A 72,089-nucleotide genomic window follows, 5' to 3' on the forward strand; every position below is an offset into this window, starting at 1 on the left:
GTGACAGTATCTTCGCAAACCATCATCTCTGAGCAACTTCGATGTTATTGAATATTAATCAATGTCACCAGTCTTAATGGTCATGTTTTATGGTTATTCCGAGTGGCGCAGTGGTCTAAGGCACTGCATCGCAGTGCTAGCTGTGCCACTAGAGATCCTGGTTCGAATCCAGGCTCTGTCGTAGCCGGCCGCGACCGGGAGACCCATGGGGCAGCGCACAATTGGTCCAGGGTAGGGGAGGGAATGGCCGGCAGGGATGTAGCTCAGTTGGTAGAGCATGGCGTTTGCAACGCCAGGGTTGTGGGTTCGATTCCCATGGTGGGCCAGTATGACATTTTTTTTAAATAATGTATGCACTCACTAACTAAGTCGCTCTGGATAAGAGCGTCTGCTAAAGGACAAAAATGTAAAATGTTATATGTGAACATCATGATGTTGTCTAGAAACTCTGAAACCAACAATGACAGTTAGGGACAGATGTCTGCACCACCAGCCAAATTCAGAGATTCCTTCTGTGATGCATTGCAAGTTTCAACAGCTGGTTATTGAAAATAATTGCCTTTTCCCTGACCATAGGCCTACAAATCATTCATCCCCTGTGAATAAATGCAATTACATTGTTGCTTCTGCATTATGTACTGAATATCTATTACAAAAAAGTAATCACAAAACAAAAGCACATTCTATCATCCTCATCTATACTGAACAAAAATAAAACGCAACATGCAACAATTTCAACGATTTTACTGAGTTACAGTTCCTACAAGGAAATCATTCAATTTAAATACATAAATTAGGCCCTAATCTATGGATTTCACATGACTGGGAATACAGATATGCATCTGTTGGTCACAGATACCTTTAAAAGAAAAACAGTATCTGGTGTGAGGTCCATTTGCATCATGCAGGGCCACATCTTCGCATAGAGTTGATCAGGCTGTTGATTGTGGCCTGTGAAATGTTGTCCCACTGCTCTTCAATGGCTGTGCGAAGTTGCTGTAGTCAGCATGCCAATTGCACACTCCCTCAAAACTTGAGACATCTGTGACATTGTGTTGTGTGACAAAACTGCACATTTTAGAGTGGCCTTTTATTGTTGCCAGCACAAGGTGTAATGATCATGCCGTTAAATCAGCTTATTGATATGCCACACCTGTCAGGTGGATGGATTATTTAGGCAAAGGAGAAATGCTCACTAACAGGGATGTAACCAAATATGTACACAAAATGATAGAAATAAGCTTTTTGTGCATTTGGAACATTTCTGGGATCATTTATTTCAGCTCATGAAACATGGGACCAACACTTTACATGTTGCGTTTATATTTTTGTTCAGTGTATTTGACAATTGACATCCTCACTACTTCACAGCACACTTAGGACAATGACGCATCCCAGATCCCCATCTCTCCTTTGATGCATAAAGGTGTTCGAATTTCTCAGCTGTTTTAAAAGTCACATAACCACTTACTGAGTGGTCTGTCTGTCCAGACTCCTGTGCTCATATCGGACAGTTGTATAACTTGTGGGGAGAAGACCTACAGAGAGCCGCTCCCTTAGGGCTGCATTCTGGTCAAAATAGCAAAGCTACATTACCTCAGACACTGTGACCCTGTCAGGGAAGATTCATGGTGCCATTCATCTCCAGCTGATAACTCCTTTCTCAAACCCTCATAGAGACCAATACTTTGTTACCTTTGTGACATAACAGATGTCATAGACCTGATGTCAGGATCATGGTATGACCATGGCTGGCTAGTTTGTTGGCATGTGTCATTGGTCAGTCATTTGTCATGACCTGATAGTGTTTTGACAATGGTGGTTCCTTGCAAACCTGTCTTTAGACGAAATGATTTTTGGGGGGACATCATACAGATGTACCTTAGACAGATATACATCTCCATTCGTCAACCAACTGCAACTGAAATCCCCAAAGGAAACTGTAGCGCCCTCTAAGGCTAGGTTTACAATGACCCCTCCACAATTATGTTTATAATGATAAGTACTCACACATACATTTGTCATCACACAGTATTCATAATAAGCATGAATATGTATATAGGCCAAAACTATTTCCTGTAGTGTGAGATTGTATCATAGTTTCCCGTTGCTTGAGATTACAACCCAACGTTTGGAACTGAGAGCAAGATGATAACAAGCCTGCCATCTACTGGCAGACAAAAGGTACTCCCGCCTGTTTCAGTTTCAAGTGTTAATGTCACATGGACAAGTACAGTGAAATGCCTTTCTTGCAAACTCAAAACCCAACAATGAAATAATCAATACAAATGTATAAATAGAAGAAAAAAAACACGAGAAATAATAATAAGAAATACACAATTAAGTAAGTAAGTAAGTAAGTAAGTAGGTAGGTAAGCATACTATACACAGGAAATATTGCCAAATTTACATGTGCAGGGATACTGGGGTGATGGAGGTAGCTATGTATAGGGTTAAGGGGACTAGGCACAGGATATAAGATAAACAGAGCAGCAGTAGCTTGTATGTGAGTGGGTGTGTGGGTGTGTAGAGTCAGTACAAATGTATGTGGATATATGTGAGTGAGAAAATGATGGAGTGAGTGTTTGTGTGTTTGTTGGAGTGACAGTGTGTGTGTGTGTGTGTGTGTGTAGGGCTCTGTGAGTGTGCATAGAGACAGTGCTTAATGATGGTGCTTGGCCACGCAGTCGTGGGTGAACAGGGAGTACAGGAGGGGAATAAGCACGCACCCCTGAGGGGCCCCAGTGTTGAGGATCAGCGTGGCAGATGTGTTGTTGCCTACCCTTACCACCTGGGGGTGGCCCGTCAGGAAGTCCAGGATCCAGTTGCAGAGGGAGGTGTTCAGTCTCAGGATCCTTAGCTTAGTGATGAGCTTTCGAGCACTACGGTGTTGAACGCTGAGCAGTAGTCAATGAACAACATTCTCACATAGGTGTTCCTTTTGTCCAGGTGGTAAAGGGCAGTGTGGAGTGCGATTGAGATTGCGTCATCTGTGGATCTGTTAGGGCGGTATGCGAATTGGAGTGGGTCTAGGGTTTCCGGGATAATGGTGTTGATGTGAGCCATGACCAGCCTTTCAAAAGGTTGAAAATGTCAGTGAAGACACTTGCCAGTTGGTCCGCGCATGCTTTGAGTACACGTCCTGGTAATTCGTCTGGCCACGCAGCTTTGTGAATGTTTACCTGTTTAAAAAGGTCTTGCTCACATCGGCTAAGGAGAGCGTGATCACACAGTCGTCCGGAACAGCTTAAATGTGCTTAGGCGTGTGTGTTCCCTCCTCCTATGCATTGTTTACGTTCCCATAGGCCCACCGATGTAGATGTGTGCCGTCACAGCTGACTGAGCAACATGTGTATTTAAGGGGGTGTCTTTGATAACTGTGTGGTCGCAACTCTTGAGGAGCAAGGAGGGTCTGTGCATCGGGTCTTTCCTGTATATACTAACAATCACATGTATGTCTTCTGGTGATGACACCTGTTTCTAATAGATGTTGTGTGATACGGGGCCGTTATATGGGGCCACACAGCAAACTGGCTAGAGATTGATGGGCTGCATGCACTGTAGTTTGAAATTGTTTAGTATGTTTATGTATGGACAGAACTTGTCTAGACAAAGCTATTGTCAGTTTGTCACTCTCAGAATAATCCTGGGAATGATATGAGAGTGGGAATGACAATAGCTGAGAATTGTGATATTCTAATAGGAAGGTATTGGCGCATAGATCCTGGAACAGTCCTGCTGCAGCAGCTGCCCACGCTAGGCCCTGTTTTGTCTGGTCTGGGGTCTGTCAGTTTGTCCGACCTGGCCTCAGAGCCATACTTTATGTATTTCTGAGCACCTCCAAGACGTCTGATACCTACTAATGGTCTAGTTACTTTAGACAAAAACGGGTGGGCGTAATCCGCGACCATCAACCCAGATAGCAAAAAATGTCACCCACCCCCGGCACGGCGCACGACCACTCTGGGGGGACACCAGCCTCCCGATTGCTCAATGCTAACTGGGTAGCAATCTAAAGGTTGCACGTTCAAGTCGTGTAGGTGGCAACTGTAGCATTTTAGATAACCCTTCCCCTTATTCTAAACGTAACCCATTTCACCTAACCTGCTACATAAATTATCCTAACCTTTGTCGTTTTAGTTCTCCTAACCTGTCGTTAGTTCCCCTAACTGCCAACGTAAATTCTACCCATAATTCTCTGTTGTTGCAGCGCAACAAGCAACCTGGTCTCAGAGAAAGATGTATAATATTATACGTCCTCCAAGATGTATGATAAGGTGCTTCATCCAATTCGTATGCTATTGTATGACCGGGTAAGACGTATTATACTACATGTCCCATATTTCGTATTATATTGTATGACCACTATTCCATTCATAATGTAACCTAAAGTAATATATCATACTAAATTGAGATACAGATTTACTTCCAGAATAATATGAATTTCCCTGAGTCCACGTTTGTCTGTCTGTCCATCTATCTGTGAATGGAAACAGCTGAGGAAGTCTAGTTAGCCAGTACACTAACGATCCCCATTCAGCTGGCTGGAGTTAAGGCTGCGAAGGTTTATAATGATTGAGTAAGACTGATTCGCATAGAGTGGTTGTCCAGTACAGGGAGGTATTACAGGGCGAAAGCCAGAGAGCAGGAACTCAACAAACGAGTCACTCTGCAGCTTTGAGCTACAGCACACCAAAGATGTGATGAGAGATATCCCAATGACAGACACTCTAGAGTCTAGAGGCATTACACATGTGATATTAGACATTCAGCACCTGAAACAGTTTCACTTCTAAAACTCCTTTCGTCCTTGTGGTAGACTTTATAGTTGACTGACCCTAGCAATAGAAACCATGGTGTCTACTTGCCTAAGAGCAGCTTAAAGTGGCATCTCGCTTAAAGTGACGAGATTTATGCAAACTCACAGAAGAGTCCAGTGCAACTTTATTAAAATAGATTCTGAATATATTGTGAGTTTAAACATATTGAACCCGCAAGTGATTCATTTGCATGGAGTCAAGTTCAGTGCTGGCAGAATAAATCTTAATTCACTATTTTACTGTCTCAGCTAAACATGTATGCCTTGTTCTTCCAAAGGGTCAGAGATGGAGGCCAATCACTTTTATCTGTTTGGTTGCCAAATATCCAGAATGTGAGCTACATCATGAATTATTTAGTCTGGCAATTAATTAACATAAGAGAAGTAACTACTATTCACCTACAATTTATTTTACATTTTTATACCAAAGTGTTCAAATGAATGCGGTTACCTCACAACATTAAAAAAGACAGATGTGTTTTCAACTTTAAAAAGTACATTCAACCCAGTAGTGCATCAAATAGCTCATAAAATATTACTCAGATTTGACCTATTTACTGATTCAGGCTAAAGTAAATAAAATCTATTAATAGAATAATAATTATATACTTCTACAGGTAGTTTTTGCCTTCTGACAATGGCTTTTAAAATATGTGGTTTATATTGTTATAACAGTAAAGCTGTGACTGCAACCAGTGGATGGCACTGTTCTTTGTATGGGTGGTGGAGGAGCCAGAGATTAAGATCTCTTGCCTGCAGACTGCAGTCTCTCCCACAGAAGGCACAGGATGTCACGCTCTGGCTCCGGGACTGTGTATTTTGAGCCAGGGTGTGTTTATTTGGTTGTGTTGTATTTGGTTGTGTTTCATTGTTTGGTCGTGTGACTCCCAATCAGTGGTAACGAGTGTCAGCTGTCGGCTCGTTATCTCTGATTGGGAGCCATATTTAAACTGTCAGTGTTCACCTTAGTGTTGTGGGTTTTTGTTCCTTGTCAGTCATTGTAACGGAGGACTTCACGTTTCGTCATTGTTTGTTGTTTTCGTGTTTCGGCTTTTATTTAATAAAGTCATGTTCACCTTCAACGCTGCGCATTGGTCCTCCTCATTAGACGATCGTGACAGAAAAACCCACCAAGATGGGACCAAGCAGCGTGTCCAGGAGCCGTCGCCAGGGAGATCCCTCACAGATCTCCTTCGCCTCCTGGACTGGGTCAAGCCGAGTGAGGAGGAGAAGGGCTTGACACTATGGCAGAAGGGCGAGAGGCTGGCGAGCAATATGGAGACCTGGTCCACGGGTAGGAGAGACGCCCCGAACATTTTTAGGGGGGGGCTCACGACGTCGGACCAGCAGGAGGCCGCGATAGAGCGGCCCAGTGGGTTGCCGGAGAAGGCCGCCGGGTTACAGGGGCCACTGGTCGAAGAGGGGATGGAGGAAGTAGAGGCACGGCGAGAGGTACTGGCGTGTGTTGCCAGTCCGGTCCGGCCCGTTCCAGATCCCGGTGTAGGACCAGTGGTGTGTGTCCCCAGTACAGTCCGGCCCATCCAAGCTTCCCGCACCAAGCCAGTGGTGTGCGTCGTCAGCCCGGCTCTGCCCGTGCCTGCTCTCCGCATCAAGCCTGTGGTGCGTCTCGTCAGCCCGGCTCTGCCCGTTCCTGCTCTCCGCACCAGGTCTGTGGTGCACGTCGCCAGCCCAGTCCGGCCCATTCCTGCTACTCGCAACAAGCCAAGGGTGCGAGTCGTCAGCCGGATTCAGCCCATTCCTGCTACTCGCACCAAGCCAAGGGTGCGAGTCGTCAGCCGGATTCAGCCCATTCCTGCTACTCGCACCAAGCCAAGGGTGCGAGTCGTCAGCCGGATTCAGCCCATTCCTGCTACTCGCACCAAGCCAAGGGTACGAGTCGTCAGCCGGATTCAGCCCATTCCTGCTACTCGCACCAAGCCAAGGGTGCGAGTCGTCAGCCGGATTCAGCCCATTCCTGCTACTCGCACCAAGCCAGGGATGCGAGTCTTCAGCCTGGTGAGGCCTGTTCCGGCTCCACGCACCATGCAAAGGGTGCGTATCGTCTGCCAGGTCCGGTCCATTCCTGCCTCACGCGCCAAGCCAGGGGTGCGCGTCGGCAGTCCTGATCCAGCTAACTGGGTCAGATCGGACTGGGGACACTGCGGGGGGATTGTAGTAGGGTGGTGGTCAAGCCCGGAGCCGGAGCCGCCTCCGAGGAGCAATACCCACCCAGCCCTTCCCTATTTTGGGTGTAGGCGCGGTCGGAGTCCGCGCCTTTAGGGGGGGGGTACTGTCACGCTCTGGCTCCGGGACTGTGTATTTTGAGCCAGGGTATGTTTATTTGGTTGTGTTGTATTTGGTTGTGTTTCATTGTTTGGTCGTGTGACTCCCAATCAGTGGTAACGAGTGTCAGCTGTCGGCTCGTTATCTCTGATTGGGAGCCATATTTAAACTGTCAGTGTTCACCTTAGTGTTGTGGGTTTTTGTTCCTTGTCAGTCATTGTAACGGAGGACTTCACGTTTCGTCATTGTTTGTTGTTTTCGTGTTTCGGCTTTTATTTAATAAAGTCATGTTCACCTTCAACGCTGCGCATTGGTCCTCCTCATTAGACGATCGTGACACAGGAGCCCGTGTCTTGCATCACATCAGAGTTGTAGGACCTCACTGCTCTACGCCATATAAGATATTGAGAAGGTAAATGTTGTATTGATAAATATTGTATTGATTACGAGAGAGACGTAGTATAACACTGAGTGATTGTCTGCTTTGACACTAAAGGTTACTTACTTAGTTCATAGTAGTCGTACACTTGAACCACAGCATCTTGCACATGAGAAACTTTGAAGTCTTATCATTGGGATTCTGATGCACACCTCTGTTGTGGTCAACTGCAAATCAAATAGTTGTGAATTAGCTACACAATCAATTGATGACAAATTCATCTTCCAACAAAGCAAATGCATTATTTATTTTCCCAATTCAACCTCTGAAACATCAATGCTTTTGAATCTAAACACGAGGCCCTCAGTATGTAAAGTAAACTTACTGAATCTAAATATAGATTTCCCAGGAGAAGCCTAAACTTTTCTGACCAGATCTCCAATGGCAACAGCTTGTGGAGCGAGGGTGATGGCACTGAGCACACCCACATCCACCAGCACCTTACCTGTCTGAGCTATCCTCTGGCTCTCTAACAGCCTGACAGAAGTTGATTGCATGATTATACATGGTGGAGGCATATATGACTATGACAACTGTGAAGACAAATAGAAAATAGTGGCTCAAAATAGGGACACATACTGACGCTTGCAACAGACAAAGAATTAGATTGAAAACAAATGAGCCAAACATCTCCATAGAGATGATAAGTTACCTGGTGCATATGGATAACATGATACTGTATGGTCCAGGTCATTCTCGTCATCGAACGCCTCAACATCCAGAGAGAAGCCTTCAGTGTCAGCTTGGCTCCTCTCAGACAGCACTCTGTCCTCCATGTTGTAGAGCACGTTCATCTGATTGACAAGAGAGGTAGAAGTCAGTGTATGGCATGAAGTGGCTCTATACCCGTGTAGTGACATTTTAATTACTACAGTAATTACTATTAAAAACGGACCTAGTCAGTTGCACAACTGAATACATTCAACCGAAATGTATCTTCCACATTTAACCCAACCCCTCTGATCTGTCCCGTTGGTAGGATAACCGTAATCTTAGGTCGTCTAATTTATTTTCAAATGATTGAACATTGGCTAATAGGGTTGATGGAAGATGCAGTTTACTCGCTCGCCGTCGGATCCTTACAAGGCACCCCGACCTACGTCCACGATATCTCCATCTCTTTCTCATGCGAATGACAGTGATTTGGGCCTTGTCGGGTGTCTGTAGGATATCCTTCGCGTCCGACTCGTAAAAAAATATATATATTTGTCCAATACGAGGTGAGTAATCGTTGTCCTGATATCCAAAAGCTCTTTTTGGTCATAAACATTATGTACAGAATAAATTACAAATAATGCGCAAAAACACACATAATAGTACAATTGGTTAGAGGGCTGTATTCTGGTTTGGCTGCATTCTGGTTCACCGAGTCGTAGCTGAACGATGACATGGATAACATACAGCTGGCGGGATATACGCTACATCGGCAGGATCGAACGGCTGACTCCGGTAAGACAAGGGGTCTGTGTATATTTGTAAACAACAGCTGGTGCATAAAATCTAATACAAAGGAAGTCTCAAGGTTTTGCTCGCCTGAGGTAGAGTATCTCATGATAAGCTGTAGACCACACTATTTACCAAGATAATTTTCCATCTATATTTTTTTCGTAGCTGTCTATTTACCACCACAAACCGATGCAGGCACTAAGATTGCACTCAATGAGCTGTATAAGGCCATAAGTAAACAGAAAAACGCTCATCCAGAGGCAGCGCTCCTAGTGGCCGGGGACGTTAATGCAGGGAAACAAATCCATTCTACCTCATTTCTACCAGCATGTTAAATGTGCAACCAGAGGGAAAAAACTCTAGACCACCTTTACTCCACACACAGAGACGCGTACAAAGCTCTCCCTCACCCTTCATTTGGCAAATCTGACCATAACTCTATCCTACTGATTCCTGCTTATAAGCAAAAACTAAAGCAGGAAGCACCAGTGACTTGGTTAATAAGGAAGTGGTCAGAAGACGCAGATGCTAAGCTACAGGACTGTTTTGCTAGCACAGACTGGAATATGTTCCGGGATTCTTCAGATAGCATTGAGGAGTACACCACATCAGTCACTGGCTTCATCAATAAGTGCATCGATGACGTCATACTCACAGTGACCGTACGTACACACCCCAACCAGAAGCCATGGATTACAGCCAACATCCACACTGAGCTAAATGGTAGAGCTGCCACCTTCAAGGAGCGGGACTCTAACCCGGACGCTTATAAGAAATCCCGCTATGCCCTCTGACGAGCCATCAAACAGGCAAAGAGTCAATACAGGACTAAGATTGGATTGTACTACACTGGCTCTGATGCTCGTCGGATGTAGCAGGGCTTGAAAACTATTACAAACTACAAAAGGGAAGCACAGACGCGAGCTGCCCAGTGACACAAGCCTACCAGACGAGCTAAATCACTTCTATGCTCGCTTCGAGGCAAGCAACACTTAAGCATGCATGACAGCATCAGCTGTTCTGGATGACTATGTGATCAAGCTCTCTGTAGCCAATGTGAGTAAGACCTTTAAACAGGTCAACATTCACAAGGCTGCAGGGCCAGACGGATTACCAGGATGTGTACTCCGAGCATGCGCTGACCAACTGGCAAGTGTCTTCACTGACATTTTCAACATGTCCCTGACTGAGTCTGTAATACCAACAGGTTTCAAGCAGACCACCATAGTCCCTTTGCCCAAGAACACTAAGATAACCTGCCTAAATGACTACCGACCTGTAGCACTCACGTCTGTAGCCATAAATGCTGTAAAAGGCTGGTCATGACTCACATCAACACCATTATCCCAGAAACCCTAGACCCACTCCAATTTGCATACCGCCCCAACAGATCCACAGATGATGCAATCTCTTTTGCACTCCACACTGCCTTTTCCCACCTGGACAAGAGGAACACCTACGTGAGAATGCTATTCATCGACTACAGCTCAGCGTTCAACACCATAGTGCCCTCAAAGCTCATCACTAAGCTAAGGACCCTGGGACTAAACACCTCCCTCTGCAACTGGATCCTGGACTTCCTGACGGGCCGCCCCCAGGTGGTAAGGGTAGGTAACAACACATCTGCCACGCTGATCCTCAACATGGGGGCCCCTCAGGGGTGCGTGCTCAGTCCCCTCCTGTACTCCCTGTTCACCCATGTCTGCATGGCCAGGCACGACACCAACACCACCATTAAGTTTGCCGATGACACAACAGTGGTAGGCCTGATCACCGACAATGATGAGACAGCCTATAGGGAGGAGGTCAGAGACCTGGCCGTGTGGTGCCAGGATAACAACCTCTCCCTCAACGTGATCAAGACAAAGGAGATGATTGTGGACTACAGGAAAAAAAAGAGGACTGAGCACACCCCCATTCTCATCGACGGGGCTGTAGTGGAACAGGTTGAGAGCTTCAAGTTGCTTGGTGTCCACATCACCAACAAACTACCATGGTCCAAACACACCAAGACAGTCGTGAAGAGGGCACGACAAAGCCTAGGATTTGGCATGTGTCCTCAGATCCTCCAAAAGTTATCCAGCTGCACCATTGAGAGCATCCTGACTGGTTGCATCACCACCTGGTATGGCAACTGCTCTGCCTCCGACCGCAAGGCACTACAGAGGGTAGTGCGTGCGGCCCAGTACATCACTGGGGCCAAGCTTCCTGCCATCCAGGACCTCTATACCAGGCGGTGTCAGAGGAAGGCCCTAAAAATTATCAAAGACTCCAGCCACCCTAGTCATAGACTGTTCTCTCTGCTACCACATGGCAAGCGGTACCGGAGCGCCAAGTCTAGGTCCACAAGGCTTCTTAACAGCTTCTACCCCAAAGCCATAAGACTCCTGAACAGCTAATCATGGCTACCCAGACTATTTGCATTGCCCCCCCCCCCCCCCCACCCCACCCCACCCCACCCCAACCCAATCCCCTCTTTTACGCTGCTGCTACTCTGTTTATTATTTATGCATAGTCAATTTTAACTCTACCCACATGTACATATTACCTCAATTACCTCAACTAACCGGTGCCCCCGCACATTGACTCTGTACCGGTACCCCCTGTATATAACCTCACTACTGTTCTTTTATTTTACTGCTGCTCTTCAATTATTTGCTATTTTAATTTTTTTCTTAAACTGCATTGTTGGTTATGGGCTTGTAAGTAAGCATTTCACTGTAATGTCTACACCTGTTGTATTTGGCGCATGTGGCAAATACAATGTTATTTTATTTTATTTTATAAACTGTACAGTATACATGACTTGTTATGCGCAACAGAACCACAATAAACGATATAGTTGTCAAGGGCAGAGAACAATGAAAGAATCCCAATGAAAATAAATTAAAGAATGAATGAAAATGAAAGAACTGAAAGAAATCCCCCACACAAAAAAACAAATTAATCCTAATTAAATTGATAAGGGTAAAGAAAACAGAAAGCTCTGTTGTTTTCAGTCAATCTGAGAGGAAAACAGTGAACGTGTTTGAAGAAAAGGCCAAATACTCTGGATTTCTACTGATTCTAAAATGTAATATAGCAGATAATGGCTACCCGGGGCAGGCGAGGAGACTGAAAGCAAGATGTTTAGAGGGGGTCTGTAACAGAGGATAGAGGACTAAATTGAAGGCAGTTGGAAGCAGAACCTTCCATCATATCCTCTCTGCGATACAATCTAAGCAGATTTAACATGGACCAGACGCTATGTGTTCCAGATGGTAATTGCTGAATGAATGTGGTCAATTACCAAGTTTTTGCATCTCAACACAGTTTTCATGCTGCATTGTGGGGTCAGAGCTATCATTCACAGCTATTGCCTTCATTCACACTGGACATGGTTCTGGGATTACATTGAAAGCAAGTGAGGAGACAACCATGATAATGTATGGCCATTAAATCTGAAGTGTAGGACTTAATGGTACCTGAAACACAGGGCCCCTCCATTGCCTGTAGGAGCATACCTATACGTCACCTTCTTCTATGACATAGTTAAATCATAAATGTCTGTACAAATTGAACATTGTGTTCATAGCTATGACTTAACTAGACATCCAGTGATAAGTGACCTGAATACCTGAAATAAGGCAAATCCTCTTCCCTCCATTAATACATCGATGAGTAAATCTTGTTCAGCGTCTATCTGGAAAAATACAAAATCTCTGTTAATACTGTATTGCCTTTGAACTGTACATTATGGTGGCTGTTTGCCTCTAATGCATGCTGTCAGGTGATACAGGGCCTTGCAAAAGTATTCATCCCCCTTGACGTTTTCCCTATTTTGTTGCATTACAACCTGTAATTTAAATTGATTTTTATTTGGATTTCATGTAATGGACATACACAAAATAGTCCAAATTGGTGAAGTGAAATGAAAAATATAACTTGTTTCAAAAAATTCTAAAAAATAAATAACGGAAAACTGGTGCGTGCATATGTATTCAGCCCCTTTGCTATGAAGCCCCTAAATAAGATCTGGTGCAACCAATTACCTTCAGAAGTCACATAATTAGTTAAATAAAGTCCACCTGTGTGCAATCTAAGTGTCACATGATCTGTCACATGATCTCAGTATATATACACCTGTTCTGAAAGGCCCCAGAGTCTGCAACACCACTAAGCAAGGGGCACCACCAAGCAAACGGCACCATGAAGACCAAGGAGCTCTCCAAACAGGTCAGTGACAAAGTTGTGGAGAAGTACAGATCAGGGTTGGGTTATAAAAAAATATCAGAAACTTTTAACATCCCACGGAGCACCATTAAATCCATTATAAAAAATGGAAAGAATATGGCACCACAACAAACTTGCCAAGGGAGGGCTGCCCACCAAAACTCATGGACCAGGCAAGGAGGGCATTAATCAGAGAGGCAACAAAGAGACCAAAGATAACCCTGAAGGAGCTGCAAAGCTCCACAGCGGAGATTGGAGTATCTGTCCATAGGACCACTTTAAGCCGTACACTCCACAGAGATGGGCTTTACGGAAGAGTGGCCAGAAAAAAGCCATTGCTTAAAGAAAAAAATAAGCAAACACGTTTGGTGTTCACCAAAAGGCATGTGGGAGACTCCCCAAACATATGGAAGAAGGTACTCTGGTCAGATGAGACTAAAATTGAGCTTTTTGGCCATCAAGGAAAACGCTATGTCTGGCGCAAACCCAACACCTCTCATCACCCCGAGAACACCATCCCCACAGTGAAGCATGGTGGTGGCAGCATCATGTTGTGGGGATGTTTTTCATCGGCAGGGACTGGGAAACTGGTCAGAATTGAAGGAATGATGGATGGCGCTAAATACAGGGAAATTCTTGAGGGAAACCTGTTTCAGTCTTCCAGAGATTTGAGACTGGGACGGAGGTTCACCTTCCAGCAGGACAATGACCCTAAGCATACTGCTTAAGCAACACTTGAGTGGTTTAAGGGGAAACATTTAAATGTCTTGGAATGGCCTAGTCAAAGCCCAGACCTCAATCCAATTGAGAATCTGTGGTATGACTTAAAGATTGCTGTACACCAGCAGAACCCATCCAACTTGAAGGAGCTGGAACAGTTTTGCCTTGAAGAATGGGCAAAATCCCAGTGGCTAGACGTGCCAAGCTTATAGAGACATACCCCAAGAGACTTGCAGCTGTAATTGCTGCAAAAGGTGGCTCTATATAGTATTTTGACTTTGGGGGGTGAATAGTTATGCACACTCAAGTTCTGTTTTTTTGTCTTTTTTCTTGTTTGTTTCACACAAAAAAATATTTTGCATCTTCAAAGTGGTAGGCATGTTGTGTAGATCAAATGATACAAACCCCCCCCAAAATTAATTTTAATTCCAGGTTGTACGGCAACAAAATAGGAAAAATGCCAAGGGGGGCGAATACTTTCGCAAGCCACTGTACATCATTGAAATACTGTATCATATATTACAACTTGAAACAGACAAAGACTATGTTACCTCTTTGGTCTGATGTACCAGGTAGTTAGTGGAGTTGATGTTGAAGTCGGACACTAGGTGAGACTGAGGTGGACACTTTGACCCCCCCCCCCCCCCCCCCCAAAAAAAAAGGTTTATTTTCTGTTTTTTAAAGGAACTCAGTCTGGCTTTAAACTTATTGTTGAAAGTTGTAATAGTAGAATGCACAAGGTGCAATTTCGAAATTGGGTAGTGCATTATTACATTTACATTTTAGTCATTTAGCAGACGCTTCTTATCCAGAGCGACTTACAGTTAGTGAGTGCATTATCAGTTCCTCGTCATGTTAGTCATTGCATACCTTCGAAAGCTATTTATAACTGGTCAGAAATGTCCAGATTAACTAGCCCATGTCAGCTAACGTTTTTTATTTCGTTTTTTTAGCCCATAGATATTATTTTTAGTCACTTAAATATCACATGAATACACATTAGACATGGCAAAATGTATAGAATTGCAAGAAAATTAGCTTTAAAACTGCAACATTTTCTCCACCAACAAGAGTGGTGTGAACAGTTTGTGTCATGAACAGTGCTTGTGCCCATAGAAATAGACTTGGCGCATGTGTGCGCGTGGGATGTTCCCCAATGCTGGAAGGGGGCCCTGAGTGAAAACGTTTGGGAACCCCAGGGTGGAGAGAAGTGTTTGCAGTTTTTAATATGACATTGAGTGAGACTGACTAACAAACTCAATGAGGGGCCCCAGGGCTCTAATTCAACCTTGATTGCTACAAGTTTAGATAGCTGGCCGCTAGACTAACTTACAAATCAAAAAAATATTAGCTGACATGGGCTAATTGAGTGACTATCAGTGACTGACATTAGAGAAAAACTGTTGATGCACAACCAAATTTCGAAATTGCACCTTTTTATTTGGGGGGAATTGAGCCGAGGGCCTTCAAAAGGGGGGCCAGTTGCCCATCCCTACTCTAGACAATCAGATTAAGACTAACTATGATTTAATAGGCACTATTTTCGATGTGTACAATGAGCACACTTAGTGTTAGAAAAGCAATACTTCAGGAGTAACGAAAGGTTCTCTGCTTTCACTGAAACGTCCCACGCTCAACTTTTCCTACCCACATGCAGTGGGGTAAGCAGATTTTGTATTAGTGCACGACTACATTCATGCCCCTCAGACTTGTTTCTCTTCACCACATACAGTAGGTCTGATCCTCCAGCAGTGTCATCAGCACGTAGGCATTGAGAGAGACGGGTCCATCCAGGCCTCCCTGCAGCGCAGTGTGGATGACCCTGCCCACTTCGATGAACTCTCCCTGGGATCCCTGCTGCTGAACCAGCCAGCCCATGGCCCTGGAGAGAATGATCTGGTCAATCTGCACGAAGGACCAGGTCTGTAGGAAACACCTCAGTACAAACGCTGTCAGCCTGGACAAGGGAGAAAAGAGTTCAAACAGAGACAAAGTGACATTTACATTTTTATATAATGACCTACCAGGTACTACCAGAAGCGTCGCTGGCTCCAAAGGCCCGGAAGGAGCCGTCATCTCTCTGGAAGGACAGTTCTCTCTGATATCCTGAAGAGAGGAATGTGAGAATGTGGTAGTTACAACACACTTCTGATACAACATTTTATTTTTACCCCCTTTTTTCTTCCCAATTTCAGTCTTGTCTCATCGCTGCAACTCACCAACGGGCTCGGGAGGCGAAGGTCGAGTCATGCTTCCTCCGAAACATGACCTGCCAAACTGCGCTTCTTAACACCCGCCCGCATAACCCGGAAGCCAGCCACACCAATGTGTTGGAGGAAACACCGTTCAACTGATGACCGAGGTCAGCCTGCAGGCGCCCGGCCCGCCACAAGGAGTCTATAGAGCGCGATGAGCCAAGTAAAGCCCCCCCAACCAAACCCACCCCTAACCCGGACGATGCTGGGCCAATTGTGCGCCGCCCTAAGGGACTCCCGATAACGGCAGGTTGTGATACAGCCCGGGATCGAGCCTGGGTCTGTAGTGACGCCTCTAGCACTGCAATGCAGTGCCATAGACCACTGCGCCACTCGGGAGGCCCGGATACAACAACATTTTAACTTAATCTTGTTCTCCTCACCACTATGGGGCATGGATTAGATCATACTGAGCTATCATACTGAGCTATAGGGCACGGAGTCATCATGTATGACAGAGCCCTGCTGGGTATCTCCTTGTAGGGCTGGTAAGATTGCTCAGGTACTGCAGGACATAGATGTTGGGAGTGAAGTTGATAATGTTCTGCTCTCCACAGCCGTGAGGCATCTGAACCAGCGGACCCGGTTATGGACAGACCAGAGATATCACCTGTAATACCACACCACACAAACAGGAAGGGAAGGGAGGAACCATTTAGACATTACACAATCAAACATTGTGGTGGTAATACAGAAGGATTGGATTTGAGATGGTAGACAGATGAATCGTTTTAGACCAAGCACCCTGGACCACGAGAGGAGAATGTGAGAGCAGAGGGAGAGAGAGATGGATAGATTGAAGAGAGGGAGGGAAAATAAAATATGTCTGAGAGACAAAAGAACAGCGAGGAAGAGACAGGAACGCTCTTGGTGTTTAGAAAATATCCCCTGTATAATGTACATAACACGCATAGACCACACGGTTTGTCCTTGAACAACAAAAGTTGCTAGGTTTGTATTCTACCATGACAAATCCCTGGATCTGATTGGTGAACATAAACACCTCAGCAGCTGCTCCGAGTCAGCTTGCCACAAATATTGTTTTGATAGCCCTCATTTCCGTTTCCATCATCTAACACCCAACACAAAATGACAGATCTTTACTGGACAACCATGTGCCTGCATCATGCCCATTGTCTAAACACAAAATGAAACATGGGTGTACGCTGCAGTTGAGTTAATGACATGTAAACCTAAACAGAGCTGTGTTGGTGATAACAAAAGATGGATGGTATACAGTATTGAATGGTACATACCAACCAGTGCGAAGTGAGCCCTCTCGCTGCCTGGCACCACATCTGGAGGGAAGGAGAAGTGAAGCTGTCGGGACAGGTTACACTCTGATGGAGCCAGCTCCAAAAACACTGTCTCAGAGAAGGACTGTTCTTTGCCCTCGGGGCTGAGAGAATACAGACAGACAGAGGTTACGGGATGAGTACCAAGAGACAATATAGTGTTAATTAGTCATGGTCTGGGTGTTCTGAGGGGAGAGGGGTACCATGAGGGGTGTATCAAAAGACTGACAGTTTATTATTTTATGTCCATCAACAATCCATTTTGTAACTTAGAAACCAAACTTTATTATGAAGTTATTCAGCCACATTGTACCTTCACAAGCATCTTTGCGAACAATTTTCTCAGTCCAGTCTTTGCTTTCACAGACATTGTTATCTCTCCAAGAACCAGGCGCCTGATGGGAGAGAGAGCAGCAGCTCCGCCATGGCTCCCTACTGTCACTGTACGTGCGTTCACCATAGAAACAAGGTCTGCCAGAACAAACAAAGCGCTGGCTCTCAGCAACCACCAAGATGACCTGTGGAGAACAAGAGGAATGGGAAAACAATTAAGGATGGATCACTTACATACAGGAAGCTGTTTGATGTGGGAGATGCAAAGACTATAGGAAGAAGTACAGTTGAAGTCGGAAGTTTACATACACTTAGGTTGGAGTCATTAAAACTCCTTCTTCAACCACTCCACACATTTCTTGTTAACAAACTATCGTTTTAGCAAGTCGGTTAGGACATCTACTTTGTGCATGACATGTAATTTTTCCAATAATTCTTTACAGATTTCAATGTATCACAATTCAAGTGGGTCAGAAGTTGACTGTGCCTATAAACAGCTTGGAAAATTCCAGGAAATTATGTCATGGCATTAAAAGCTTCTGATAGGCTAATTGACATAATTTAAGTCAATTGGAGGTGTACCTGTGGATGTATTTCAAGGCCTACCTTCAAACTCAGTGCCTCTTTGCTTGACATCATGGGAAAATCAAAAGAAATCAGACAAGCCCTCAGAAGAAAAATGGTAGACCTCCACAAGTCTGGTTCATCCTTGGCAGCAATTTCCAAACGCCTGAAGGTACCACGTTCATCTGTACAAACAATAGTACGCAAGTATAAACACCATGGGACCATGCAGCCGTCATACCGCTCAGGAAGGAGACGCGTTCTGTCTCGTAGAGATGAACGTACTTTGATGCGAAAAGTGCAAATCAAAACCAGAACAACAGCAAAGGACCTTGTGAAGATGCTGGAGGAAACAGGTACAAAAGTATCTATACCCACAGTAAAACAAGTCCTATATCGACATAACCTGAAAAGCCGCTCAGCAAGGAAGAAGCCACTGCTCCAAAACCACCATAAAAAAGCCAGACTACGGTTTGCAACTGCACATGTTGACAAAGATCGTACTTTTTGGAGAAATGTCCTCTGGTCTGATGAAACAAAAACAGAACTGTTTGGCCATAATCACCATCATTATGTTTGGAGGAAAAAGAGGGTGCTTGCAAGCCGAAGAACACCATCCCAACCGTGAAGCACGGGGGTGGCAGCATCATGCTGTGGGAGTGCTTTGCTGCAGGAGGGACTGGTGCACTTCACAAAATAGATGGCATCATGAGGAAGGAAAATTATGTGGATATATTGAAGCAACATCTCAAGACATCAGTCAGGAAGTTAAAGCTTGGTCGCAAATGGGTCTTCCAAATGGACAACGACCCCAAGCATACTTCCAAAGTTGTGGCAAAATGGCTTAAGGACAACAAAGTCAAGGTATTGGAGTGGCCATCACAAAGCCCTGACCTCAATCCTATAGAAAATGTGTGGACCGAACTGAAAAATTGTGTGCAAGCAAGGAGGCCTACAAACCTGACTCAGTTACACCAGCTCTGTCAGGAGGAATGGGCCAAATCTCCGCCAACTTATTGTGGGAAGCTTGTGGAAGGCTACCCGAAACGTTTGACCCAAGTTAAACAATTTAAAGGCAATGCTACCAAATACTAATTGAGTGTATGTAAACTTCTGACCCACTGGGAATGTGATGAAAGAAATAAAAGCTGAAATAAATCTCTACTATTATTCTGACATTTCACATTCTTAAAATAAAGTGGTGATCCTAACTGACCTAAGACAGGGAATTTTTACTAGGATTAAATGTCAGGAATTGTGAAAAACTGAGTTTAAATGTATTTAGCTAAGGTATATGTACAGTGAGGGAAAAAAGTATTTGATCCCCTGCTGATTTTGTACGTTTGCCCACTGACAAAGACATGATCAGTCTATAATTTCAATGGTAGGTTTATTTGAACAGTGAGAGACAGAATAACAACAAAAAAATCCAGAAAAATGCATGTCAAAAATGTTATAAATTGATTTGCATTTTAATGAGGGAAATAAGTATTTGACCCCTCTGCAAAACATGACTTAGGCAAAACCCTTGTTGGCAATCACAGAGGTCAGACGTTTCTTGTAGTTGGCCACCAGGTTTGCACACATCTCAGGAGTGACTTGTCCCACTCCTCTTTGCAGATCTTCTCCAAGTCATTAAGGTTTCGAGCCTGACGTTTGGCAACTCGAACCTTCAGCTCCCTCCACAGATTTTCTATGGGATTAAGGTCTGGAGACTGGCTAGGCCACTCCAGGACCTTAATGTGCTTCTTCTTGAGCCACTCCTTTGTTGCCTTGGCCGTGTGTTTTCGGTCATTGTCATGCTGGAATACCCATCCATGACCTATTTTCAATGCCCTGGCTGAGGGAAGGAGGTTCTCACCCAAGATTTGACGGTACATGGCCCCTTTGATGCGGTGAAGTTGTCCTGTCCCCTTAGCAGAAAAACCCCAAAGCATAATGTTTCCACCTCCATGTTTGACGGTGGGGATGGTGTTCTTGGGATCATAGGCAGCATTCCTCCTCCTCCAAACACGGCGAGTTGAGTTGATGCCAAAGAGCTCCATTTTGGTCTCATCTGACCACAACACTTTCACCCAGTTCTCCTCTGAATCATTCAGATGTTCATTGGCAAACTTCAGACGGGCCTGTATATGTGCTTTCTTGAGCAGGGGGACCTTGCGGGCGCTGCAGGATTTCAGTCCTTCACGGCGTAGTGTGTTACCAATTGTTTTCTTGGTGACTATGGTCCCAGCTGCCTTGAGATCATTGACAAGATCCTCCCGTGTAGTTCTGGGCTGATTCCTCACCGTTCTCATGATCATTGCAACTCCACGAGGTGAGATCTTGCATGGAGCCCCAGGCCGAGGGAGATTGACAGTTATTGTGTTTCTTCCATTTGTTAATAATCGCATCAACTGTTGTCACCTTCTCACCAAGCTGCTTGGCGATGGTCTTGTAGCCCATTCCAGCCTTGTGTAGGTCTACAATCTTGTCCCTGACATCCTTGGAGAGCTCTTTGGTCTTGGCCATGGTGGAGAGTTTGGAATCTGATTGATTGATTGCTTCTGTGGACAGGTGTCTTTTATACAAGTAACAAGCTGAGATTAGGAGCACTCCCTTTAAGAGTGTGCTCCTAATCTCAGCTCGTTACCTGTATAAAAGACACCTGGGAGCCAGAAGTCTTTCTGATTGAGAGGGGGTCAAATACTTATTTCCCTCATTAAAATGCAAATCAATGTATAACATTTTTGACATGGGTTTTTCTGGATTTTGTTGTTGTTATTCTGTCTCTCACTGTTAAAATAAACCTACCATTAAAATTATAGACTGATCATTTCTTTGTCAGTGGGCAAAGATACAAAATCAGCAGGGGATCAAATACTTTTTTCCCTCACTGTAAACTTCCGACTTCGACTGTATAATGAAGACAGTTAATGATTTAATGATCTAAGACATTTTCTAAGAGGTTTTCACAACAGCGTTTAAAGTAACTGTCCAGTATTTCCAGATTTCTATGAAATATGACCTATAATTAATTACAATATGATTGAAATAGTTTTCCTTCCAATTTCAATTGTTAAATATGTTAAAAATAAGATTATCTGTGTCGGAATGGTGTGAGCTTACCCCAACAACAGAGTGGTGTGGGTGTATACAGATCATTAAAAATATTCACGCGAGTAGACCGCTGATTGGCTAGCTCATCCTCCTCTATGAGGAAATGGCAAGCATTTTTGAAAGTTTGAGGTGGGGTTACTGAAGTGTTTATGCTTTGGCCACAAATACGAGTATAGGATGAGTCATCAACATCATTTGCAGTGGTGTAAAGTACTTAAGTAAAAATACTTTGAAGTACTATCTAAGTAGTTTTTTGGGGTATCTGTACTTTACTACTTATATTTTTGACAACTTTTACTTTACTACAGTTCCAAAGAAAATAATTGACTTTTTACTCCATACATTTTCCCTGACACTCAAAAGTACTTTTTGAATGCTTAGCAGGACAGAAAAATTGTGCAATTCACGCACTTACAGTGCCTTGCAAGAGTATTCATCCCCCTTGGCATTTTTCCTATTTTGTTGCATTACAACCTGTAATTTAAATGGATTTTTATTTGGATTTCATGTAATGGACATACACAAAATAGTCCAAATTGATGAAGTGAAATGAAAAAAATAACTTGTTTCTAAAAATTCTAAAAAATTAATAACGGAAAAGTGGTGCGTGCATACAGTGGGGGAAAAAAATATTTTGTCAGCCACCAATTGTGCAAGTTCTCCCACTTAAAAAGATGAGAGAGGCCTGTAATTTTCATCATAGGTACACGTCAACTATGACAGACAAAATGAGAGAGAAAAAAATCCAGAAAATGACATTGTAGGATTTTTTATGAATTTATTTGCAAATTATGGTGGAAAATAAGTATTTGGTCAATAACAAAAGTTTCTCAATACTTTGTTATATACCCTTTGTTGGCAATGACACAGGTCAAACGTTTTCTGTAAGTCTTCACAAGGTTTTCACACACTGTTGCTGGTATTTTGGCCCATTCCTCCATGCAGATCTCCTCTAGAGCAGTGATGTTTTGGGGCTGTCGCTGGGCAACACAGACTTTCAACTCCCTCCAAAGATTTTCTATGGGGTTGAGATCTGGAGACTGGCTAGGCCACTCCTGGACCTTGAAATGCTTCTTACGAAGCCACTCCTTCGTTGCCCGGGCGGTGTGTTTGGGATCATTGTCATGCTGAAAGACCCAGCCACGTTTAATCTTCAATGCCCTTGCTGATGGAAGGAGGTTTTCACTCAAAATCTCACGATACATGGCCCCATTCATTCTTTCCTTTACACGGATCAGTCTTCCTGGTCTCTTTGCAGAAAAACAGCCCCAAAGCATGATGTTTCCACCCCCATGCTTCACAGTAGGTATGGTGTTCTTTGGATGCAACTCAGCATTCTTTGTCCTCCAAACACGACGAGTTGAGTTTTTACCAAAAAGTTATATTTTGGTTTCATCTGACCATATGACATTCTCCCAATCCTCTTCTGGATCATCCAAATGCACTCTAGCAAACTTCAGACGGGCCTGGACATGTACTGGCTTAAGCAGGGGGACACGTCTGGCACTGCAGGATTTGAGTCCCTGGCGGCGTAGTGTGTTACTGATGGTAGGCTTTGTTACTTTGGTCCCAGCTCTCTGCAGGTCATTCACTAGGTCCCCCCGTGTGGTTCTGGGATTTTTGCTCACCGTTCTTGTGATCATTTTGACCCCACAGGGTGAGATCTTGCGTGGAGCCCCAGATCGAGGGAGATTATCAGTGGTCTTGTATGTCTTCCATTTCCTAATAATTGCTCCCGCAGTTGATTTCTTCAAACCAAGCTGCTTACCTATTGCAGATTCAGTCTTCCCAGCCTGGTGCAGGTCTACAATTTTGTTTCTGGTGTCCTTTGACAGCTCTTTGGTCTTGGCCATAGTGGAGTTTGGAGTGTGACTGTTTGAGGTTGTGGACAGGTGTCTTTTATACTGATAACAAGTTCAAACAGGTGCCATTAATACAGGTAACGAGTGGAGGACAGAGGAGCCTCTTAAAGAAGAAGTTACAGGTCTGTGAGAGCCAGAAATCTTGCTTGTTTGTAGGTGACCAAATACTTATTTTCCACCATCATTTGTAAATAAATTCAAAGTTGTGTTAATTTATGGTAATCCCATTGAGATGTAGTATAATCACAGAGCCATACAGTAGCTGTGCAGACTTTGTAACTGTGGTGGCAGTGGATAGGTCTACACATACCTTCTGCGGTTTGAAGGAGAGGCCCAAGCCCAGGTTATCTGACAACACAAACACCATAGCGCTCCAGGAGGTTATGCTGTCTGGAACACCACACAGAGACTAGTTGTTGTTGACTCACTGATACAGACATGAGGGAATAGAGTACTTCAACATTAAATCCCAAGAACCCTGACGTTTTCAATAGTGGAGAAAGTAGACTGTATCCTCAAGTGTTTTCCAGCCTAAACTGTTTTTGTGCTTCTCCTAAAGTTCACCTGATGTTACAGCCAAGTCTCAGAGAAATCATGTCCCATGGAGGGCCTCCACTCCAAGTGCTCCTCTCTCATCAGCACCTCCTCTTCATGATCTGATAAACAACAGGCAATCAGAACTATGTAAGCCTCTGTCACAGAGTTTCATTTAAGTCAGGACTAGGCACATTCTAATTAAATGAATCCAGATTTTAAAAATTGCTTACTGAGATGTTGCTTAACTTCAGATTAATTAGTTCTCGACTAGGGAGTCTGATTAGATTAAAGATGTGCATTTGGTGTTGACCTGAGGATGCTTCAAAAACCAGGGATGGGACACTAATGGAATTGGAGCAAGTCATCTAAACCAAACAATGGACGGCGGTAAAATAAAATGTATAAAGAATTTCAGTGACTTTCGAAAAAAAAGAATTGTGTCAAATCACCCAATTATCAAAAACAAACAAATGCCTCTACTACCATTTGTAATGAATTCACCTCAAATGAGAAAGTAAACAAAAAGGACGCTACAACAACTTCAAGTCAGATACTGGATTTATTGTTGGCTCACTTTTACAAATCAGAGTCACTTTGAAATGTTATTTTTCTTGTGTAACAACACAGTTTGGCCGAAATGTATTTGTGTGACAGAAATGTAAACACAAACAATATCATACATAATTACTAATATCATTTCTATATCTTCTTGTTTTTCTAAGGTCCTGTCAAAAAAAAAAAAAATCTACTTAAAAGACAAATGCTGTTGCTCATAGGGAGTGTTTCAAGATTGGTAAGACCAGAGACAGATGAGCTCGGGGACTTGTTGACCGGGATCATTGATAGCCAGCAACCCCTGGAAGGTATCCCCGATGATGACAAATTGGACAGTTCAGATAGGGAACCGTTCCATACCTCATTTGGTAGGACACATTCATTCAACATGTCCCATCCCCAAACTGCAGGGAATATGGAATGTTGTCAGTCATCTCTTGCACTCCCATAATAATGAACTCAACTCTTGAAGAAATAATGTTCTCTAATGCAACAATGTAATCATTTTTAGGAGGGGCCTTGTCTTAACAGGATGAAGGTCAGCCCACTACATCTGCAGCAGCCAGGAGTGAAGATTGTGTCACTAACCCGGACCGGAGGACAAAGACAAAGAGGCTGAGCATGCATGAAAAACTGGCCATGGAATTTCATGAGCTATAAAGGAGGAAACATGAAGCAGCAGCAGTACCAATGTTCTTCTCGAACCAGCACCAGTTCACGGTGCCGATATTTCAATTTGTGAATTATGGCTATTGTTTGCTTCAATCACTTGAGCTATCTTTGTGAGAAGTGCTGCATAGCAAAAGCATATCTGCAGGCTTGTACATTTATGTCATTGTCTGTCTCAACCATGGGAACATCTGGGTCATCCTCATATTCAATGCGAGGATCTGGGCAGCCATGCTGTTTGAGGTAATTGGGAAACACTTCTGTTGCAATTATGACAATGCAGCATCTTCTTGGTTGAAAGCGCAATGTGTTTGAGACACTGGAAATGACTCTTCCATACACCAAACATACGCTCCACTACACCTCTGCTGCGGATATGAGCTTGGCTGTCCCGTTGTTGCTCAGGACCCTAACGCTAACTCTACCTTGTAGTTGGCTTGGGCAGAAGCATCAGGGAACTTGATGTAATTGTCTTTCAGTTCACATATAGTATTGCAGACTGTGGACTATTCTGCATACAGTTGGTTCACTTACACCACACAAATCTTCTGCTCACGATGGAAGGTTTCAGATGCCAAAAACCTCAAGGTGATCAGTACTTTTAGAGAAGGAGTGTTGGGCCTTCCCCGAAGAGAGTCAGATAAAAGCCTTGGCTCAAGCAAACTATTGTCAGCTGCATTTTCTTTGTACATATGAAGAAATTGAACATACAGAAATTGATTTAATCAAAATCATTCAGTGGGTTACTCCTGCCTATAAATCGCCCTTCTTTCTGGCCTTGGTGGTGCTCTTTGATCATCACTGAAATAGTCCAGGTAATCAATTTTCCTCCATTGCCAAGGTCAACCTGGGGGCCAACACCAATTAATCTGAAGTTACACCTGCCTCTGGCCAGGTTTAATTTAAGCCTTCACTTAGATCTAAATTAACTCTAATCGTCCTTCTGGAAAGCATACTTTTTCAATCTAGACTAGGGCAAGTTTGAGACTATTTTAAACCATGTCTGAGAAATGCAATTTCAGTCAGTCCATTTTAAAAGTGCAATTTAGTCTCAGACTCGGCTTAATCTGTATCTGCTAAACTGCCCCTAAATTTAGTCTTTATGTAGTATGCCACATCTCCACAAGAGGGACCCCTTAATTTCATAACAGAAAGAAGATCTCACAATATATGTGCTTGTTCAAGAGTTTTGTTTACATTTTAATTTATCCAAGCATGGTGGTGTGTGTAATTGTTTTCATACCCAATTCAGTCTGTTTTATGTAAACTGGTATATGTTAATACCACAAGGTTGCAAGCCTAAGATTTGAAAAGCAAAAAGCAAATGTTTTCGCAACATTGTATACAAACACTTTAGGCCTATTTGTGTTTAGCATTATGGAATTGTATCTGCATTGTGTTCAAAAGTCAATATTAATACAATAGTAATACAACACTTGTATCATAGCCAAAATGAATCAAATATCATCTATGAAGAAGTGGGTCAGGTCACAGTCATGATGTAACGTAACATCAACCCAGGAACACAGTGAGGTGAGACCTAGGGTTATTCCAGGCTCAGTGTAGTCTATTCAGCAAGACACAATGTGCGGCATCAGTACCGTGAAAATGGAGAGTGGGAAGTCTTTCCCTCCAGTCATTCCACTGTGGTGAAGAATTATCTCCGCCAGCACCTGAGCACACCCCCACCCACAACACTAGAGCTACCACTACCTCTTTGAAACAACAAAACAACCCCACAACAATACAACTAGCTACATTACAGCCGGTTGGGCCAGTTCTGATGCCGCAGATGTTCACCACGTCGCCATTGATACAGACAGAGCCTGACTGCTGAGCTGATGACCCAAAACTGTTACAATCACGAAATGAACCACTTGAAGAGCTCATTGTGATTGCAGCCATTTTAATCAAAAGGGTTAGCCCACAAAGATAAATAAAACTATTGCTGGCATTATCTGAAACCTCCTCTTTGTCCGATTGACCTTCAAATGCTTCACAGAAGTATGAATTTCACAGAATAAATGTCAGATTGCTTTACAGACAATAAAGACAGTACAGTGGTACATCTTAGGCGTTGTTTACAGTAGACTATATTTCATGTGGCAGGGTGTATCTAGATGTACAGTACAGTTTCTTTGTCCTCCACGCCACCACCATTATTCTGACCAGAGAGCCAGGTTCAAGCACACTGACTGAGTAACACCTCATCACCTGGCCTTGCCTTGGCATGGCTCCAGCTCAGAGATACCTGGAGAACAGAACACATTTCATCACACTGCAATAATTCATTAAGTATACTATCACTGTATGCACTCAGTAATTTCATAAATAAGAAAGATTAGCATTATTAGTGATACGAGTTAGTTACCTTGTTTTGCAGGACTACATGGGGCTTGATGAAGATGTGCAGGTCACTGATGACCTCTCCATCAGGTAGTACACAGTACACAGAGATACAGGCCTCTGGTGACCAGGACACTGCAGGGGTTCGAGAGAAGGAGGGAGCGGTTGCTGTCCCTGCAGCCACCACCTGACCCACGGACGTCACCTGGAAGTCAATGACAAGAGGTCCAAGCCTATAGATATTTACACTCACGTGTTGAAAAGTGTAAAGATGGCTTCAGAACATGTGGGAAATTGAAAATAAACTAAGTATCATGCGTCATTGAGTCCATCTTATTTCTGTGTAATTAGGCTGTAATAACTTAGTAATAACCTAAATGAATGTCATACTTGGCCTAACATGTATACTTTGTCATCAATGGTCCTTTTCCAGATATTACCTCAATATATTACTACAGAAAAAACTCACAGGAGGAAGATCCAGAACACGCCTTTGAAAAAAACAGCAACCATGTTTAAGTTGCTTAACAAAGAAAACGTTCAAGATAACTTTGTAAGATGTTAAAGAGAGCAATATAAGTCAATGTCACCACCTCTGAAAGAACTCTCTGCCTGGGCCAGGCTGGTGTTGCCGTTGGTCAGCTCTGCTGTGACCCTGACTGGGTCGTTCGTGAGGATGGTGACAGCCAGGGAGGTAGGGGTCCCCGGACGCAACACACTGGGGGCTGAGATCAGGTACGTAGCACTCATACTGGGAAAGAGAAAGATAAAGAGCGAGAGAGGAGACACTTCTACCTCAGCAGGGATATACACACACAGTGTTCAAGCTATCAGTAAAATGTCAAAATAGAAAAAAACTGATTGCAATTGAAACAATTCAAACATGTTTGCTTCTTGGCTCCTATGAGTTATGACTATCAGAAATGAGTACCTATAATAAATGACTAGACTACCTGACCGAGAAATCTGTTCAAACTCTGTCATCCTTAGAGATTCAATTTACAGACATGGAAAAATATTTCAAATCAGAAATGTCTCATTTCAATCAGCTCAAATTCAAGGTTCATTACCTGGAGGAGACATGAGCAGAAGTAGAAATGAAAGCCAGTGCCACACAAACGCAGAGGAGCCAAATCTTCTCCAAGAATTCTCTGCTGTGCTGAAGTCCAAACTAACACCAGTCGTTGTGGCTCTAACCTGCTCTATTGTCCTGTACCAACCCCACCCATAACGCCAAAACCTGATAGGCTTGTAAAAATTTGATCCTAGAATATTTTATTACACACATTAAAATCAACCTTTGTGTCTTTTTCAGGATCACCCACTGGGAACAAACGTTAGTTTGTCGCAAAACAACTCCCAAGCCAAGAGCTATTGTGGATGGCTTATTGAGTAATATTATTCAGTGGTCTCAGGTTTTCATGATTAATTCAAATAGGTAATTAATGGACGTGATCTTTCTATTACCATTTGGGGACAGATGAATACAGAAGACAAGAGGGCAGTGGCTGGGTGTGACATTGTCTTAGTAGGTCATTGTGTGTGTGTGTGTGTGTGTGTGTGTGTGTGTGTGTGTGTGTGTGTGTGTGTGTGTGTGTGTGACTATGATTAGTCAGTAATAAACACAATGGATATAACTTGTGTCAGCTTTGAAGACACCACTAGATGGAGACAAAGGTAATAACAAACAAGGCCTCACCTTTGTGATTAGGACAAACCTGCAATAATTAGATATATTTAGATATCCCAAGTCAAATCACTCTGATAAAGCAATTCAGTCTCCGTGGACAGCACCGTACAGAATGAACAATGTTAGCTTTATATTGACAATTTTATTTATTCTGCATCTTTGGCAACATAGCCAGCGTTCACATTTTAGTTACATATAAGCATCCTAAGCATCCACGGATTGCTAGACAGACTGTCTACATGCATTCCATTCCTTTTAAATTACAATCATCAAAGTGCTTATAAAAGTGCATATTTACAGAGTGCTAAAAACAGATAGAAAACATGAAAATCTTTGTAATGGAAGACTGATATTAAAAGGCACTGCACACAAATCAGCAGTTTAAGATGGTACTGCTGAGAAAAAGTTTGGGAGTTAAGCAAATATTTGGTATGAGAGGTCACGCAGTACCTTTCTGATGTCCCAATGTGGAGACGTTTAACACAACATGCACCTGCACGCCTGACCACAAGGGGGCTCTGTTGTGCCAACAAAGCCTAACTTTCACTACATGCCAATCACTAGCTAGATTTCCATCCAATTGGCGACAGATTTTCATGTGAATATTCTAAAATCCGTATGAAAACAATATGCAAATTTTCTCACCACAGATGTGTTTCCATCAAACTGACTTGTTGCGGATTACATGCTGTGCGTGATGACCTAGTACACATAAAAATAAGTTTTGCGCTTTAATTCCCACGTACCGAATAAAAAAAGTTCAATGGGTTACAATTGCATTTTCAATTCTACAGATGGTTTTGTCCAAAAACTGTTGCGTTATATAGCCCACTCTGGTTTTGGCACGTGGCTCTAGCTAACAGCTGGCAGATACAGTGCGGGTATAGGCTAGCCTCGGCCTACATGATCAGATTATTATGGGTACGGCAGCCAAGCATCGATCATCATGTCACCAGAATAAGACCCTTGATATGTATTGGAAAGGAGCATCAAGCTTATCACAGTGCACTTTCACCACCCTGTGAATCTGTAGCCTAATAAACTGCATGCTTTCCCGAGTCGTAGTGGGAGGACCACACAACATATCATTTCGTAACCAAGTTTACTTCAATATGATTGATGGTTATTATATCAGTAATTGAGCACAAAGGCGTTTCCACCACCATAATTCATGTTACCCACACAAAACTATCCCACCGTGTTGTACTGACATTTCCTGTTTCCATCAACCCAGTCGTTTACATGCATCAGGTAACTCATCCACATGAAATGGTTGGATGGAAATCTGGTTAATGACCATGTCAGCTAGTAGAAGGGTGAGTCACACTCCCTATCCTTCAACCAGTAGCAGTGAACTGTACCTCCCTTCGAGGCTTCCCTCATACACAGTCGTGGGCTTTACATCTCAAAGTGACGGTACATGCTCTCCACATATCCCAGAACCCTTTGCCAGTCTGGTCCTCCAGCCCTCAGCATCTCCTCCATGGTCTGTAAAACACAGAGGACTTCAATACGGCAGCATCTCATTCACTATTGAGTTTTGATACAAGCATACAACAATCTTGACACTAACACAGCTTCTGATTAAAGGAGACTCGACTCACCAGTGATGTTGTGATTCCAACATTCTCTCCAATCTTAAATGCCAGGCTGAGGTTCTCCCTCTATGGATAAAAGAATCAGCACCATGTTTGACAGGCAAATCAATAGGTGTGTGTGCAATGAATGCAAGTGTGTATGCATGTCTGTGTTACCCACCTTGCTGTCAGGGCTAAGTGTGCAGTAGGGGATGTGTGAGGGGAGGTAGCTGTGGTACAGAGCACAGAAGGCCAGACCATCCGCCCAGCTACTGCTGAAGTTAGTGATGTCAATATTCTGTCAATAGAGTGAGCGGGGGCAGAAAAAGGGTCAAGAAACCATCCTAATGAGTGTTTACTGATTACATATGGAATGCTCAACATTCTCTTTACATCAGAGTCTCCTAGCGTCCTTTCTCCTGACCCTGTTCAACACACACACACACACACACACAGCATTACAGTACCTTGTAGCCCTGAGTACGGTTCTGACACCAGCGCAGCAGAGAGTTCCTCTTGGAGCCGCCATGCCGGCGTAGCAGCAGACTGAAGCCATCCTGAGACCTGGTCTTAGAAGTCTTGTTAGGGGGCAGGTCTGTCAGGGCAGAGTTGTACTGGTTCAATGCTTCCTCCTGTTTCCCTGTAAAACACACAAATGATAGTATAATGTATTTTACCTGCTACATTACTGATCACAGGGTCAGATGGTCATGGTAGGATGAATGCACTGAAACGTGGTTGATTGGGGAACACACACACACACACACCTGTGTGAGTGCTGGACCAGCTGTCTTGCCTTTCCAACCCTCTTCTTCCTCTGGTTTGGCTTTGGTTCTGAAATGAGAGAACATAAACATTTTCTATTCATATGCTATTACATACTGTACCATACATTCCTTAAATGTTATTGAATGTTCCTCAATATTTCAAGACATTAGTAGATCACAAAACACATTCTAACTATTGTAATGACGCAACCTGCTGGAATAGTAATGGTTCTATATTTGCAGAGGTATGACACACAGATAAGCAGTTCGACCCAAAATTCTAAGTGGTCTCACCTTGTTTGTAGATCCAGCAATTGTGGCAGTATTGGACTGGGATGTTCCATTCTGTACAGTGGGGGAGTCTGAAGACACAGGTAGTCTGGAAAGGCTTCTGTGAAATCATGGAATGCGCTTTGATATTATTGGATGAACTCAACTCACACAGACACACTGCTCAGAAAATAATTTGTTGTTCAGCTCATCAGGGGTCAGACATGACAGCAAAGCTAACCGTTGTTGATACGCTTTATTCTCAGTTAGCTTTCCCCTTCAGTTCCAGTAGTAAAATCCGTTTTAAAATGGTTCTTTACAAATCAATGTCGTCGAGTGCCCTGCCTGTGAATGTCTCTTCCATTCCAAAGACCGCTTAACCCTCCTGACACCGATTCATCTGATTATGATGCTCGGTTTTTGATTTACAAATTATAGCAGTCCAAAATCCGTCTGGATTTTGCTAGAATAGCCAGCTATATAAATCATGGACATTAACCTTCATTACATTTATTTAAGTTAATGTATAGTTGAAATCATACAAACAGGTACTCACCTTGACCTCTCCTGTGTGACCATCCGTCGTGTCTCCCTCACATCACACCCCTCCTCTCCACTCCTCTCTTCATTGGTCACATTCATCAAGTACCGGTTGGCCACGCCCTTAGTGTCCATCCGAGCCTCTTCCACAACCACATTCTTAGTAACTTCTTCCTGGCTCCTCTTCTCCATCTCTTCATCTCCTCTTCCTACTCCTTGGCCCACCCTACTGAGCCCCCTCTCCCTGCCCCGGTGGGTCCCCTCCTGGGGCTCAGGTGTGCTGATCTCCCCAATCATCCTCTCCTTGCCCCGGGTCTTTTCCTGGCTCTGGGTCTTGGCCTGTCCTGGCCCCTGGTTCTGGGTGAGGTCGGCCAGTCTCTGCCTGCTCTCCCTCAACTCTCCTCTCAAGATGACCAGCTGCCCATCAGTCTCTTTCCTTCGCTGCTGGGCAACCGCCAGCTCCCGCTCTGTATCCTTCTGAGCCGTTCTGAACACGCCCAGTTCCTCCTCGGCCTCGGCCCTCAGCCGGTCGGCCACTGCTACTGCCACCTGCAGGTCACACTGGAACTGCTGCCACTCCCCTCGCTCAGTCTGAACAAAGGAAGACAGTGACAGTTCTCCTATGAACAACAATCCAGAGGTTGAATTGAGTGTGTTAGTGCTGGAACAAACATACATATGTGGACACCTGCTCTTCGAACAACTTATTCCAAAACCATGGGCATTAATATGGAGTTGGTCCCCCATTTGCTGCTCTAACAGCCTCCAATCTTGTTGGAACATTGCTGTGGGGACATGATTCCATTCACCCACAAGAGCATTAGTGAGGTCGGGCACTGATGTTGGGCGATTAGGCCCACAGTTGGCGTTCCAATTCATCCCAAAGGTGTTTGATGGGGTTGAGGTCAGGGCTCTGTGCAGGCCAGTCAAGTTCTTCCACACCTATCTCAAAAAACCATTTCTGTAAGGACCCCCCTTTGTGCACCAGGGCATTGTCATGCTGAAACAGGAAAGGGCCTTCCCCAAACTGTTGTCCAATGGCGGCGAGCTTTACAACACTCCATCCGACACTTGGCATTGCTTATGGTGATCTTAGGCTTGTGTGCGGCTGCTCTGCCATGGAAACCCATTTTATGAAGCTCCTGACAAACAGTTCTTGTGCTGACGTTGCTTCCAGAGGCAGTTTGGAACTCGGTAGTGAGTGTTGCAACCGAGGACGAGGACAGACGATTTTTACGTGCTACAGCACTCAACGGTCCATTCTGTGAGCTTGTGTGGCCTACCACTTCGCAGCTGAGCCGTTGTTGCTCCTAGATGTTTCCACTTCACAATAACAGTACTTACAGTTGACCGGGGCAGCTCTAGCAGGGCAGATATTTGACGAACTGACTTGTTGGAAAGGTGGCATCCTATGACGGTGCCACGTTGAAAGTCACTGAGCTCTTCAGTTAGGTCATTCTACTGCCAATGTGTCGTCTATGGAGATTGCATGACTGTGTACTTGATTTTATACACCGGTTAGCAACGGATGTGGCTGAACCAGCAGAATCCACTAATTTGAAGGGGTGTCCACATACTTTGTATATATAGTGTATGTACACTCTACAGCACAGCCTGGAGTTGCCCAATTCGGTCTTAATGTTTCTTTCTGTATTCACACCCAAAAAGGACAAGCCTTTACTCTTCGATCTCATAACATTTCTATATTCATTTGTCTGCCAACTGGGCCAGATTAATGCAGGGGCGCACTGGGGCTGAAGCACATGGGCCCATGTCTGTTTGGGGGAAGCAAAAATGATCCTACTATTATTACTATTTATAACAAATTATAAAGGAAATATATACAGTATATATACAGTATTTATTATATATGTAGCAGTGGAGGCTCCTCAGAGGAGGAAGGGGAGGACTATCCTCAGTGAATGTAATTAAAATCTAAATATTGAAACATTAAGAAAAGTTAACGTTTCCAGATAAAACTATACTAAATATACTGCTCAAAAAAATAAAGGGAACACTTAAACAACACAATGTAACTCCAAGTCAATCACACTTCGGTGAAATCAAACTGTCCACTTAGGAAGCAAGACTGACTGACAATAAATGTCACATGCTGTTGTGCAAATGGAATAGACAACAGGTGGAAATTATAGGCAATTAGCAAGACACCCCCAATAAAGAAGTGGTTCTGCAGGTGGTGACCACAGACCACTTCTCAGTTCCTATGCTTCCTGGCTGATGTTTTGGTCACTTTTGAATGCTGGTGGTGCTTTCACTCTAGTGGTAGCATGAGACGGAGTCTACAACCCACACAAGCGGCTCAGGTAGTGCAGCTCATCCAGGATGGCACATCAATGCGAGCTGTGGCAAGAAGGTTTGCTGTGTCTGTCAGTGTAGTGTCCAGAGCATGGAGGCGCTACCAGGAGACAGGCCAGTACATCAGGAGACGTGGAGGAGGCCGTAGGAGGGCAACAACCCAGCAGCAGGACCGCTACCTCCGCCTTTGTGCAAGGAGGAGCACTGCCAGAGCCCTGCAAAATGACCTCCAGCAGGCCACAAATGTGCATGTGTCTGCTCAAACCGTCAGAAACAGACTCCACGAGGGTGGTATGAGGGCCCGCCGTCCACAGGTGGGGGTTGTGCTTACAGCCCAACACCGTGCAGGTCGTTTGGCATTTGCCAGAGAACACCAACATTGGCAAATTCGCCACTGGCGCCCTGTGCTCTTCACAGATGAAAGCAGGTTCACACTGAGCACATGTGACAGACGTGACAGAGTCTGGAGACGCTGTGGAGAACGTTCTGCTGCCTGCAACATCCTCCAGCATGACAGGTTTGGCGGTGGGTCAGTCATGGTGTGGGGTGGCATTTCTTTGGGGGGGGGGGCGCACAGCCCTCCATGTGCTTACCAGAGGTAGCCTGACTGCCATTAGATACCGAGATGAGATCCTCAGACTCCTTGTGAGACCATATGCTGGTGCGGTTGGCCCTGGGTTCCTTCTAATGCAAGACAATGCTAGACCTCATGTGGCTGGAGTGTGTCAGCAGTTCCTGCAAGAGGAAGGCATTGATGCTATGGACTGGCCCGCCCATTCCCCAGACCTGAATCCAATTGAGCACATCTGGGACATCATGTCTCGCTCCATCCACCAACGCCACGTTGCACCACAGACTGTCCAGGAGTTGCCGGATGCTTTAGTCCAGGTCTGGGAGGAGATCCCTCAGGAGACCATCCCCCACCTCATCAGGAGCATGCCCAGGCGTTGTAGGGAGGTCATACAGGCACGTGGAGGCCACACACATTACTGAGCCTCATTTTGACTTGTTTTAAGGACATTACATCAACGTTGGTTCAGCCTGTAGTGTGGTTTTCCACTTTAATTTTGAGGGTGACTCCAAATCCAGACCTCCATGGGTTGATACATTTGATTTCCATTGATAATTTGTGTGTGATTTTGTTGTCAGCACATTCAACTATGTTAAGAAAAAAAAGTATTTAATATGATTATTTCATTCATTCAGATCTAGGATGTGTTGTTAAGTGTTCCCTTTATTTTTTTGAGCAGTGTATATTCATGTTACCAAATAATTGACTAAAACACACTGTTTTGCAATGAAGGCCTACAGTAGCCTCAGCAGCACTCTGTAGGGTAGCACCATGGTGTAGCCGGAGGACAGCTAGCTTCTGTCCTCCTCTGGGTTCATTGACTTCAATACAAAACCTAGGAGGCTCATGGTTCTCACCCCTTTCCATAGACTTACACAGTAATTATGACAACTTCCGGAGGACGTACTACACCCTATCAGAGTTATTGCAGCGTGATCTGACATGTTGTCCACCCAATCAAAGGATCAGAGAATGAATCTAGTACTAAAAGCATAAGCTAAAGCTAGCTAGCACTGCAGTGCATAAAATGTGGTGAGTAGTTGACTCAAAGAGAGCAAGACAATGGTTGAACAGTTTCAAACTAATTAATTTCTTCCAAAATTCAGAAGAAGCGAGAGAGAGCGAGAGCTCTATTTGGTTGTAATATTTTTACTTTCACTTAACTTGCAAATGCAGCTAGTTAGTTTAGCCTACTCAAACACCCAGCTCAAACAGAGAGGGATGCTATGTTAGCTAGCTGGCTATGGCCATCCAACACTGGAAGTCTTCCAAGTCAAGGTAATTTATTTCCAACAGGCCTGCCGGTGTAACTGCTAAACTGCTTCTGACTGTACACTGTACTACATGATTCCTAACGTGTTAATTCTAGTAGTTCTTGTTGACTATGATGTGACAACTATGTAAGCTGTATGTAGAGGCATAGCAGTCATGATATGAAAGTTCGGATTGTAAAGTTTTTTTTGCCTGGTCACAGACAGCTGATGTGTTCTGCACTAAAGTCAACAAGCAAAGTGAAAAGGTGAGAGGAGGAGAGCGCGTAGATAGTTGCGAGAAGGAATTACATATACAACGAGCAAATTGATCATGCTGTTTTTATGTGGCTGCTATGAAAGTGAACTGCTTGCGTGTGATCAGGGGTGTATTCATTCCGCTGATTCTGTTGAAAAACATTTATTCAACGGAAGCAAAGGAACGGGGATAAACATGCCTGAATTTGTCCAAAAGAAACTCTAATTTGCAAGTGTTTAAATAATTATGACACCCTAGATCAGCTAAATGCAGGCAAGAGTGTGCAAAGAGGTATTTAATGTGTCACTGTCACCTTGATTACTCAATTATCTCGACCTGTGCACCTACGTTGTCACATTCCAATGATAAGACTGGGGGGGATAAACAAAAATGCAATTTCAGAATGTGTGTGGGGGGGGACGACGACATGTCCCCCCCATCCCCAGTGAAAGTTGCACCCCTACAGGGAAATTGAGTATCATGTAGTAGCCTAAACCTATCAATGTTCCATTGGGTTGAGGAAATTGAATATGAATGACAGTCATCCAATATGCTGTAATAGAAATAAGGCCATACTCATAAAATAAGAATCCTCCTCCCTCATCTTAAACGGCACTGACCACCACTGATATATAGGATATATTTTGTATTTTTTACTGCAACCGTCAACCACAGGACAACTTAGGAGCCCGCTCTCAATGAGTGTACACAGCCTGCTGCTGCCGCTCTGCTAATCATCAGATGGGGAGAGGAGGTAGGGGCCCCACATGGGTAACTGGGGGGCCCTGCCTTGATTGGGTAACGGATTAATACAACAACAAAAATACTGCATAATAAATAAAATGTGAATGGTCAATTGTGTGAGTAAGGGGCCCAAACCCGTAGGGGGCCCAAGAGGGAAGAAATACATGTATTTTATTATATATTTTTTTATCTAACCCCAGGAGCCCACTCAATGTACAAAATACACCAGAGAGCATAATTTAGCCTCAGATGATCAATAGTTTATTAAAGAAAATAAGTGTGGTTTAATTTTTATCGCAAGCACATACAGGTCTCTGCCAAAATAAAATAAACTACAACATAAAGTTTCATAAAAGGGTGTTGGGCCATCACGAGCTGCCAGAACTGCTTGAATGCGCCTTTGCATAGATTCTATGCACCCTACACCATAAGATATACTTTGTACAGTGGCTTGCGAAAGTATTCACCCCCCTTGGCATTTTTCCTATTTTGTTGCCTTACAACCTGGAATTAAAACAGATTTTTTTTGGGGGGGGTTTGTATCATTTGATTTACACAACATGCCTACCACTTCGAAGATGCAAAATATTTTTTTGTGTGAAACAAACAAGAAAGACTAAAAAACAGAAAACTTGAGCGTGCATAACTATTCACCCCCCAAAGTCAATACTTTGTAGAGCCACCTTTTGCAGCAATTACAGCTGCAAGTCTCTTGGAGTATGTCTCTATGAACTTGGCACATTTAGCCACTGGGATTTTTGCCCATTCTTCAAGGCAAAACTGCTCCAGCTCCTTCAAGTTGGATGGGTTCCGCTGGTGTACAGCAATCTTTAAGTCATACCACAGATTCTCAATTGGATTGAGGTCTGGGCTTTGACTAGGCCATTCCAAGACTTTTCAATGTTTCCCCTTAAACCACTCAAGTGTTGCTTTAGCATTGTGCTTAGGGTCACTGTCCTGCTGGAAGGTGAACCTCCGTCCCAAATCTCTGGAAGACAAACAGGTTTCCCTCAAGAATGTCCCTGTATTTAGCGCCATCCATCATTCCTTCAATTCTGACCAGTTTCCCAGTCCCTGCTGATGAAAAACATTCCCACAACATGATGCTGCCACCACTATGCTTCACTGTGGGGATGGTGTTCTCGGGGTGATGAGAGGTGTTGGGTTTGCGCCAGACATAGCGTTTTCCTTGATGGCCAAAAAGCTCAATTTTAGTCTCATCTGACCAGAGTACCTTCTTCCATATGTTTTGGGAGTCTCCCACATGCCTTTTGGTGAACACCAAACATGTTTGCTTATTTTTTTCTTTAAGCAATGGCTTTTTTCTGGCCACTCTTCCGTAAAGCCCAGCTCTGTGGAGTGTATGGCTTAAAGTGGTCCTATGGACAGATACGCCAATCTCCGCTGTGGAGCTTTGCAGCTCCTTCAGGGTTATCTTTGGTCTCTTTGTTGCCTCTCTGATTAATGCCCTCCTTGCCTGGTCCGTGAGTTTTGGTGGGCGGCCCTCTCTTGGCAGGTTTGTTGTGGTGCCATATTCTTTCCATTTTTTAATAATGGATTTAATGGTGCTCTGTGGGATGTTAAAAGTTTCGTATATATTTTTATAACCCAACCCTGATCTGTACTTCTCCACAACTTTGTCCCTGACCTGTTTGGAGAGCTCCTTGGTCTTCATGGTGCCGCTTGCTTGGTGGTGCCCCTTGCTTAGTGGTGTTGCAAATTCTGGGACCTTTCAGAACAGGTGTATATATACACTGAGATCATGTGACAGAGCATGTGACACTTAAATAAAGTCCACCTTTGTGCAATCTAAATAATTATGTGACTTCTGAAGGTAATTGGTTGCACCAGATCTTATTAAGGGTCTTCATAGCAAAGGGGGTGAATACATATGCACGCACCACTTTTCTGTTATTTATTTTGTAGAATTTTTTAACAAATTTTTTTCATTTCACTTCACCAATTTGGACTATTTTGTGTATGTCCATTACATGAAATCCAGATAAAAATCCATTTAAATTACAGGTTGCAATGCAAAAAAATAGGAAAAACGCCAAAGGGATGAATACTTTTGCAAGGCACTGTATGATATACGTGTGTGTGTGTGTGTGTGTGTGTGTGTGTTTGTATATACACCTAATATTGTACAATATGTGTGGTGCTTCATTGGCCTGGGCTAATGTTTGTTTGAATTCAAGACCAGATTGATCTCAGTTTGTTAGTCAGAGTAGCCACTCATTTCGGTGTTATTAAAAAAAGCTGTCATGTAAATGACGTAGAATTGCATGAAATGCATTTTTTTTAAAAGGCAGATTTTTTCTAAGACCCTGTAAAAAACAATTGTGCGGAAATCCTAAAAACGCCTCTGCTCAACTGTAGCCTATGCCACACTTCAAACGTTATTATGGCTTTATTATAAAGGGCTTTTTCTTCAACAGTAAATTTACCACGCATCGAATTGCATCTTGGTGCACAGATTCATTTACAGAAAATGAGGGTGTGCCGTGAAGGGGGGGGGCTATGAAAAAACCAACGCCCCGGGCCTATGATTTCTTAATCCGGCCCTGTCTGCCAGCATCACATCATACACAGCACTGCACCTCTAGAGACTATAAGAGATTTAATGATTAAATATCCATTTGGCCTTCATAAACTGACAACAGTTGTACGGGATGAGACTGAGGCAAGCCTTAGCAAGTTCAGAGGAGTGGATCTAGCGAATCAAATGAGCCACATCGAGACCTGTGCCAATGAGTTGCTCTAAACAGCCCTGGCCCCATTCAGGTTCACTGACTCAGATCCACTAAACTGGAATGTGTGAGTTGTTAACAGCTCTTACTCCAAAATGGGTCAGCATGTTACCTCACTTGCACTGATATTAAAAGAACTGCACCAACGTAATGTCCCAATAAACATCCGCCATGTTTTCTTCACATATACTTTTCAAATTAGTGAAGATGCAGGAGAGGAGACCAGGTGAGAACACAACTTTAGACTATTGAGATACGTACACCGTGAGAGCATGCCCTCGCTCTGGACATGCACAAACACTGCCCTGTGGATAAAAGGTAGAGGCTCTCAAAACAGAGCTGCTGAGCCAAAAGGTAAACAATACTGAGTATTGCGAAAAGCAGTTGAGAGCAGCCGAAATACAGCACTATCCAGTTACAAAGCATGCAGAGGCACATAAGGTAACATGCAGATGGAATCAAGAGCAGAATGGGTGTGTGAGCATTGCAATGAGACCCGCAGAGAAATGTGGGAGTGTGGAGGAGTTGGCTTGTTTAGTAATTAAATGAAGAATGGATAGAGACGCGGAGGAGGAGAAACTGGCGCCAACTCGTTTCCTCATCTGACCAGTGACTCAAGACCACAGCTGGGGTCTATTATGTCGTCATTGGAGTCACACACACAGAGCATATTCTCTTCTGCCCCCTCTCTAACACACACACCTCTCCTCAGTCTTTTCCCTTTCATCACAACCACAAAGTGAAGTTCACCCCTCTCTCTAACACAGTAAACTTTAGAGCATGTACAACCACACACACTGAACAACCCGTTCTTACATTCTTTGATTCAAAGCCACAAACACACATTCTCGCACACACAGCCTCAGAGTTTAAACTGCCTTATGGCAGCAGAGACAAAGTGTTGTTTATTAGTACACATGATGCAACTCCTAATGCCAGATGGGAGAAAAGGACAACATGCGAAACCATTCTTTAGTAGCCTATGTTCTGAATCCTGTCTGTACAGCTAACTAACTGTCAGTGTGTCCAAATAAGGCACGTCTTAGACGGGAAACAGGATGGGCCACTCCTCCTCACACACAGAGATAACACTGTTGATTCTCCCTTAGACACACACATATCTACACCATTCTCCCTCTCGGTATCCCTGACCTAGTGACCCACCACAGGCACAGACTCGTATGCACCGACACATGCCGCATGCAAAGTCTCTTCAGGAGGGTTGTGGTTATTCCAGATGTGTGTATATCTCAGCTGGTGTGTGTGTGAGAGAGACAAAGAGACAGACAGAGAGAACCATCCATCTGTCCCCACGCCTCAGTTCACTTCCACACCCAGACTCCCAAATGCATACTTGGGGAAACAGACTCACTCTGCCGTGGGTTTTCTGCAGCTTTCCACACTCACTTGGGTGTGTGAACAACCAGTTCCCATACACTGACACTCATTAAGAGACCGGCTCAGTTCTTCCACAGCAGTTCCTACAAGGCCTGTGGATACACTCACCCACAATACACACATCTAGATCAAAGATTGTGTATGAGGAGTAGAAGCACTCACACAAGACCACCTGACAAGCCCACACTCCCACACACAGATGATATCTAACTTCTCCCCAGCCGCAACCATTTATTCTGCATTGCAAATTTGACACACAACCTTCATTTGGCATGTAAACATATTCAATCTCAGTTTCCAGAGCAGAAACCAAAGAGCTCATTCCTGGAAATCTGCAGCACTGTCCAACTGGAACTGATCCCAGAGCAGATCTGAGAGCTATTAAATCCTTGGGGGGGGGGGGGCAATAGATAGGGAAAGAGACTGGGTGGATGGACGGAGAGGGGTTGGAGAGGAGGAGAGGTGGACAGAAAGGACAGGAAGGAGGGGTTAGACAGGGAAGAGGAAGGGCAGAAGTGGGATCAGGAGGGAGCAACAGTTATGAGGTCATTGTTTGAGTTTCTATGCTGAGGGAGGGGTGGTGAGAGAGGAGCGGTGACCCCTCAGATGTCCAGAGGGAGAGAGCGGCACGGAAGAGCGAGAGCGCGCGGCGCGGGAGGGGGAGAGCGAGAGCGCGCGGTGCGGGAGGGGGAGAGAGCGAGAGCGCGCGGCGCGGGAGGGGGAGAGAGCGAGAGCGCGCGGCGCGGGAGGGGGAGAGAGCGAGAGCGCGGGAGGGGGAGAGAGCGAGAGGCGCGGGGAGGGGGAGAGAGCGAGAGAGCGCGGCGCGGGGAGGGGGAGAGAGCGAGAGAGCGCGGCGCGGGGAGGGGGAGAGAGCGAGAGAGCGCGGCGCGGGGAGGGGGAGAGAGCGAGAGCGCGGCACGGGAGGGGGAGAGAGCGAGAGCGCGGCACGGGAGGGGGAGAGAGCGAGAGCGCGGCACGGGAGGGGGAGAGAGCGAGAGCGCGGCACGGGAGGGGGAGAGAGCGAGAGCGCGGCACGGGAGGGGGAGAGAGCGAGAGCGCGGCACGGGAGGGGGAGAGAGCGAGAGCGCGGCACGGGAGGGGGAGAGAGCGAGAGCGCGGCACGGGAGGGGGAGAGAGCGAGAACGCGGCACGGGAGGGGGAGAGAGCGAGAGCGCGGCACGGGAGGGGGAGAGAGCGAGAGCGCGGCACGGGAGGGGGAGAGAGCGAGAGCGCGGCACGGGAGGGGGAGAGAGCGAGCAACACGGGAGGGGGAGATAGAGAGCAATTGTCTATAAGGTCCTTCAGTTGAGCAGTGAATTTCAAACCACAAAGACCTGGGAGGTTTTCCAATGCCTCGCAAAGAAAAGCACCTATAGCATATCCCTTTGAGCATGGTGAAGTTATTAATTACAATTTGGATGGTGTATCAATACACCCAATCACTACAAAGATACAGGCGTCCTTCCGAACTCAGGAAGGAAGGAAACCGCTTAGGAATTTTACCATGAGGCCAATGGTGAGGGCGAGAGGGCGCGGCACGTGAGGGCGAGAGGGCGCGGCACGGGAGGGGGGGAGCGAGACAGCGGCACGGGAGGGGGGGAGCGAGACAGCGGCACGGGAGGGGGGGAGAGAGACAGCGGCACGGGAGGGGGGGAGAGAGACAGCGGCACGGGAGGGGGGGGAGAGAGACAGCGGCACGGGAGGGGGGGGAGAGAGACAGCGGCACGGGAGGGGGGGAGAGAGACAGCGGCACGGGAGGGGGGGAGAGAGACAGCGGCACGGGAGGGGGGGAGAGAGACAGCGGCACGGGAGGGGGGGAGAGAGACAGCGGCACGGGAGGGGGGGAGAGAGACAGCGGCACGGGAGGGGGGGAGAGAGACAGCGGCACGGGAGGGGGGGGAGAGAGACAGCGGCACGGGAGGGGGGGAGAGAGACAGCGGCACGGGAGGGGGGGAGAGAGACAGCGGCACGGGAGGGGGGGGAGAGAGACAGCGGCACGGGAGGGGGGGGAGAGAGACAGCGGCACGGGAGGGGGGGAGAGAGAGCGGCACGGGAGGGAGAGAGAGAGCGGCACGGGAGGGAGAGAGAGAGCGGCACGGGAGGGGGAGAGAGAGAGCGGCACGGGAGGGAGAGAGAGAGAGCGGCACGGGAGGGAGAGAGAGAGCGGCACGGGAGGGAGAGAGAGAGCGGCACGGGAGGGAGAGAGAGAGAGCGGCACGGGAGGGAGAGAGAGAGAGCGGCACGGGAGGGAGAGAGAGCGGCACAGGACGGGAGGGAGAGAGAGAGCGCAATTGTCTGTAAGGTCCTTCAGTTGAGCAGTGAATTTCAAACCACAAAGACCAGGGAGGTTTTCCAATGCCTTGCGAGAGAGAGAACGGCACGGGAGGGGGAGAGAGAGCGGCACGGGAGAGAGAGAGAGCGGCACGGGATGGGGGGAGAGAGAGCGGCACGGGATGGGGGGAGAGAGAGAGCGGCACGGGGGGAGGGAGAGAGAGAGCGGCACGGGAGGGGGGAGAGAGAGAGCGGCACGGGAGGGGGGAGAGAGAGAGCGGCACGGGAGGGGGGAGAGAGAGAGCGGCACGGGAGGGGGGAGAGAGAGCGGCACGGGAGGGGGGAGAGAGAGCGGCACGGGAGGGGGGAGAGAGAGCGGCACGGGAGGGGGGAGAGAGAGCGGCACGGGAGGGGGGAGAGAGAGCGGCACGGGAGGGAGAGAGAGAGCGGCACGGGAGAAGGGAGAGAGCGGCACGGGAGAAGGGAGAGAGCGGCATGGGAGGGAGAGAGAGAGAGCGGCACGGGAGGGAGAGAGAGAGCGGCACGGGAGGGAGAGAGAGAGCGGCACGGGAGGGAGAGAGAGAGCGGCACGGGAGGGAGAGAGAGCGGCACGGGAGGGAGAGAGAGAGCGACACGGGAGGGAGAGAGAGAGCGACACGGGAGGGAGAGAGAGCAATTGTCTGTAAGGTCCTTCAGTTGACCAGTGAATTTCAAACCACAAAGACCAGGGAGGTTTTCCAATGCCTCGCAAAGAAAAGCACCTATAGCATATCCCTTTGAGCATGGTGAAGTTATTAATTACAATTTGGTTGGAGTATCAATACACCCAATCACTACAAAGATACAGGCGTCCTTCCGAACTCAGTTGCCGGAAAGGAAGGAAACCGCTTAGGAATTTTACCATGAGGCCAATGGTGACTTTAAAAGAGTTAGAGTTTAATGGCTGTGATAGGAGAAAACTGAGGATGGATCAACAGCATTGTAGTTACACCACAATACGCACCTAAATGACAGAGTAAAATTAAGGAAGCCTGTACACAAAAATATTCCAAAACATGCATCCTGTTTAAATTAAGCACTAAAGTAAAACTGCAAAAAATATGTGGCAAAGAAATTAACTTTAAGTCCTGAATACAACACGTTATGTTGGGGGAAAAACCAACACAGCACTGTGTATCACTCTTCATATTTCCAAGTACGGTTGTGGCTGCATCATGTTATGGGTATGCTTGTCATCGGGAAGGACTAGGGAGTCTTTTTGGGGTAAAAATAAACAGAATAGAGCTAAGCACAGGCAAAATCCTAGAGGAATACCTGCTTCAGTCTGCTTTTCAACAGACACTGGGAGACAAATTCACCTTTCAGCAGGACAATAACAGTGTTTCCCAGCAAGGGTGTACTTGTTTCCCAACCTGGGGGTACTTGGTTTATCAACAGGGGGTACTTGAGAAGACTCATGAGACCATAGGCTTACTGGTAAAATGCACAAGGGTGTACTTCAGGGGTACTCCGGGCAGAGCAAAATGTACTTGTTGGTACATTAACCAAAATAGTTTGGGAACCACTGACCTAAAACACAAGGCCAAATATACACTGGAGTTGCTTACCAAGATGACATTGAATGTTCCTGAGAGGCCTAGTTAGAGTTTTGACTTAAATTGGCTTGAAAATCTATGGCAAGACTTGAAAATTGCTGTCTAGCCATGATCTACAGACTTGACAGAGCTTGAAGAATGTTTTAAAAATGTGCAAATATTGTACAATCCAGGTGTGCAAAGCACTTTCCCAGAAAGACTCACAGCTGGAATCACTGCCAAAGGTGAGCCTAAAATGTATTGACTCAGGGGTGTGAATACTTACGTGAATGAGATATTTCTGTATTTCATTTTCAATAAATCTGCTAAAATGTCTAAAAACATGTTTAATCAATTTTGAATTCAGGCTGTAACACAACTAAATGTGGAATAAGACAACTGGTATGAATACTTTCTGAAGGCACTGTGTACAGTGCCTTTGGAAAGTATTCAGACCCCTTGACTTTTTCATCACCGCACAGCTATTTTCAGGTCTCTCCAGAGATGTTCGATCAGGTTTGGCTGGGCCACTCAAGGACATTCAGGGACTTGTCCCGAAGCCACTCCTGCGTTGTCTCCCAGTCCCTGCCGCTGAAAAACATCCCCACAACATGATTCTGCCACCACCATGCTTCACCGTAGGGATGGTGACAGGTTTCCTCCAGACGTGATGCTTGGCATTCAGGCTAAAGAGTTCAATCTTGGTTTCATCAGACAAGATAATCTTGTTTCAATGGTCTGAGAGTCTTTAGGTACCTTTTGGCAAACTCCAAGCCGGCTGTTATGTGCCTTTTACTGAGGAGTGGCTTCCATCTGGCCACTCTACCATAAAGGCCTGATTGGTGGAGTGCTGCAGAGATGGTTGTCCTTCTGGAAGGTTCTCCCATCTCCACAGAGGAACTCTAGAGCTCTGTCAGACCATCGGATTGTTGGTCACCTCCCTGACCAAGACCCTTTTCCCTCGATTGCTCAGTTTGGCCGGGTGGCCAGCTCTAGGAAGTCTTGCTGGTTCCAAACTTCTTCCATTTAAGAATGATGGAGGCCACTGTTTTCTTGGGGACCTTCAATGCTGCAGAAATGTGTTGGTACCCTTCCCCAGATCTGTGCACCGACACAATCCTGTCTCTGAGCTTTACAGACAATTCCTTCGACCTCATGGCTTGGTTTTTGCTCTGACATGCACTGTCAACTGTGGGACCTTATATAGACAGGTGTGTGCCTTTCCAAATCATGTCCAATCAATTTAATTTACCACAGGTGGACTCTAATCAAGTTGTAGAAACATCAAGGATGATCAATGGAAACAGGATTTACCTGAGCTCAATTTCGAGTCTCATTGCAAAGGGTCTGAATACATTTTTTATCAATTTGCAAACATTTCTAAAAACCTGTTTTCCCTTTGTCATTATTTGGGTATTGTGTGTAGATCGCTGAGGATTTTTATTTATTTAATCCATTTTAGAATAAGGCTGTAACGTAACAAAATGTGGAGGGGTCTGAATACTTTCCGAAGGCACTGTATGTACAGTGTGTGTGTATATATCAGTGTGTGTGTGTGTGTGCGTAAAGGGGAGATCAAGATTATCTCAGATCGTTTCCTCCTTGACCTCTCAGGATCTCAGGAGGGGTCTAGGACAGGAAGAGGCCCATTAACTGGACTGCGTCTCCCAGAGGCCCTTGCTCTGTTCCATTTCTGGGTGGAGATGACAGGATGTCTTTTGTTGTTATCTCCTGAGCTAAGAGGTTACACGCCGTGAACCCCAGCTCCTACCTCTGCCTCTAGGATTATGTAATTTCCTGTTTACGTTTCTAAATCTATCCACCAAAAACTCTCCCCAATACACCTCTCCAAGTAAACTGAACAAAAATATAAACACAACATGTAAAGTGTTGGTCCCTTCATGAGCTGAAATAAAAGATCACAGAAAATGTCAATAAGCAAATTTTTTACATCCCTTTTAGTAAGCAGGTGTGGCATATCAAGAAGCTGATTAACCTTGTGCTGGGGACAATTAAAGACCACTCTAAAATGTGCAGTTTTGTCAAACACCACAATGCCACAGATGTCTCAAGTTTTGAGGGAGTGTGCAATTGGCATGCTGACTGCAGGAATGTCCACCACCGAGTTGTTTTTTTTTTTTAAGGGGGTAGATTGTAATTTCCATCAATGTAATTGTCTGCATCACTCCCAATCCCCCATGTTTTTTTTTTCTTGCATACACACACACACACACACACACACACACACACACACATATACATGCATATCTTTTTAAAAATATATTTCCCTTTATTACTTTCCAACCCCACCACCCCTTCCTTAATTGGAGTAAACTAGTGAACAACAACGTTTAGGCCTCTACTTCCAGCTTATACATACTATATACATTTTATGGACACAGTCAATTTTACAATAATTATATTTTGTTTGTTTTTACTCCTGAACTTCCTCTACCCCGCAACCTCTCCGATCATTTTCATGATGTCCATCCGGTTTGCTTCTATATGCCATATCCTTCTACCTGTGCTCTTTCACAAAAGCTCTCAACCTATAACCTATATACTTATTATGGACACAGTATGCTTTCCATTAGTTATCTTTTTGTTATTAGTCGTTGTTAGTTGTTAATAGTCCCATCCTTCAGCTCTATTCAACACCTCCCATCTATCTCTTAACACCATATTGGATTTCTATTTGCCATATATTTTTCAGCTGTACTGTGATGTTTCACAAAAGTTCTGAACCCTTCTATTCTCATTGTTTCTACAAATTGTAAATAAACATGTTTGCTAAAAGTATTATTATATTATTGATCGATTGACTATGACTTTTCAGATCACCCAGTAGTGCTATCTGCAGGGATAGCTCCAGGTTAATATTGCAATCCTTCAGCCATTACTGGACCTGTGTCCAAAAACAAGCTACAAATGGACAGTACCAAAACAAATGATCTAATGATTCTGTCTCTTCGCAGCAAAATCTGCAGAGCTGAGAAGATTGCATCCCCCATATAAATAACATTATATTGGTAGCAAGAATTTTGTATAATAATTTTAATAGAAAAATACTAAGTTTTGAATATGGCGTCGTTTTGCGTATGAGTTCATAAACACTATGCCATTGAATCGGTACGTCAAAAATCTCTTCCCAACTATTTTGCAATCTATATGGGACAGCTGTCAATCCTTTGGTCCTTAAATGAAACTGGTATACTTTTTTATTTATCACAATTTTCTATAACCAATTATGTTCTTTAATGCAGGGCCGACAGACAAGTTCCTTACTTTTACCCCCTTTCACTTTCCTCTTCCATTTTTGCGGTAATGCTGCAATTATTTGGTTGTAATTTTGGGTAGAGCAGACATTACCATATGTTTTTGTTAGCTGCATGTGCGACATAACTCCACCAGTCCTACCGATGATATCATTTACGAAGATTATACCTTTTAAAAACATTTTTTTCAAAAAATAATGATTTGTTCTGTCGTTTAAGGATGATTAAATTGAAATTGCATCCAACTTCTCTATGGCTTGTTTAAGAAATAGTGACATTTGGGAGATTATTTCCTTTTCAAATAACTGAAACAGAGGTTGTAATCTGAATAAAGGGAAAAGGGCAATTCTTGAACATGGGGTGAGACAATCTTACTAATTTGCTAGAGAACCAGTTCGGATTTAAGTATAACTTTTGTATGACTGAAGCTTTTAGTGATAGGTCTAATGCTTTAATATTTATTAATTTCTGTCCTCCGAATTCATATTCATTACATAAATAACTTTTTACTACATTTAACATATTTTGGTTGTAATCCAGAGCGGTTAGAAAATGTATCTAGATCCTCTATGAGGCTGTGGAGGGATTCAAATTGTGGATTTAAAAGAAAACATGAATCATCAGCGTACAATGACACCTTTGTTTTTAAGCCCTGGATTTCTAATCCCTTGATATTACTGTTGGATCTGATTTTAATAGCTAACATTTCGATAGCCATAATAAATAGATATGCCGATAGTGGACAACCTTGTTTCACTCCTCTTGACAGTTTAAAACTTTAGGAGAAATAGACATTTACTATTTTACACCTAGGGTTACTATACATTATTTAAATCCATTTTTTACGAGATTCTCCAAAATTGAAATGCTCCAGGCATTTATATATAAACTCCAGTCGTACTTTATCAAATGCCTTTTCAAAGTCTGCTATGAATAGCAGCCCTGGTTTCCCAGATTTTTCATAGTGTTCTATTGTTTCCAGTACTTGCCTTATATTATCTCCAATGTATCATCCATGTAAAAAACCTGTCTTATTAGAATTAATAATGTCCGACAATACCTTTTTAATTCTATGCGCTATACATTTTGCTAGAATTTTTGCATCCAACATTGAAGTGTAAGGGGCCTCCAATTTCTTTAATGGACTGGATCTTTATATTTCCCACTTGTATCCTGTTTCAGTAATAATGAAAATCAGACCTTTTTCTTGAGTGTCTGATAATCTACCATGTACATAGGAGTGGTTAAAAACATGCCATTAACGGTCCTCTGAGTATATCAAAAAAGGTTTGGTATACCTCGACTGGTATGCCATCCAACCCTGGAGTTTTCCTGGACTTAAAGTATTTAATTGCATCCAGAAGTTCCTCCTCCGTAATTTCACCTTCACATGAGTCTTTCTGTATGGCTGTTAATTTTACATTATCAATAGAAAAAAAATCCCTACAATTAGCTTCAGTTAGAGGAGATGGAGGCGACTGAAATGAAAACATACTTAAAGTACTTTGCTTCCTCCTTCAAAATATATTTTGGTGAATCATAGCGCTGTCATTTGTAACCAGTTAGTCAATTTTTTTGGTAGCATTTCTATGTTGAAGATTAAAAAATAATTTGGTGCATTTTTCCCCATATTCCATCCAGTTTGCTTTATTTTTATAATATATTACACTTGATCTTTCTTGAATAAGTTTCTCCATTTCTTTTTGTTTTTCCTCTAATTTATTCTGAGCCTCTGTTACAGTTTTTATTGCTATCTGTTCTGTTAGACCTTCTATTTCCTTTGTTAGTATGGACTCTTGACCTAAATTGCTTTTGTTTTCGAGATGAGTACTGAATTGCATGGCCTCTAAAGGCACATTTAAAAGTGTCCCATACAATAAGGGGATTTGCTGTACCTATGTTATGTCGGAAAAAAATCAGTTATACATTCCTCTGTCCTAGTTAAAAACAAGTTATCATCCAATAGGCTTTGATTAAATTTCCAATATCCTCGCCCATGTGGAAATTCAGTAAGAGTAATGGTCCTCTGTAGCTCAGCTGGTAGAGCACGGCGCTTGTAACGCCAAGGTAGTGGGTTCGATCCCTGGGACCACCCATACACAAAAAAAAAATGTATGCACGCATTACTGTAAGTCGCTTTGGATAAAAGCGTCTGCTAAATGGCATATTATTATTATTATATTATTTAATGTATATGCCAATTATATGATGGTCCGACCGCATTCTGTCCCCTATCAACCCTTTTATAACTTTTGGTGCCAACGAGAATGACATAAGAAAGAAGTCAAGACGACTAGCTTGCACCCACAAAACAGAAGCAGGTCAACCGCCAAAAGCATTTCCAATGCTCTCACCTCAATATATTATATAGCTATTTAAAAATATACAGTGAGGGAAAAAAGTATTTGATCCCCTGCTGATTTTGTACGTTTGCCCACTGACAAAGAAATTAGTCTATAATTTTAATGGTAGGTTTATTTGAACAGTGAGAGACAGAATAACAACAAAAGAATCCAGAAAAACGCACGTCAAAAATGTTATAAATTGATTTGCATTTTAATGAGGGAAATAAGTATTTGACCCCCTCTCAATCAGAAAGATTACTGGCTCTCAGGTGTCTTTTATACAGGTAACGAGCTGAGATTAGGAGCACACTCTTTTTTAAGGGAGTGCTCCTAATCTCAGTTTGTTACTTGTATAAAAGACACCTGTCCACAGAAGCAATCAATCACATTCCAAACTCTCCACCATGGCCAAGACCAAAGAGCTCTCCAAGGATGTCAGGGACAAGATTGTAGACCTATACAAGGCTGGAATGGGCTACAAGACCATCGCCAAGCAGCTTGGTGAGAAGGTGACAACAGTTGGTGCGATTATTCACAAATGGAAGAAACACAAAATAACTGTCAATCTCCCTCGGCCTGGGGCTCCATGCAAGATCTCACCTCGTGGAGTTGCAATGATCATGAGAACAGTGAGGAATCAGCCCAGAACTACACGGGAGGATCTTGTCAATGATCCCAAGGCAGCTGGGACCATAGTCACCAAGAAAACAATTGGTAACACACTACGCCGTGAAGGACTGAAATCCTGCAGCGCCCGCAAGGTCCCCCTGCTCAAGAAAGCACATATACAGGCCCGTCTGAAGTTTGCCAATGAACATCTGAATGATTCAGAGAACTAGGTGAAAGTGTTGTGGGCAGATGAAACCAAAATCGAGCTCTTTGGCATCAACTCAACTTGCCGTGTCTGGAGGAGAAGGAATGCTGCCTATGACCCCAAGAACACCATCCCCACCGTCAAACATGGAGGTGGAAACATTATGCTTTGGGGTTGTTTTTCTGCTAAGGGGACAGGACAACTTCACCGCATCAAAGGGACGATGGACGGGGCCATGTACCGTCAAATCTTGGGTGAGAACCTCCTTCCCTCAGCCAGGGCATTGAAAATGGGTCGTGGATGGGTATTCCAGCATGACAATGACCCAAAACACACGGCCAAGGCAACAAAGGAGTGGCTCAAGAAGGAGCACATTAAGGAACGTCTGACCTCTGTGATTGCCAACAAGGGTTTTGCCACCAAGTACTAAGTCATGTTTTGCAGAGGGGTCAAATACTTATTTCCCTCATTAAAATGCAAATCAATTCATAACATTTTTGACATGCGTTTTTCTGGATTGTTGTTGTTGTTGTTATTCTGTCTCTCACTGTTCAAATAAACCTACCATTAAAATTATAGACTGATCATGTCTTTGTCAGTGGGCAAATGTAGAAAATCAGCAGGGGATCAAATACTTTTTTCCACCTCACTGTATATCTATTCAAATATCTTACATATCTTAATTTCCATCATTATCAATTAATATGCGTAATAATGTCGGCCCTTCATGCGAAGCATTGTTACCTACAGTGAGGGAAAACAGTATTTTATCCCCTGCTGATTTTGTACGTTTGCCCACTGACAAAGACACGATCAGTCTATAATTTTAATGGTAGGTTTATTTGAACAGTGAGAGACAGAATAACAACAACAACAATCCAGAAAAACGCATGTCAAAAATGTTATGAATTGATTTGCATTTTAATGAGGGAAATAAAGTATTTGACCCCTCTGCAAAACATGACTTAGTACTTGGTGGCAAAACCCTTGTTGGCAATCACAGAGGTCAGACGTTCCTTAATGTGCTCCTTCTTGAGCCACTCCTTTGTTGCCTTGGCCGTGTGTTTTGGGTCATTGTCATGCTGGAATACCCATCCACGACCCATTTTCAATGCCCTGGCTGAGGGAAGGAGGTTCTCACCCAAGATTTGACGGTACATGGCCCCGTCCATCGTCCCTTTGATGCGGTGAAGTTGTCCTGTCCCCTTAGCAGAAAAACACCCAAAGCATAATGTTTCCACCTCCATGTTTGACAGTGGGGAAATACACCTTGCCACCAAGTACTAAGTCATGTTTTGCAGAGGGGTCAAATACTTTATTTCCCTCATTAAAATGCAAATCAATTTATAACATTTGACATGCGTTTTTCTGGATTTTGTTGTTGTTGTTCTGTCTCTCACTGTTCAAATAAACCTACCATTAAAATTATAGACTGATCATTTCTTTGTCAGTGGGCAAACGTACAAAATCAGCAGGGGATCAAATACTTTGTTCCCCTCACTGTATATTCCCAGCCATGTGAAATCCATAGATTAGGGCCTAATCAATTTATTTCAATTGACAGATTCTCACATGAACTGTAACTCAGTAACATCAATGAAATTGTTGCGTTTATATTTTTGTTTAGTATACTTAGACAAATGCTAAATAAAGAATAGTAGCAACACCTAAAACAAAGTTTTCCAACCTAAAAACACACCTGGGCTTAATACTTAGATTAAAGGAAGGGAATCTGTCACGTTCTATTGTCTGAGTTTGTAGCAATGATGACCCTCACGCCACATTGTTTGTGCTTTAGTCAACTCTTCTCTGCAGTGTTCCTTTGTTATCATGCCAAATGTACTGCATGGCATGACAACAATAGTTAAAAGAGTTGGCTAAAGCACAATTTGATCTGGGACTAGGCTAAAGCTGAAGGGTTACAGTACGTAGAATCTGTTTCTGGATTTGGAAACAGGACAGCTCTTGTCCTGAGGTCAGTTTATTGGGATGTCTTGTTAATGTTTCTCACCTGCATGGTCTCCCTCAGACTTTGGACCTCTATGGTCAACTCCTGACGTTCCACCAGCAGAAGCTTCAACACATCTGACAGACGGGGGAGAGAGAAAAGGAGAGAAAAAGAAAGTGAGAGAGGGGAGAAGAGAATAGAAAAATATGTGTTTGTTCAGAGGTATGAGATCAGAAATATGATATTGTAGGATTATTTTAGGCATTGCTAGAAAGAGGGTGTTTTAATGTCCATGTACGGTATGTACAGTATGTGCTGCTCTTACCCACGCTGCTCAGTGCAGCATACTGACTGGGACTGAGACCCAGTGCTGTCCTACACTCCTCCACCAGTCTCTCCATCTCTCCCTGGTTGTCTGCAGTCCTATGGACCTCCAGCATGGACTGGCTCAGCCCACTGTCCTTTTCCTTCCAGCTATGCTCAGAGGGGCTGACCGGGCTGGCCGAAAACAAGGGGCTATCCAGAGATGGAGGACTCTTGGTGGGGCTAATCATTGAGCTATTCCCCTGGGATACAGGAGTCCTGGGAGTAGAGCAGTTGGAGCCTCCATTAAGCCCCATCACAACGCGCCCTTCAGGTGCTGCTGCATCACTTCCTGTCTTGCCCTGCAGGGAGATAAACCCAGGACCAATCACAGAGTAGCCTGGGCTTACAGGCAGGGAGGGTAGTAGTCTCTTCCCACTTTGGGCTGGGGCTGGAGCTGGGGCCGGAGCTGTGGCTGGGACCGGCTGGCCTGGTGTAGAGGGTGTGAGCTGCGTGAGAGCAGTCAGGGTGGAGGTCACTGGCGAAGTAGGGGGGGTGTGGAACACATCCAAGTTGGGCCCTGGAGAGAATATGAGCAACAACGCAAAAGTGTGAGTGAGAGACACAGCCAGACCGTCAGAGAGACAGGCAGACAGACAAAAAGAGTGTGAGAGTGAGTGCAGTGGTCACTGGTTGGGCATGTATAGTGTGACGGCATGCAAAGATGCCAGGATGACTAATCCAGACCATCAACTCCCCACAATACTCAGGCTCTCATTCTCAGGATGAATGGGCCATTGCTTGTCAGGAGACACACATTCCTCTGCACTGCTGATCTACACCACCACTGACCCTAAGTCCTCCTTTGTCCTTGGTTTAAACAGATATTCTCTAAGCTTAATGGATATCATTCCTGATAGAGTTCAACAATACAAGTTATGGAAAGTGATGCATCATAATCAGGTAAATCTCAACCCACAGCAAATTCAGTGACTGGCCGTAACTCCCCACTTCCACCGCTGCCTTTTATTCACCCATTCCAAGCCATAATGTGTGTGTGCGTCAGTCTGCCAGCATTAGGCTTGCCAGGATTAATCTGTTGCCCTTGTGCTGAGCTGGGGAATTCTGCAGATTCATCACAGCTTGGGTAGCAAAGCCTGACAAATCGCAAGGGGACGCGAGGAGAATGACCACCAAGCAACACACACACAGGAACCAAGCCAAGATTCCTACTCCCTGGCCCACGCACACTCTGTATCCATCTCTCCATTTGTGTTCTCCAATCTCTAGTATCTCCTCACTCCCTCGTCTCATTCCTTCTGTCTATTAATGCCTTTCTCTGTCCATCCCCCTTCGGTCTTTTCACCATTGACTAAAAGCTGAAATACGTATGCGAGCATCCCTCCAGGTATGCTGTCTTTGTTCTCTGGAGGAAAAGTCAAGACACTTCAGAGACAGCTGTTCAGCACAACAGGAGGGTTGACAGGTTAAGTAAGGAGTGAGTGTGTGTGTGTGTGTGTGTGTGTGTGTGTGTGGGTGGTATTTTGGGGAGGCAGAGGGTACCTGTGGGTCCATGGCCATCCTTGCTGGAGAAGTTACCCATGATGCAGTGGGAAAGTGGGCAACACACCAGTGGCCCTGGCCTTTATTGGCTCTCTGTCAGGACAGAGCTGAGGATGCAGAGGAGACCTGCACAACAAATCAGTATGATTAATCATCTCCAATATGGCACTGCAGAATTATGTAATGTTCCACATGGGAAATGATGCACCACTGAATAACATCCCACTTCTCTAATCATACACATAGCAATTATCTAATCACTCTTGATATAGATTGGTGTGACACCAATCTATATTAAAAGTTATTAGAGAAGTGAAATGGGAAAAGACTACTTGTCTCACATGGAAACCAATCACTTGAATTTGACCCTCCTGCATAAGCCCAGTAAGAGCAAGGACGTGAGTGTACATCCAGACTAAACATTAGACATCTTAGTTCTGCACCATGTTCATTTGAATGTTGATTTGAATTGTGTACCACCTTTGGAGCAAAACAAAGCCTACAACAAACCAAAGCACATTTTAGTGAGGGATAGAACAGATGACAATAGAACCCCACAACTCCATTTTAGTAGTTATAATAAACCAGTGGCTGGATCTTAAATGTATCGTCTAATCTGTCAGTGAGATCGGTCCAAAGCCTGCCAATACATGACTGAGGCGCTGGCAGTACTCAACTTTAATTATCCACATTTGTAGCTGACTAATGACGGAGATAACTCAAGCCTCAGTGGCTTTGGGCGTTTGCATTGTTCTCCCATGTTAAATGAACACGAAGGCCCTATTCAATATCTAAATTGGATGATTGATAGCCAAACGAAGTTGAATGCATGTAGCCCTAGAGCTACAGAACCGCACCTTTCCCCTAAAATTAATTTACAGGCGCAATTGAGTCGCCCCATCAAACATCCTAAAAGTCATTAACGTATATATTTATAAGGAAGGAGAAGAGCAAACATTTAATTGTTTTACAAACACAAAACCCGTTACAAAGAAATGTGAAAGTTGGCTGACACATTTCTTTCCAAACAGTGACGCATTTATCAAGCTTTTTACTCAGTGAAAAAAGTAACTGTAGGCCTACACACCCTTTAAACTTTAAAGTAGTAGTTTTATTTTTAATCCCTTTCTTTTCCTCCTCGTGCAAATATAATCCGTTTGATCTCCTCCTTACCTACCTTCCCGCTGTAGCCGATCTGTCCTCTTTGTCAATGCGGTGGGGTTGGCGGAGGTTGCGCACCACGAACGAGGATGAAGTAGCCAAACGCACCAACTCCGCTTGTTCAAGGTGAAGTAGGCCTATAAACTCTTGTTTCTCTCATGAGAACCCCCAATATGTCATGTGACAAGTATTTTATAACAGAACTTAATGCATCTTCATCGTTATCAACTTTATCTAACGTTCATCCATTATGCTCTGATATGCTCTCAGTTCTGGCCTTGGCCACTAGGAGCATAATTGCGCTGTTCTATGGCATGCTATAGTGACGGGTCGTTAGCGAACGGATCTTTTTGGTGAACGTAGGGAAACTAATAGCATCGGTGAATGAGCCGTTCATTTGGCTCCCTGATTTGCATACTGCTACTACTGCTTTTTGAGCTCAAAACAACGTTTTTCTTCAGATAAGTTACAAAATAATGATCTAAAGAAAGTGAATCCTCACTGCAGACAATAAATAGTGGGGACAGCAAGCTGTTAATCTGGTCCACGCTGATTTTTTGTGCATAAAAAATGTAGTTCCTATTTTTTGCAGGCCATCAAATAATTTGTCCAGGTAAAATTGTATTTGAAAACGCATTACACGTTCTGACATAATGGTAGCCTACCTTTTGGGCTTAACATTAAAGATGTACACATTTTTTAATGGTTCTAGGTTGATTTTTAAAGGGAAACTTCACTGCTAGACACTATTTGGGATGTTTTACCAGTCCCTGCATAATTCTGATTGATGAGAGTGTATTTCAGACATAATTATGCACTAAAGCTGTGTTAAACCAATGACGTCATTGGTTGATTGAGCCTGCTGTCTGATCTAAAACTGAATGATCAAATCAAATCAAATCAAATCAAATTTTATTGGTCACATGCGCCGAATACAACAGGTGCAGACATTACAGTGAAATGCTTACTTACAGCCCTTAACCAACAGTGCATTTATTTTAAACAAAAAAAGTAAGAATAAAACAACAACAAAAAAAGTGTTGAGAAAAAAAGAGCAGAAGTAAAAATAAAGTGACAGTAGGGAGGCTATATATACAATAGAATAAAGTGACAGTAGGGAGGCTATATATACAGGGGGGTACCGTTGCATAGTCAATGTGCGGGGGCACCGGCTAGTTGAGGTAGTTGAGGTAATATGTACATGTGGGTAGAGTTAAAGTGACTATGCATAAATACTTAACAGAGTAGCAGCAGCGTAAAAAGTATGGGGTGGGGGGGCAGTGCAAATAGTCCGGGTAGCCATGATTAGCTGTTCAGGAGTCTTATGGCTTGGGGGTAGAAGCTGTTGAGAAGTCTTTTGGACCTAGACTTGGCACTCCGGTACCGCTTGCCGTGCGGTAGCAGAGAGAACAGTCTATGACTAGGGTGACTGGAGTCTTTGACAATTTTGAGGGCCTTCCTCTGACACCGCCTGGTATAGAGGTCCTGGATGGCAGGGAGCTTTGCCCCTGTGATGTACTGGGCCGTACGCACTACCCTCTGTAGTGCCTTGCGGTCAGAGGCCAAGCAGTTGCCATACCAGGCGGTGATGCAACCAGTCAGGATGCTCTCGATGGTGCAGCTGTAGAATTTTTTGAGGATCTGAGGACCCATGCCAAATCTTTTTAGTCTCCTTTTGTAGCAATTATTGTGGTCTTTGTGTTTTGCTGATTGCACTATCATGCTAGCAGAGAGTAGATATGGTTGTCCTTGTTCAATAGAGCCATAGAGTACCACAGTATGAGTCATAATACCCATAAAACCTAGCGGTCAAACAGGGAAATGGTTCCAATCGTTTTTACACCATTCATTTTTCCCATAGGGGATTTTAGAAACACTTAAAATAAGGGCTGTGTTTAATGTATGCTTACCTTGGTGTGACATTTTGAAAACCATATAAATCTCTCTCGTACAAGGTGACTTTTATCAATATATATCGGCTCTATTTACTCTCATATTCGAAAAATACTAATTAGCATCAAAGTAGATATCATGCAAGACTACAAATCCCTGCAAGCTCCTGCATGTAATAATAAATAAATATCATGTCATCTGAAACCTTTGCTAAACAGGTATTGTGTCAATTTAAAACTTGAACAAGACAGTTCACAGAATTGTCAATTTAAGGAAATGTTGCCAATTTATTCATTACTACATTTAGCTAACATTAGATAGTTCATCCAGAGATTCTTACCTTTGCCTTGATTCGGCAGTCTCGTCCAGATCACCGTGGTAATCAGCATTTCATTTTTTGCAGGTAAATTCAGGTGAATATATTGATAAAAGTCACCTTTTAAAAACGGGGGTGGTACTAGTTTACAGGTTCACTGGAGCTATGTTAACGTGCACTGTCTTGCCAAGACTGCTAAATAATTAGCTACAATGGCTGCTTTTGATCATTCCTCTTTCCAAGAAGAGCTGGACGACATTATAATTTTTTAAATGTTTTTTTACATGGGAACATACAGCCCTATTTATTTGAGCCGGAATACACTGAAAAGGAGTTGAGACAGTGAGAAAAATAATTGCGAGACCAGCAAGCAGCGGCAGCAGCCTACACAAGCTGGTCCAGGACTCAGGTGGGCAAATGACAAACTAGTAAGTTGTTTTGCTGTCGGTAGCTAACTAGCAATATTACCTCTCTTTTTATACGAGGCAGAGTTGTTCAATACAGTACAATTTGGTGATCAATTTGGCCATAACGGGACTTGCTAGTACCACCACAAGCCAAGCTAGCCAAGTTTAGCTAGCTGTGTTTGCTATACCTAAAATGTACTGTAATGTAATGTTATAGCTAGTTAGCTTAACTTGATAAATGTTTTGATGAATATAGCGGAGAGTAAAGGAATGACTTTGGCTTTATGACTCATATTAGTCTTCAGAAAGTATTCACACCCCTTGACGTTTTCCACATTTTGTTGTGTTACAGCCTGAATTTAAATTTGATTTAAATTGAGATTTTTTGTCACTGGCCTACACACAATACCCCATCATGTCAAAGTGGATTTTTCCCCCCTGAAATGTTTACAAATTAAATAGAAATTAAAAGCTGAAATGTCTTGAGTCAATTAGTATTCAACCGCTTTCTTATGGCAAGCCTAAATAAGTTCAGGAGTAAACATTTGCTTAACAAGTCACATAATAAGTTGCATGGACTCACTGTGTGCAATAATAGTGTTTAAGATTTTTGAATGGCTACCTCATCTCTGTACCTGACATACAGTGGCTTGTGAAAGTATTCACCCCACTTGGCATTTTTCCTATTTTGTTGCCTACAACCTGGAATTAAAATGGATTTTTTGGGGGTTTGTATCATTTCATTTACACAACATGCCTACCACTTTGAAGATGCAAAATATATTTTTTTGTGAAACAGAACTTGAGCATGCATAACTATTTACCACCCCCCCACCTTTTGTAGCAATTACAGCTGCAAGTATTTTGGGGTATGACTCTATAATCTTGGCACATCTAGCCACAAGGTAAAACTGCTCAAGCTCCTTCAAGTTGGATGGGTTCCACTGGTGTACAGCAATCTTTAAGTCATACCACAGATTCTCAATTGGATTGAGGTCTGGGCTTTGACTAGGCCATTCCAAGACATTTTAATGTTTCCCCTTAAACCACTCAAGTGTTGCTTAAGCAGTATGCTTAGGGTCATTGTCCTGCTGGAAGGTGAATCTCCGTCCCAGTCTCAAATCTCTGGAAGACTGAAACAGGTTTCCCTCAAGAATGTCCCTGTATTTAGCGCCATCCATCATTTTACATTTACATTTTTGTCATTTAGCAGACGCTTTTATCCCGAGCGACTTACATTTAGTGAGTGCATACATTTTTCATACTGGCCCCCTGTGGGAATCGAACCCACAACCCTGGCGTTGCAAACGCCATGCTCTACCAACTGAGCTACACAGGACCTTCAATTATGACCAGTTTCCCAGTCCCTGCCGATGGAAAAACATGGTGTTCTCGGGCTGATGAGAGGTGTTGGGTTTGCGTCAGATATATAATTTCATTGATGGCCAAAAAGCTACATTTTAGTTTCATCTGACCAGAGTACTTTCTTCCATATGTTTGGGGAGTCTCCCACATGCCTTTTGGCGAACACCAAACATGTTTGCTTATTTTTTTCTTTAAGCAATGGCTTTTTTCTGACCACTCTTCCGTAAAGCCCAGCTCTGTGGAGTGTATGGCTTAAAGTGGTCCTATGAACAGATACTCCAATCTCCGCTGTGGAGCTTTGCAGCTCCTTCAGGGTTATCTTTGATCTCTTTGTTGCCTCTCTGATTAATGCCCTCCTTGCCTGGTCCGTGAGTTTTGGTGGGCGGCCCTCTCTTGGCAGGCTTGTTGTGGTGCCATATTCTTTAAATATTTTAATAATGGATTTAATGGTGCTCCGTGGGATGTTCAAAGTTGTGCATATTTTTTTTATAACCCAACCCTGATCTGTACGTCTCCACAACTTTGTCCCTGACCTGTTTGGAGAGCTCCGTGGTCTTCATGGTGCTGCTTGCTTGGTGGTGCCCCTTGCGTAGTGGTGTTGCAGACACTGGGAACTTTCAGAACAGGTGTAGATATACTGAGATCATGTGACACTTAGATTGCACACAGGTGGACTTTATTTAACTAATTATGTGACTTCTGAAGGTAATTGGTTGCACCAGATCTTATTTAGGGGCTTCATAGCAAAGGGGGTGAATACAGTGAGGGGAAAAATTATTTGATCCCCTGCTGATTTTGTACGTTTGCCCACTGACAAAGACATGATCAGTCTATAATTTTAATGATAGGTTTATTTGAACAGTGAGAGACAGAATAACAACAAACAAATCCAGACAAACGCATATCAAAAAATTTATGAATTGATTTGCATTTTAATGAGGGAAATATGTATTTGACCCCTCTGCAAAACATGACTTAGTACTTGGTGGCAAAACCCTTGTTGGCAATCACAGAGGTCAGACGTTTCTTGTAGTTGGCCACCAGGTTTGCACACATCTCAGGAGGGATTTTGTCCCACTCCTCTTTGCAGATCTTCTCCAAGTCATTAAGGTTTCGAGCCTGACGTTTGGCAACTCAAACCTTCAGCTCCCTCCACAGATTTTCTATGGGATTAAGGTCTGGAGACTGGCTAGGCCACTCCAGGACCTTAATGTGCTTCTTCTTGAGCCACTCCTTTGTTGCCTTGGCTGTGTGTTTTGGGTCATTGTCATGCTGGAATACCCATCCACGACCCATTTTCAATGCCCTGGCTGAGGGAAGGAGGTTCTCACCCAAGATTTGACGGTACATGGCCCCGTCCATCGTCCCTTTGATGCAGTGAACTTGTCCTGTTCCCTTAGCAGAAAAACACCCCCAGAGCATAATGTTTCCACCTCCATGTTTGACGGTGGGGATGGTATTCTTGGGGTCACAAGCAGCATTCCTCTTCCTCCAAACACGTTGAGTTTAGTTGATGCCAAATAGCTCGATTTTGGTCTCATCTGACCACAACACTTTCACCCAGTTCTCCTCTGAATCATTCAGGTGTTCATTGGCAAACTTCAGACAGCCCTGTATATGTGCTTTCTTGAGCAAGGGGACCTTGCGGGCGCTGCAGGATTTCAGTCCTTCACGGCGTAGTGTGTTACCAATTGTTTTCTTGGTGACTGGTTCCAGCTGCCTTGAGATCATTGACAAGATCCTCCCGTGTAGTTCTGGGCTGATTCCTCACCGTTCTCATGATCATTGCAACTCCACGAGGTGAGATCTTGCATGGAGCCCCAGGCCGAGGGAGATTGACAGTTATTTTCTGTTTCTTCCATTTGCGAATAATCGCACCAACTGTTGTCACCTTCTCACCAAGCTGCTTGGCGATGGTCTTGTAGCCCATTCCAGCCTTGTGTAGGTCTACAATCTTGTCCCTGACATCTTTGGAGAGCTCTTTGGTCTTGGCCATGGTGGAGAGTTTGGAATCTGATTGATTGATTGCTTCTGTGGACAGGTGTCTTTTATACAAGTAACAAACTGAGATTAGGAGCACTCCCTTTAAGAGTGTGCTCCTAATCTCAGCACGTTAGCTGTATAAAAGGCACCTGGGAGCCAGAAATCTTTCTGATTGAGAGGGGGTCAAATACTTATTTCCCTCATTAAAATGCAAATGAATTTATAACATTTTTGATGTGCGTTTTTTCTGGATTTTGTTGTTGTTATTCTGTCTCTCACTGTTAAAATAAACATACCATTAAAATTATAGACTGATAATTTATTTGTCAGTGGGAAAATGTAGAAAATCAGCAGGGGATCAAATACTTTTTTCCCTCACTGTACATATGCACACACCTCTTTTCCATTATTTATTTTTTAGAATATTTTGAAACAAGTTATTTATTTCATTTCACTTCACCAATTTGGACTATTTTGTGTATGTCCATTACATGAAATCCAAATAAAAATCAATTTAAATTACAGATTGTAATCCAAAAAAGTAGGAAAAACGCAAAGGAGGATGAATACTTTTGCAAGGCACTGTATACAATTATCTGTAAGGTCCCTCAATCGACCAGTGAATTCCAAACATAAAGACCTGGGAGGTTTTCCAATGCCTCGCAAAGAAGGGCTCCTATTGGTAGATGGGTACAAATTTTAAAAAGTAGACATTGAATATCCCTTTGAGCATGGTGAAGTTGTTAATTACACTTTGGATGACGTATCAATACACGCAGTCACTACAAAGATACAGGCATCCTTCCTAATTCAGTTGCCGGAGAAAAAGGAAACCACTCAGGGATTTCACCATCAGACCAATGGTAACTTCTAAACAGTTAAAGAGTTTAATGGGTATGATAGGAGAAAAGTTACTCCACAATACTAACCTAATTGACGGAGTGAAAAGAAGGAAGCCTGTACATAATACAAATATTCCAAAACATGCATCCTGTTTGCAACAAGGCACTAAAGTAATACTGAAGAAAATGTGGCAAAGCAATTAACTTTTTGTCCTGAATACAAAGTGAAAAAGTGAGGAAAGAAATCCAGAAAATCACATTGTAGGATTTTTAATGAATCTATTTGCAAATTATGGTGGAAAATAAGTATTTGGTCACCTACAAACAAGCAACATTTCTGGCACTCACAGACCTGTAACAACTTCTTTAAGAGGCTCCTCTGTCCTCCACTCGTTACCTGTATTAAAAGACACCTGTCCACAACCTCAAACAGTCACACTCCAAACTCCACTATGGCCAAGACCAAAGAGCTGTCAAAGGACACCAGAAACAAAATTGTAGACCTGCACCAGGCTGGGAAGACTGAATCTGCAATAGATAAGCAGCTTGGTTTGAAGAAATCAACTGTGGGAGCAATTATTAGGAAATGGAAGACATACAAGACCACTGATAATCTCCCTCGATCTGGGGCTCCACGCAAGATCTCACCCCGTGGGGTCAAAATGATCACAAGAACGGTGAGCAAAAATCCCAGAACCACACAGGGGGACCTAGTGAATGACCTGCAGAGAGCTGGGACCAAAGTAACAAAGCCTACCATCAGTAACACACTACGCCGCCAGGGACTCAAATCCTGCAGTGCCAGACGTGTCCCCCTGCTTAAGCTAGTACATGTCCAGGCCCGTCTGAAGTTTGCTAGAGTGCATTTGGATGATCCAGAAGAGGATTGGGAGAATGTCATATGGTCAGATGAAACCAAAATATAACTTTTTGGTAAAAACTCAACTCGTCGTGTTTGGAGGACAAATAATGCTGAGTTGCATCCAAAGAACACCTTACCTACTGTGAAACATGGGGGTGGAAACATCATGCTTTGGGGCTGTTTTTCTGCAAAGGGACCAGGACGACTGATCCGTGTAAAGGAAAGAATGAATGGGGCCATGTATCGTGAGATTTTGAGTGAAAACCTCCTTCCATCAGCAAGGGCATTGAAGATGAAACGTGGCTGGGTCTTTCAGCATATAATATGCCATTTAGCAGACGCTTTTATCCAAAGCGACTTACAGTCATGTGTGCATACATTTGTGTATGGGTGGTCCCGGGGATCGAACCCACTACCCTGGCGTTACAAGCGCCGTGCTCTACCAGCTGAGCTACAGAGGACCACGACAATGATCCCAAGCATGACAATGATCCCAAACACACCGCCCGGGCAACGAAGGAGTGGCTTCGTAAGAAGCATTTCAAGGTCCTGGAGTGGCCTAGGCAGTCTCCAGATCTCAACCCCATAGAAAATCTTTGGAGGGAGTTGAAAGTCCGTGTTGCCCAGCGACAGCCCCAAAACATCACTGCTCTAGAGGAGATCTGCATGGAGGAATGGGCCAAAATACCAGCAACAGTGTATGAAAACCTTGTGAAGACTTACAGAAAACGTTTGACCTGTGTCATTGCCAACAAAGGGTATATAACAAAGTATTGAGAAACTTTTGTTATTGACCAAATACTTATTTTCCACCATAATTTGCAAATAAATTCATTAAAAATCCTACAATGTGATTTTCTGGATTTTTTTTTCTAATTTTGTCTGTCATAGTTGACGTGTACCTATGATGAAAATTACAGGCCTCTCTCATCTTTTTAAGTGGGAGAACTTGCACAATTGGTGGCTGACTAAATACTTTTTTTCCCCTCTGTATGTTTGGGGCGAATCCAATACAACACATTAGTGAGGACCACTCTCCATATTTTCAAGCATAGTGGTGGCTGCATCATGTTATGTGTATGCTTGTAATCTTTAAGGACTGGGGAGTTTTTCAGGATAAAAAATAAACGGAATGGAGCTAAGCACAGGCAAAATCCTAGAGGAAAACCTGGTTCAGTCTGCTTTCCACCAGACACTGGGAGATGGATTCACCTTTCAGCACGTCAATAACCTAAAACACATGCCAAATCTACACCGGAGTTGCTTACCAAGAAGACAATGAATGTTTCTAAGAGGCCAAGGTATGGTTTTGACTTAAATCTATGGCAAGACCTGAAAATGGTTGTCTAGCAATGATCAACAACCAATTTGACAGAGCTTGAATAATTTTGAAAAGTATAATGGGCAAATGTTGCACAATCCAGGTGGGGAAAGCTCTTAGAGACTCAATGCTGTAATCGCTGCCAAAGGTGCTTCTACAAAGTATTAACTTGGGTGTGAATACTTCTGTAAATTAGATATTTCTGTATTTCACTTTCAATAAATTTACAAACATTTCTAAAAACATGTTTTCACTTTGTCATCATGGGGTATTGTGTGTAGATGGGTGCAATTTTTAAAAAAAAATCATTTTAAAATTCAGGCTGTAACACAAGAAAAATACTTTCTGAAGGTACTGTAGCTAGCTAGCTAACGTGTGTCTGTGGGATGTCTCATATTCTACAACATGCTGCTACAGTAGGAATACAGACAGCACACAACGATTGCCCATGAATGTCTAATAGCGTTTTCGTCTTTCTCTCACAGACAATACCGCTTGGATACAAAGTAGTTGATGACTTTCAAGAAGAGATGTGAAAGGTCCCATAAGAACAATCTGCCCTTGTACCAAAGGGACTCCGAACACCTCACTGTACCACCCAAACACACCATATGCAAGTATTCCCTTTGTAGAACTGTAGTATTTATTATAAGCGTTAGTAGTATATTTTTATTCTACTGTATATGTCATATATTGCCATAACTGTTCCTGCATACTGCTGTGTAAACTCACCTGTCTTCAGAGCAAATAAACTTTGTCTTGAATACAAGCCACGTCTACTTATTTGCTATATTGACAGACTAATCTACTGTTTTATTTAAACATATTTACTTGCCAACACATTAAAGTTTAAATGATACACCAACTCCCTGCATCATTTGTTTTAGCATTTCATTAATATCACAATGAATTTATCCAGAAGTTGAAGTCAACACTTTATTGGTTTCTGATGCAGCTAGAATAATTGAGTCACTTGTCAGTAAAAAAAATATGATATAAAACACCATTATATACATATGTACAACAGCTAGCAATATCTATACCACAATGCAGTTGTGAGCATACTAGGCATTCTATATTATACTACAACGTCAGTCTAACTGAATATGGATGTTGTATTGGTTGAATGTTCCAGGCAGGTTCCAGAATGTTCTTCAGCTGGTGAACCTCTTCTTGTGTTGGGTAATGGCAGCTGGTTTTGCAGGCTTTGGCGCTGTGGCAATGTTCTTCACCATCCACTGCTTAGACCTCTTGCAGACGATTTGTATGTACTGCAAGTCTCCTGGAAAGACATGAAGACTGATCATGAGGATGTGTAACCATACAATAAACCATGTTCATCTGTAAACAAGAAAGGGTATAGTAGACTGGTATGTGTTTTGTTACACTCAGAGTCAATAATGGAGCATTGAGATGGGCTGTTAGCAAAGATATGAAAAGTTTGAGGGGGGGCTTGACTTGTAGACAGTCTAGTCATGTATTGTTGTGTGTGAGCACCTACAGTTGTGCTGTTGAGTAGACAAGCACTGCCAACAGTAGAGTGACTAGGGTAGAAGAGTATACTAACAGCCCCTCTCTCCCATGCCAAAGAACTGACTGCAAGGGTGTGAACATTTGAGGAGCACTTACATTTAAAAATTTTTGTTGTCTTGTAGACAGTTTAGTTTATTGGTGATTTTGTTTTCTCAAAAGGGTATTGTGATTTCATAAATACCGTTGGCTGTCCTGGCTTGTTTCAAAGGCAGATAATGTTGAGCTTGAGCTTATTCCAGGCTGAAAGCTTTCATCTCTATATTACTAAAGCTGGAGTCAAGGTCATCGTCATCAGCAGCAGCAGGACCAGTCAGTAGAACACACAGTAGTCAGTGATTAGCCAACATTTGCGCGATTAATTTGCAGTCTGGACGCGGAGGGGTGAACATCTCCTGCTCTGACTGCAGCTGGGAGGGACTGCTGCGCGAGGACTGGGCCGCCTGTGAGTGCTTTGGGACAGGGGTGGGGCCCAGGGTGGGGCCCAGGGTGGGGCCCACAGCAGCACCCGCTGCTCGTTGAGAAGAGTAAGAACGATACGTGCTTTCATGTCAGAGTCTCCAAAAGTCTCCAATAACACCAGAAAGAGTCGCTAGATTTGTCGCTAGTCGCTTTTTTGTCGCTAGAGGGGTCTAAAAACTCGCTAAATATGGCAACACTGGGCTTGAAAGCATAGGAACGGAGGTCGCGGTAGCCTCCTATTGGTTTATTTCACCAAAAGATGTGGCGTTCCAGGTCCCAGTAGGAATTATTCAAAGTGCATGACAAAATTAACTAATAGGACATGAACTTGAAAACATGACGCTAGGCTACACCCATTTAGCTTGGGCCCTAAAAATAGTTATATGCTATCACATCAAGCATTTCCCATGGTCTGGTCTACCGTTGGCTACCCAAGAGACGACGAACTTTGGGACTGGAAGGGACATCTCAGGGCTTCGTGCTATCCCTCTTCTCCATGTATCTGTCTGGTTGAAGGTCAGGTTTGGCAAGGTACAAGGGTGGTGGAGTTATCCTTCTTTCTTCCTCAACTTGATTTGATTAAAACAAACTTGAATGGATTCAAAATGTAAAGAAGTAAAGAAAATAATCAAATAAAATAGAGGAGGAGGAGAGGTTGGGTAGAGGGTACGAACCTGGTTTAGGGTAAGGGTATGCATGTTAAAAGGCCACTCTGGGTAAGTATGCATGTTTTAAAAGGCCACTGCAGGTAAGTATACATGTTAAAAAGGCATGCATGATTAATTTAAAAGGCTGCTCAGGTTGAGTATTCATGTTTTTAAAAGTCCACTCCAGGAATGTATACGTGTTTTAAAAGGCATGCATGTTTTAAAAGGCCACTCCAGGTAAGTATACATATTTTAAAAATAGGATTATGTCTTTTTTTATGTAAAACGTTCTTAAAAGCTGTTCTTAAAAGTTAAGAGTCTATTGATGCACCCGTGCGTCAATCTAAGTAACATAATAAAACAAAGTCCTCATCAAAATCCATCAGTTTAAGCTAGAGATACAAATAAATAAAAAATATGGGGTAGATCAGCTTCAATATTGCAGATTGATAGAACCCACAATCTATCTAATTGTCTGCATAATTTCCAATCCCCATATATTTTTTACAAATACGTTTTCCTTCTTTATTATTTTCCCCTAACCCTGGCACCCCTCCCCTAATTGGAGTAAACTAATCAGTGGAGGCTGATGAGGGGAGGACTGGAATAATGGCTGGAATGGAGTCTAATGGCTGGAATGGAGTGAATTGAAAGGTATTAAACACATGAAAATCATGTTTGATACCATTCCATTTACTCCATTCTGGCCATTATTATGAGCCGTCCTCCCTTCAGCAGCCTCCACTGAAACTAATGGACAACAATACTTACGCTTCTACATCCGGCTTATACATACTAAATACATTTTACGGACACTGTGTACTTTTACATTAGTTATCTTTTTTTTGTTATTTTTAGGTCCACCCTTCAGCTACCCTCAACCCCTCCCATCTATCTCTGAAAACCAGCCAGTTTTGATTTCTAATTGCCATATATTTTTCAACGTGGCTGTAATGTTTCACAAAAGTTCTGAACCTTTCTATTCTCATAGTTTCTACAGACTGTAAATTAAAGATGCACTTTTTTACTAAGAGTATTATTATATTAATGATCGATTGACTATGGCTTTTCAAGTCACCCAGAAGTGCTATTTGCAGACTTAGCTCCAGGTAAATGTTGCAATTCATCAGCCATTCCTGAACCCGTGACCAAAAACAAGCTACATATGGGCAGTGCCGCTGTTTTGTGTATCAGTTCATAAACCATGTGCCATGGAATCGGCACATTGAAATTCTCTTCCCAACTATTTTGCAACCAAGCTAGAGATATCGTGCATGGACTGCGTCTCAATCCACAGCATCCACCTTCCACATCTGCGGTGGTAGGTGGACGAGCTACAGCGGTGTTTGTCAGACCATGAGACATCCCAAAAATGGGTCTTCTCACGAAAAAACGAATATGACCACTCTATGGAAAGATGAGACTCTCACAAACACGATGGTGTTTTCTGTTTTGGTCTAATGAAAGGAAGTATGGAGGTAGTTTTGTGCAAACAAAAACAAAGGGGTTAAATATGTGTCCCAAAAAATATTTCCTTAGCTTTCTTATATCTCCTAGATATAGGAAAGAAATGTCAAAACCTCATTCCTTATTATTTATTTTTTGACTGTGTTTTTGCCATTACTGAATGTGTTATTCAATGTGTTTAAATGGGCTATATGTCACACCCTGGCTCTGGGGACTCTATATGTTGAGCCAGGGTGTGTAGATTCTATGTGTTTTGTGTTCTATGTTAATTATTCTAGTTGTTCTGTTTCTATGTTGGCCAGAGTGGTTCTCAATCAGAGGCAACGAGTGTCAGCTGTTGCTGGTTGTCTCTGATTGGGAACCACATTTAAACAGGCTGTTTTCCCACAGTAGTTGTGGGATCTTGTTCCTTGTGGTTTGTTCCGTGTTGGTTGTGTTTAACCTAGGACGTCACGTTATCGTTTATTGTTTTGTTCGTGTTATCACTAAAGATAATAAAGTATGTTCGCTCATCACGCTGCGCCTTGGTCTACTCCGTTCAACGATTGTGACACTATAGTAGTAAAGGCCAATTTCAATATTTTATCAAATACTTTTTTAAATATATTTTTAGGATATATATAGAGATCCTAAAATTTAAAATCAAATAGCTAAATGATCTATGGTATGACCATCTTAAAACAATTCCATATGTTTCAAGTTTTAATGTCACATGCATAAGTACATTAAAATGCCTTTCTTGCAAGCTCTAACCCCAACAATGCAGTAATCAATAACAATGTAATTCTAAAAATAACAAGATAGAACAAAAACACATAATATAAGAAATAAGAAGAACACACTATAAAATAAGTTAGCATACTGTATACAGGGTCAGTTCCAGTACCATATTTACAATGTGTAGGGATACTGGATCGCCAGAGGTAGATATGTACAGGGGTAAGGTGTCTAGACATCAGGATATATGATAAACAGAGTAGCAGCAGCGTATATAATGATTGTATGTGAGTGGGCGGGTGTAGAGTCAGTATAAATGATGGAGTGAGTGTTTGTATGTGTGTTGGAGTATCAGTGTGTGTAGTGTGTAGGGCCCAGTGAGTGTGCATAAATAAGAATAAAATATAAAGGTCAACTCAGATAGTCCGTGCAGCCATTTTGTTAGCTATTTAGTTAGCTATTTAGCATTCTTATGGCATGGGGACAGAAGCTGTTCAGGAGCCTGTTGGTGTCAGACTTGATGCATGGGTACCGCTTGCCATGCGGAAGCAGAGAGAACAGTCTATGGCTTGGGTGGTTGGAGTCTTTAACGATTTTCCTGGCCTTCCTTTCACATCACCTGATATAGAGGTCTTGGATGGCAGGGAGCTCGCCCCCGTTGATGTTTTGGGCTGTGGCGCACCACCGTCTATAGAGCTATGCAACCGTGCAGTGGTGCAGCCAGTCAAGATGCTCTCAATGGTACAGCTGTATAACTTTTAAAGGATTTGAGGGCCCGTGCCAAACCTTTTCAACATCCTAAGAGGGAAGAGACACTGTTGCGCCTTCTTCACGACTGTGCGCGTGTGTGGACCGTTTTAAGTTCTTAGTGATTTGGACACCGAGGAACTTGAAGCTCTCGACCCACTCAACTGCAGCCCCGTCGATGTGGATGGGGGCGTGCTCGCCACCCCGTTTCCTGTAGTCCACGATCAGCTCCTTGATCTTACTGACGTTGAGGGAGAGGTTGTTGTTCCGGCCCCACACTGCCAAGTCCCTGACCTCCTCCCTGTAGGCTGTCTCATCGTTGCCGGTGATCAAGCCTACCACCGTCGTGTCGACAGCAAACTTGATGATGGTGTTGGAGTCGTGCATGGCCATTCAGTCGTGGGTGAACAGGAAGTACAGGAGGTGACTAAGCACACACCCCTGTGGGGCCCCCGTGTTGAGGGTCAGCGTGGCGGAGGTGATGTTGCCTACCCTCACCACCTGGGGTCGGCCCATCAGGAAGTCCAGGATCCAGTTGCAGAGGGAGGTGTTCAGTCCCAGGGTCCTAAGCTTGGTTACGAGCTTGGAGGGGACAATGGTGTTGAACGCTGAGCTGTAGTCAATGAACAGCATTCTCACATAGTGGTATTCCACTTATCTAGATGGGTGAGGGCAGTGTGGAGAGCAATTGAGATTGCATTGTCTATGGA

General features: G+C 43.8%; 1 protein-coding gene across 1 annotated transcript; it reads right to left on the reverse strand.

The window, feature by feature from the left end:
• Positions 1-29,254: 29,254 nt before the first annotated feature.
• On the reverse strand, positions 29,255-56,884 carry LOC311102703 (uncharacterized protein). The gene is made up of 11 exons (XM_084144075.1): positions 56,833-56,884; positions 55,660-55,785; positions 54,119-54,676; positions 53,857-53,930; positions 32,295-32,869; positions 31,763-31,859; positions 31,469-31,535; positions 31,169-31,341; positions 30,883-30,999; positions 30,729-30,788; positions 29,255-30,612 (listed from the first exon to the last, which is right to left on the reverse strand). The coding sequence occupies exons 2-11, from the start codon at positions 55,697-55,699 to the stop codon at positions 30,523-30,525; spliced, it is 1,851 nt and encodes a 616-aa protein (XP_084000201.1). The 5' UTR covers positions 55,700-55,785; positions 56,833-56,884; the 3' UTR covers positions 29,255-30,522.
• Between the last annotated feature and the right edge of the window lie 15,205 nt (positions 56,885-72,089).

The sequence above is a fragment of the Coregonus lavaretus genome, assembly GCF_964263955.1.
Source record: "Coregonus lavaretus genome assembly, chromosome: 27".
NCBI lineage: Eukaryota > Metazoa > Chordata > Actinopteri > Salmoniformes > Salmonidae > Coregonus > Coregonus lavaretus.

Bases quoted from the DNA above. Each gene is read 5' to 3' on its own strand.
- LOC311102703 (XM_084144075.1), bottom strand. From the start codon at position 55,699: ATGGGTAACTTCTCCAGCAAGGATGGCCATGGACCCACAG. The intron at 31,860-32,294 runs GTGAGTACCTGT...ATGATTTCACAG, and splicing joins GTCACACAGGAGAGGTCAAG to AAGCCTTTCCAGACTACCTG. The intron at 31,000-31,168 runs GTACTGTAATGC...CTCTATTGACAG, and splicing joins ACCGTACTCAGGGCTACAAG to AATATTGACATCACTAACTT.